General features: G+C 44.1%; 1 protein-coding gene across 2 annotated transcripts; it reads right to left on the bottom strand.

The window, feature by feature from the left end:
• Nucleotides 1-11,070: 11,070 nt before the first annotated feature.
• Nucleotides 11,071-61,404, bottom strand: glra4a (glycine receptor, alpha 4a). Of its 2 annotated transcripts, none has more exons than XM_080008612.1 (9): nucleotides 61,079-61,404; nucleotides 24,847-24,977; nucleotides 24,192-24,259; nucleotides 22,830-23,053; nucleotides 21,306-21,388; nucleotides 17,724-17,861; nucleotides 17,356-17,570; nucleotides 16,342-16,491; nucleotides 11,071-12,142 (listed from the first exon to the last, which is right to left on the bottom strand). In XM_080008612.1, the coding sequence occupies exons 1-9, from the start codon at nucleotides 61,165-61,167 to the stop codon at nucleotides 11,852-11,854; spliced, it is 1,389 nt and encodes a 462-aa protein (XP_079864738.1). In that variant the 5' UTR covers nucleotides 61,168-61,404; the 3' UTR covers nucleotides 11,071-11,851. The 2 variants fall into 2 exon arrangements, with proteins under 2 accessions (XP_079864738.1, XP_079864739.1); XM_080008613.1 differs by having other exon boundaries at nucleotides 17,428-17,570.
• Between the last annotated feature and the right edge of the window lie 8,329 nt (nucleotides 61,405-69,733).

The following is a 69,733-nucleotide window of genomic DNA, read 5'->3' as shown; positions in this document are numbered from 1 at the left end:
TTTTCATTATTTTATTTTGTCGTCGTTATCGCGGAAACTGGATTGGATAACATGTTCACGGTATTATTGCTGATGAGTTTCTCAAACATTTGTTCATAAACAGGGTATCCATGGATACGGGGGGGGGGTCTCTTTGTACGGTCTTTAGTGTCTAAATTCACGCGCGAAGGCCCTTTTTTTTTTTACACTTAAAAACATTTGCCTTGTCAATCAAGCTGAAGAACCGACTTCAAGCGTCATTCCTTCATACTTTTAAGACGATGGGAATAGAGTTTTCATGATCCGAGAGTCGTTATGACAATGGAAAACAGGTGTTTTGATGGGCGTGTTTGACCGCGGTCACATTCGCTCAAAGTTTTTAACTGATCTGACATTCAGTGTAGTGGGTGTGGTGACGATTTGCCGGAGCCAAAATATTAAATCATCATTTCATTGCGCATTAACCTTGGCAAAAAAAATACAAATACACAAAAATATACATACGGTCCAAAATGATGAATGTATTATAATTGTGTGAATTATTTATGATACGTGAAATAGTCATGACTTTTTGCTTTGTTCTGCCTTTTCCAGCATACCCTGTGTCCTTTCGTTTTCTGTTGTTTAACCGCGACGAATTGTTCCTTTAATATCAGCTGAGTTCCATTATCAGACAAAGCACCAATTGTGTCTAAAAGTCTCTCATGAAGGGCATGTCGGTTTATGGGACAGGAAGGCTCCATTTAATGCGTGGTGGCAAACACGGTGACATTGAAATAAGACCCAATAAAGATGAGAGATGAGTCGCTCAAGCAGCCGTAAGTGAAGCCGCTCGGCAGCTGATCTGTATTCCTACCAGACGGCGGGATCCCCCCCCCCCCTAGTGGTCAGTGGATGAACTGCGTGACTAGTTTCGCATCACAAATGATGTCGCGGGGGGGGGGGGGGTGACATCCAACGTTAACGCTACTCGTCATATAAACAGGATGTGACTTATTTACTTCCCTTCTGAGCCTCGTTCCAATCAAAGGGAAAAAAAAAAAAATCCATCGCTTTTTTGGCGTGCGGATCCCGACTCCCCATCGGAACGCACGGACTCGTGGTTGGTTCTTGTGGCTTGTCGTGTTCCGCGTGGAGCGGGATCGAACTTTGAGCTCCGCAAAATGAAATATAACTTTCAGCACTTTCAGGGGAAACAGCAGGGTTTGTCTGTTTGACAAACGGCACATGGAAGAGCACATTGTTCTATATATACGTTCCTCTAGATAGATGGATAGAAAGGTGATCGATTGGGGTTTGGACGGCAGCTTTATGCCTCTGCAGTGAAACTGACACATGAAGCTGGATGAGGCGGGTGTAGTGGAGGGTGACCGGATGTGACGGAGCAGTAACTGAAGGTGTGTGGTAAATAGTAGTAGTAGTGGTAGTAGTAGTAGTAGTAGTAGTAGTAGTAGTAGTAGTAGTAGTAGTAGTAGTTGTTGTTGTTGTTGTTGTTGTTGTTGCGTTTCCTCGCTAGGCCTCGCATGGAGAGTCCTCGGTAACGAGGAGGAAATAAAGAAAGATGCTGTGATGGTTACCATGGAAACTTCCAGTGACATCGGGGGGGGGGGGGCCCGTAATGTGAGAAGATGTGTTGCACACACACGCACACACACGCACACGCACACGCACACACGCACAGACACACACACACACACAGAGTCTCATATAAAATTATTAGCTTTTGGCTTCACATCCAGCCCTTGTTTCCAAGGCAACAAGGCAACTCGCCCAGCTTGTTAGATTTGTTGTGGTCTTCTAGATAATAATCTTTATTATTCCTCCGCAGTTGAAGAGAGATGAGAAAAAATATAATGATGTCGACATTTCTCACAGGAAGATCATTTGCTTGTTTCCTTCTGTGTAATCAACAGAGCTTCCGCACAAACTGCTTCTGACGTCTTAGGAAGGGCAGAATCGTTTTTTTAATCACCCGGCGACGTGGATTCTGGGATGGACTGATGCATATTTGTAGCCAGACAACCAAACCTTTTCTGAAAATTAAATAAACAAACAAACAAACAAACAAACAAACAAACAAACAAACAAACAAATAAATAAATAAATAAATAAATAATAGTAATAATAATCTGCGTCCCTGCATCTAAGGCCACGTCCACACACATACGGATTTTTCTGAAAACGGGTTTTTCCTCCGTTCAAAAAAGAAAAGAAAAGAATAATCCCTCCGTCCGTACGAGAACGCAAAAAACGTATCCAAATGCTCAAATAAGCATTCCAGGACGGGAGACGTGTGAAACGTGACGTCACACACCACAGAACACCGCAGAAGAACATTAGGGGCATGCGTACCGATCTTCTTCTCGAGCTCTGCGATCATAGTATCCATAAACAATGCTGCATGAGCCATTCCCAAAGCGGGAGACCAATGCCAAAGCTGAGGTCGTGACGTCAGCGCTCCGCCACACGAATACACAGCGTCAAAAGGCAGCGCCAAAAGGCAGAGAAAATACCACATTTCGCCCAAAAAATATCTGCATGCGCGTGGAAGAGACAGAGGCGCAAACCTTGTTTGACGTCCGCAGTTTGGTTTTCACGATGGTCTCATGAACCGTCGGCGATGGATGGAAACACAGAGGAAATGGAGGGAAAGAGAGAAAATGGCGGGAAAAGGAGAGAGCGGTAAAAAGCAGAATCAAGGAAAAGAAGCACCCAGAAGGGACGGGGGAGGCGTCTCACTCGGCCCATAAGTGAATAACTTGTGTATTTGTCTTTTCGGTGGGTGGGCCGACACGCACTTATTTTTGGTGCCTCTTTATCATGCCATAGGGACTTTTTTTGACAGCAGGTGCAGATCTAATTGGTTATCGCTGGACTTCTTTCAAAATCGAACACGCCCCGGCGTGCAGAAAGCAACAGAGATAGCAGGATTTAATAATGTTTTTGTATCATGTGAAAGCTCTGCACATGAAACCCCTGCTTGGCCGTTCCACCCGTCTGCCAACGCAAGCGACAGCGACGCGGGTCGACAGCCTCAGCTCCAGCGCAGACGTCGCAAACATTCGTTATAATGCTTACTTTGGCATTCTTCAGGATACGTGATATTTAACGCTGTGTTTCTTTTTTTAACCGAGCTTTTAATTAGCAGCACAGGAGAAATGTCACCGGCCTCCGTCGCCACTTGAGAGGCTTGAAGTCGCCGCAAACACGGCTTTAGTTTCACATGATATAGCCGAAATGCTTTCGACACAGAGATACCAAATCTCGCCGCAGAAATTCCTCCTTAGGTCATCTTGTCATATTATGTCATATTCTTAATGTATCAGATTGTATCCTATCATTATTTTATTGTTATTATGTCAAAGTGTATCATACTGTATCTATATTGTATCCATATCGCATCATATTGTTTCCTATTGTATCGTATCATATCTTATCCATATCATATCATTTCTTAATTGTGTAATATTGTATCCATATTTTCCTTATTGTTTCATACTGAATCCATATTGTATTTATATCATAACATGGTATCCTATTGTATTGTATCATATCTTATCCATATTATATCATATCCTTATTGTATCCATATTTTATCCTTATTGTATCATATTGTATCCTTATTTTATATTCCTAGGTTTATATTCCATAGGTTCCATAGGTTTATATTCCTGTTGCAAGGTGCAAATCCTCCTGTAATGTAAATGTAACGTTATCTGGGACTCTCCGCCCTCAGGGACGTCGACCACCTTCCATGAGAGATCAGAGGCTCCCGCACCCAAATGTGGCCGGTGGTTTGTAGCAGTTGAGCTTGAGACTGACATTTAAAAAAAAAACCCAAATGAAATATTCAAATACATCTGTTTTACGAACCAACAACACTCAGATTACCATAAAAAAATGAACTCATGGGCTGAATTGAAGGTTTTTTTTTTTTCCTTCTTTTAGCGCAGGAGGAAATGTAAAGCGTAATGTGTTGTGCATTCACATAAGTGAAATTTAAGGAATTGCACAAGCCAGGTTTGAATGAGCTTCACAAGGAAAACCGACCAGAGTCCGCGGTGCCTTGGATCTCTTTGTGAAACCGGAATGAAGATGTTCCCCTTGCACTCGACATTACGATGTGGGTGTGAACGTCCGCACCAAATGACAATCTCAAATATCTGCACTTTGTGAAGCGGTGACTCCATCTGACCAGAGATCATTCCACAAATGAGCAAAGTCCAAAGGTCAGATGAGGTCGGAGCAGAAGATACCACAGTAGCGGCGCTCGCTGTGGACGTGGAGACATTTGGGGGAGTCTGGAAGAATCTCTCTCTCCCTCCTCCTGCAGGAAGGAAAGGAGGCTGTTAACAGTCTGAACTTCACCCTGTGTGTCTGAACACCGAGAAGGGACACACACGGTCTCCCGGGGAAATAATTATTTCCCTCTTGGCTCACCTGTTCCGTCCAACCTACAGCAAGGAGTCGGTGTCAGAGCGTCGGGGGGGCGGCTTTAGCGGCCGGTGTGATAGACAGGGCAGAGGAGGGAGGAAGGGAGAGACAGGTGGAGAGGGGGGGGGGAAGAAAAAAACAAAAAACCCCACTCTGTTGATATGAACAGCAGCAGGAAAGAGGAGGCAGGTCTGAGGCGGGATGAGACGAGGAGAAGACGGCAAGACACGGAGATGAAACACACCCATACGCACGCACGCACGCACACACACACCCAGAGGTCCGTGTACAGTACACACACCTCAGACGCACACACCGATATGCACGCATGCACACACGCACGCACACACACACACACACACACACCCAGAGGTCCGTGTACGGTACACACACAGATATGCACACACACACACACACACACACACACACACACACACACACACACACCCAGAGGTCCGTGTACAGTACACACACAGTTATGCACACACACACACACACACACACACACACACACACACACACACACAGACACACACACACACACACACACACACAGAAGTCTGTGTACAGTACACACACACACATATGCACGCACACACACACACACACACACACACACACAGAGTTCCGTGTACAGTACACACACACAGAGATGCACGCGTGCACACACACACACACACACACACACACACACACAGCCAGAGGTCTGTGTACAGTACACATCTCACACACACACACACACACACACACACACACGTGGGGCTCCGCATACATTACACACACCACAGACACACACAAACCCATGCGTCTACAGTTACAGTACACACACTCAGCGCACGAGCAGCTGTCTAACCTTTTGCAAGCGCTCTCTCTCTCTCTCTCTCTCTCTCTCTCTCTCTCTCTCTCTCTCTCTCTCCTTCCTTCCTGCAGAATTCTTGCAACTTTCTCCGTCTGTACCGGAGAGGAGGGGAAGGGGGGGGGGGGGGGGTGGCGAGTTAAAGAACTTTCCCTTCTTTCTCTCTCTGCTGAACTCGTGTGAATACATTCCAATCATTTTAATTGCTTCTCGGGGAACGTGGGGGCGGCCGTGCGCAGTACGCGCTGACGGATCAGCGCGTCTTCATTTCTGAACCCCCGTCCTATCTCTCCGCCGTGAGCCCCATGCAGCCCGCTCCTAAGTGAGATGAAAAGATTCCTAATTCTGTTTTGTAACACTTTCCTCACCGCCTTGGAGGGGGGGGCTTGGTGGCGGCGCGCAGGTGATTGATTTGATTCAAAGTCCTCCCGGAATAACATCACGTCAGTTTCACGTTGGATCGGCACGTTTCGTTTTCCGACTTGCCGCCGGAAAATAAATGATCCATACTGCGCTCTGACCCCCCCCCCCACCGGCTGCATATATTCGTAACTTGTGGGTTGATCTCGTGAGAAAGATCGGCGCCGGACGCCAAATTCAAACTTCACCCCCGGTTAGGCCAGGCGATAATTCCTTGTCTCTCGTGTTGTCGCGACACGAGGAGCGGCGCGCAGGTCCCCTGCCACGGCCGCCGTGTCCGTGTCGCCGGCGAGCTTTGCTCTCTCCCTCTGTGGGACGACGAAATCACCGAAGTGCGGAAGCGGCAGCGAGGGAGGAGTGAAAAAAATAAAATTAAAGAATAAAAAAAAAAAAAAAAAGAGGTTTTCAACTGGAACGTAAAGGAGAGGAGGCTTCCTCAGCGGCGCTTGAAATTAACCCGTGCGACCCTAACGGGATGCGTCCGTTGGGGTCCACATGGGGCAGCAACGGCAGCCGGAGCGCGGGCACGTCGGCTCCCCTCGGTGTCGCCGGCGGGGGGCCCCCCGGTCCCCTTCGCCTGGGCCGCGCGGCTGATGGACGGGTTTTATGGGAGGTTCGAGGGCAGCATGAATCCAGAGAGGAGCTACCGGCGGAATAATTTAAACATCTGCTGTGGGCGGATGGCTCCCCCGCCCTCCTTCTCTGCGGCGCCTCACTTCCCGTCTCCTTGCGACTCATCCTGCAACGCTCCTTTGTTTTTTTTGTTTTTTTTTGATGGAAAAGGCTGAGGATTTTTCTACCTAGCAACGTGCAGCCTCACGGACTTGCCCAAACATTACACCCGGTGCAGCGAGCCTTCTTTTTGTTGCCATGGTAACTGTAGTCAAGCCGAAATCAATAACCTTAATCGATAATTTGTTGTCTGTAACACACCCAGCCCCCAAAAAAAGAAACAACCCCCCCCCCCCCCCCCCGGCATCCTTCTAAACAGACTGCAAGTACTTCCAGACCCGCAAATAAAAAGGCAAGGAAAAACGCGAGAGCTTTCTGGGGTAAATTCTGGGGTAAGTACTTCTGCTAAATGACTAAATGTAATGTAAATGTAAATGTAAATTATCCAAATTTTGTATTGACGGAAACATGATGAAAAAAAAGTCGTTACGGCCGCTTATGAATCCCAAAAAAACCCCAACGATGGCGGGTTCACAATTTGATTTGTTGTTTCGTCGCGGGGGGGGGGGGGGTGACCATTTCACCAAAGCCCTCGCTGGAAAGGGCGCAGGCCACCGGGGCAGGCACTTGATTTTGGGGTTATTTTGGATTTGTTTTCGGGTGGGCAGGTCATTACCCGGCGCCCGCCTGAGTGTTATTCCCGACCTGAAAACTCAGCGATGGAAGAGCTTTCCCAGAGCTATCGCTGCATCTGTGATTCCATCCCCGACGACGCACATCCCCCCCTGTCTTCCTCCAGCATATAACACTGGCTTGTTGTAAATAATGCCCCTGACGGCGGACATCGACTACCGGTGGTTTTTTTGAGACAGTGTTTTGTTTTTTTTGGTGCCGGGCTTAAAAGGATGGGTGCGGCGCTGACACTGTCGGGGGGAGGGGGGGGGGACTGTGTTGTTGCGGAGAGGCACGAGCGCGGCGATCCCAAATCACATTCTGCCTCTAATGGTTACTGTACGTGTTGTCGCATCCTAAGTATTTCCCAACGGGCTCCACGGGCGGAATTTAATCCGCAGCAGCAGGGCTGAGTGAGGAGCGGGAAGAGGGGAAATCTTCTCCACATTAGGACTCCTCATCTCGTGGCGCGGCGTCCGTCGGCAGCGGCGGCGCGGGGTCTATTCTTGTGCACGAAATGCCACCGGTGAGGGATACCGAGTAAAACGATGTTCCCTCGTGTGTATGGCCAAATTTCAGTGGTACACTGAGTCATGTCATCCTATCGCATTGTCTGATGTTATCATTTTTGGAGCAAAGCCTTTCCTCTAACCTAAACAAGCTGCAAACGTTATGTTTAGCTGCAAAAAAGCCTTGTGCTTTTCAGGCTTTCAGGAAATGAATTGGAGGCGGAAAACAAGAAGCCGGATCCGTACATTGAAGCACAAAGCAGTAAAGTCAAGCAAATGGATTTTAAAATGTCTACGAGGTCATAATTTGATGCATGGCGGTGCAAAAATTAAAAAAAACCTGCATTTCTTTCAAATCTCGCTCAACACACCAGACCGTTCCCATTGAGTTCAAGTGGTAATCTGTGGATTGAGACTATTTTGTCAAAGAGGAAATCGCATCGCTCATACGTTTTTTTAAGACGGGATTTTTCCCAGGAACAGCCATTCGTCGGGAGTCGCGTGGCGCATGTGCTCCTCTGCATGGGGCTCCCCTCGTTGGTGGCCGGGTTCGCCTTCCCCCCCGCCGGGGAAAGGACGCCAAGATCGGGCGTGCGCAAGAAGCGGCATGCGGCCGTGGTGAGTCTGGTGAAGCGGCGTAGCCGGTTGGCGGTCGGTGAGCGGCGGATATGGAGCCTGCAAACGCCGCGCGCGGCATCAAGAAGCAAAGACACAAGATAAATGTCCGGGCCTGGTGCCGAGACGTGGGTGTTTTACGGTGGCGCGCTCCCCCTGGAAAAATGCATAAACTGCTTAAGCGATGGGTCGCCAGAGATACGGTAGCCGCCGTGTGCACTCAGCGCTTTGTTCTGTCGACGCCCATATATTCCAAATGTGTCGCCTGTCGCGTTTTTCTCGATGATGCATCACCGTCAGAGGGAAGAAACAAAGCTTTTCTTTGTTTCTCCACACGCCATTACCCGCTGAGCTATAATTAATACCTTCGGAGTTATTTCGGGAATGAAGTCACACAGCATAAGTGCAACAGCAGGCCATAAAGAAGCACAAGGATGCGAATGGGAAAGCGCAGACGGGTAATACTTCAGATTACAGATTGGAATGCAAATAAAATTAGAGATTCAAATCTTTTTTTCTACAATCGGCTTCACACTTTCATCCCCCCCCCCCCCCCCCCTTCGAATTTCTCTCAAAATCCCGAGAAATGAGAAAAAAAAGACGACTTTTGCGACTTTATCGACTGGAGGGAGGAGGAAGAAAAAAATGATAAAAAATGCCAGAAGAATCCAGCCGCCGGCGCTGACAGATGTTGTGACGTCCAATTCGCCGGCGCGGCGACATTCATTCTGCGCCCGACGTGCGTGCCTCCGCTCCTCTCTCCGCCGCTCTCCTCTCCAGGGACGGCGATCGGCATCGACCGCAGTACGTCGGTTTCGGGCCGCGGCACCGGTGGCATTCAACCGAGACGAGGGAGGAGGGAAATGGCGGGTTGATGATTCCCGAGGGAGACGGGGATTCATTTTTTAGGCGTCAGTCGCGAAGAGCGCCGCGATCGCTCTCGAGCGCCGGCGACACTTTTCCCAACGCCGGAGACGAGAGAGGGCGAGGGACGAGGGGGGAGGGCGGCTGCATTACGGGGGCCCCACAAACACCGACAAACAATCTAAACGCAGGGGCCAGGGGAAGCTTTTCAAAAAAGGGGGGAGCCCGCCCGCAACTGACGAACACTCAAGATCAAGACACTTTGATCGCCGGCGGCGCCATTTTTCCTGAGAAACACCGTCGGTGTTTGTGTCGCGTCCCCCCCACCGCGCCGCAATCAAAAGTTGAGCCGGGCGGGACGGGCTCCGCGCAGAGCCGCTTCCCCGCGCGAGGCGTCCGGGAGATTGTGCATTATTGGAATCCGTCACCCCCCAGCCCCCCACCCCTCCTGTCACCGTGACGCCTTCCGAGGAAACAAGGGAGAAAAGCTTGAAAAAGGAAAACAGGGCGCGGGCCTATTTAGCGCGCGTCAGTCACAGACGGGGGATTTACAAAAGCTTCTGATCGACACACAAGGAGGTTTTTTGACTTTCCTGCTGCTCCTTCAATGGGCGGGGCGGGGCGGGGCGGGGAGACCACGTTCTATTCTATTGAGTCGTAAACTAAACGACGAGTGGTTATTGCTGTTTAGGAAGACGCTACTGTCGATTGGTCACGTCACGCGCTTCCCATTCATTGCGGGGGTCCGGAAACCGCGATCCTCCACCGTCGTCGAATGCCGCGGAGAAACGGGGCGCCGCGCTCCGCTGCCCAAGCCGGCAAAAGGACGGCAAAAGTCCCCGTCCGTTCCTTTTATTGATTTTTTATTTTATTTTTTTAATCTTGGGGAGCGCTCGCCCTCGTTTTTGCGCCTTAATGGAAAAGATCTTTTCAAAGTTTTCAAAAATCCAATTAGGACTCTCGCGCAAAGCCCCGGCAAGATGTGCGAAGGCGGCGAAAAGCGCCGCGCTCCGACTTTGTATTCAGCCTGAAAAGCCAACGGTTTCCTGGCGCCGCGGCGGTAGAAGCGTTCGCTGACACGCAACAGCCAATCTTTCTGACATTTTGCCTATCCCCCCCTCCCGCCCTCCCCTCCCCTCCCCCACATTGACTCCTTAAATCAAATCTACTTGGGCTGTCACGGCCGAGTATGAGCGGCTAAAGAGAATGTGTCACGCCGCTCCCCTCCTGCTTATGGTGAGGAACCATCGAGGAGCCATCGGAGGCCACGCGCTGTCCAACCGACAGAGACTGTCTGTGTATACGTTTTCATTTGGAATTATTATTATTATTATTATTGTAAAGCACTGGAAGTGATTGGAAATCTATGACAACGTAATGATGAAAATGACGGGATGAGGTGACTCGGTGAGTTTGAGCGAACACATTGCCGCCGCCACTGCCACACACACATACACACACACACACACACACACACACACACACACACACACACTCACTCACTCCCCAGGGAACTTTAGGGAATATAAAGCAGTTGATTAGGAACGCCTCGTCGCCGTCCAAGGACAGGAAGCTGGGCGTGCTTGTGTGAATTCATTGTCATTAACAGTGGAACACCAAGCCCCTTTCAAACTCATTAGTTGATAAAACAACCCCCAGATTTCCCATTAAAAAAGCCATTTGTCCTCCATCGCCGCCGATGCCCTCACTCCTCTCCTCCATCTCCACACCTTTCCTTCCTCGCTTCTCATGGGAGCCAGAAAACAAATGGTGAAGGACCCCGTTACGTGAGAGGGGTGAGCCAAAGGATGAGAGGCGATCTCCGATTGGCCGGGAGTAAACCGTGCGTGGTTCGATACGCAGCTTTGGTTAAATGTTCCCGTACTGGTGAAGCCTCCTCCGCAGGAAGAGGAACTAAATACAAAACTGCGACAGAAAAGCCATTGTGCCCCACGCGTTTGTATGTCAATTTGATACATTTCCTGTTTACTATGAAACAAACATGTAGTATAAGAGGGAAAAAACAAAACGATTAGCAATTTCCTGGCAGAATATCAATTTATTTAAATTTTGAGAAAAAGGAAATACACATTGTGCTCTGTGAAATCAATTAACAGTTTTGTTTTATGTACAGTTTATACATTGTTATATATATTTATATATACTCTCTTGTTTGTAAGTAAGTCATTAAAACAAATCACCGCCCATTGAACACTCCTAAATATCAAAGATCCAAGTCCCCCCCTCACACCACATCCCATTGGTTTGGCATCTAGTTGTAAAAAAAAGCCTTTTTTTATTTTTATTTTTTTTAGGTTTCAAAAACATTCAATAAAAGATGTGTGGTCTCAAAAGTCATGTCAGAAAGCCTGACTGGACCAACATCCGACTGCTGGATCTCACTTTTCAGCCGCCGTCCCAAACAGAGCGTGGAAACTCCGGCCGTGTGTTTTTGTCCCTGCTGCAAATTGGCAAATCAAGAACCAAGACTCGCACGGGAGCAAAAACACAAACAGCCACGACACTGTTCTGAATTCACGCTGCGTAATAAGGGATTATTTTTATCTATTTATTTATTTCCTCGCTCGCTCTGTCTGAGATCCTGGAGACACACCTGAGCACATGGTTTATAGCGTTGACGGCAAATGTTTTTTGTGTGTTCTACGAAGAAGATATGTCTCTGACACGCTGTTCCTCACGTGTAACGTAGATATAACAGGCAGTTTTAGGTCTGATAATTGGGGGAAAAAAAAAAAAAAAAAAAAAAAAAAATCTAAAAGCTCCGCAATCAACATTTCATCAGCACGGCGGGGCTAACAGAGGTGTGCGATTACAGGTTGGCGTGGATGTCCTCATGTCGCAGCACTTTGTAGGTGATCCAGTAGAAGATGTTGAAGATGAGGAAGCTGAGGGGGAAGACCGCCCGCGATATGGTGTCGATCCGCTTGGCCCGGTCCACAAAGCGCTTGCGGAGAAGGTCCCCGTCGTAGACGGTCACCGGAGGCGGGGGAGTGAAGACCGCACCCGCTTCCACAGCCGTGCCGTCCTTGGTCTGCAGGCAGTGACCCAGTCCGTAGCCCCGGAAGTAAAACCCGCGGCTCTCCCTCACCAGTTCCTCTTCCTGCGGGGCCAAGCGCAAGGAAAAACAGATTGTCAAGTGGCATTAGCGCACAGCTCCTCACATCTCCCCTCAGTGGCTGAATCTGAAACGCTGACGGGGCGTAACAGTGCGAAAGGGCCAGCGGTGTTTGGTGGAGTCGGGACGACGCTCCGCTCACGCACGCAGACACAAAAACCTAAAATCTTACTTCAGGAACTGAGCTATTTTTAAACTCGATTATTTTGAGTGATTATTTTGTGGTGTTTAATGCGGCACGTACATTTGCCCCGTTTCAATTCCTTTTGACACATACGAAGCGAAGGGGAAGCAGAAGAAGATGATACCATTTCAAAAGATGATCACAAACAATTTACCTCTATTTCCTTTTTGTAGTTTAAGGACATGCTTCTTCTTTTTTTTTCTTTTAAACTTCTGGCAATAATAGATCTTTCGAAGTGCCTATTACAAAAGCCTTGCGCCGGGCATTATGCTTTGATGGATGGCAGGGCACTTCCTGCACAGTGAACGAGAGTCCCGATCCCCCCCTCTCGGAAGAGAATATTAATAGACATGCAGCTTAACTCTGAAAGCCCTCCGACACGTCGAGACATTCACTTTGGCGGTGGGGAAAATGGAGAAGTGGGACCTAAATTGGGTGATTAGTAGTCAGCGTGAGGTGGTCCGGGTGCACTGAGCCCTATGTCCCCCTCTCTCTAACCCTGGCAGTCTAGACGTACTCTGCCGAACTTGGCATCTCGACACCGGACAGCCTTGGCAGCAGAACTCTACTTATTACATTGAAATACTACTGCAGTGCAATTACTTGAGTACAGTATGATGATGCAGTTCTTTATGCGCGAACCCTCTGACCTATGTTCAGAAGTCAGCCAAATGGCACAATTTTGTGAATTCCCCTCTTCAGTTTCTGGTTCTCACCTGGAGTGCTGGAGCCACAACTGTTTCCCCATTGACAAATGAGCCAGCACGGTGGTGGAAAAAAGGACAAGTAGCTCCTCCAGCACTGGCCTACTGACCAAGTCTCATGGTACGTTCCTCTAAAGATAAAAGCTTCTCGTCGTCTCCTGGACCGTGTGAGGTATCGGTGCGCTCTGTGTACTTTTGTGATTTCCGTGATGCAATAAATGACAATCTGCATTCTGTCAAAGGGTGACTCTGAAAAATAAGGCTTTGGTTCGAAAATAACAAGCATTGAATGCATAAACAAGTGATTGGAATCAGAATCTTTTAAACTGAGCCAGTATTGAGATACAGTAGCTTCATGATCAAGTTCCTCGGGGACGCCGTTATGGCTTACTTTTAAGAGTTTACTGCTTTTTTATTTTTTATTTTTTTATTTTTTTAACATTTCATGTCTCCATCTCCATCTGCTATTAATATCTGTTTGGCATAACTATAAGTAAACAGAAAACGATGTTTTTCAAACCAGAAAATCTGGTTGTTGGAGAAGAAAGCCAAAAAAAATAAAAATAAAACTGAAGGATGTCCTGCAGTTAATGAATACAAACAATATTGTTGGAGGACTTCCACAGAGAAAATAGAGGTGAAGACGAAAACCATTTTTGACAAGACCTTGAAGGGGAAACACATTGTTTCATCACGTGATGACAGCTGAAGGAGGAACATCAGGGGCAACCAAAGACACCGAGAAGGACTCTTGGATTAGAGCCGTCCTCAAAACTGGAAGAAAACAGTTGGGTGGGGGCGGGTGGGGTGGTGGTGGTGGTGGTGGTGTCGGAAGATAATGAAGGCTGGGACGGGAAGCACAAACTGGAAGGAGAGACGTTTGGTTGTGGGAGAGGGGCCAGTACAAATTTGGCTTTGCAGTCAAGCTTGAAGGACACGGTCAATTTGGGAAGTAAAAAGAAGGCGGACATTGGGTTGGGGAGTCGGGGGGTTGAGGGTTGGAGCTCGGGGTTGACTCAGGCTTCAGCTTTACCCTGGCACAGGCGCTGCAGTGCTGATTTAGGGTCCTGTAGTCGGAGTTGTTACCGGGGATATCGTTCACTTTCCTCAGTGACTCCACACTTCCGGGGTGGCTGGCAAATACCTCCGGTAGAAAGGAAGTTAGCACAGTGAAACAACAGTAACTGCTCATTGATGTACTTGCGAGTGTGTGCGTGTTTATAAAGCGTCAGATGCAGATGCTCCTGTAAGACAGGCTCATGTGTTGCTGGTGTTGAAATGGCTCAGTGAATTGCTGCTCATTGAGTTAGTTGAGTTACATTTATATGTGGTTCCGTCTGCCTTGCCACTCGACAGCGAGTTTCCTCTGCTTCACCGAATACAAAAATCTATGTAAGCTGTGCCAGAAATAATGTAAGTAAAAGATTCGGATTACAAGTCCACAGACCACATTGGCGGAGAATTGGATGAAAATGGGGAAAATAAATCGTCACACCTCTTGGGCGTTAAGTTAAATAGGCGCTCGAGGAATGAGTTGTGAGAGTGTGATAATACATCATCCATGGTTGTGGCCTTGGGAGCGGGCTTTGGAAACTGAAGGAAAATATCCTTAAGGAACCAGTTTGGGGCGGGGGGAAAACACAAGTCAAGAATTTCGATGTTGGTTGTTTAATTTCAAAATGTTTTACGGGGATCTCAAGGCCATATGCCATGGACTGGATAATTACTACCACTCCTTCCACACGTGACGGCGGAGCGGATCATTGAAATCACATGGAGTGATCGGAAGGAATGGAAACAGGTGTTCTCCCAGCCCTGCGAGGCCCAAGGTTTAAAAGCCAAACAGAAGGCTGCGAAGGCGTATTGATTAACCCTGGTCAGAGTGGGATTGTGCACGCTCCATCACATTCCCAACATCCCTGTAGTGTGGGCCACGTGTCAATATTTCCCAGATGGGTAGTTCACAACCCAAACTCCTCAGTGGGAGTAATTGTGCAACTGATGTGGAGGCATAGAGTGCCCTCCCTCCCCCCACGGACCATCGTTTTCTCTCTTATCGATTCAAGGCCCGGCAGACGGTCCAGTAAATCTGCCGGGACAGTGGGGTTCCTGTGCCATAGGTCTTGGCGGCCGGCCAGCCTGTCTGACACGCTTTTAGGACATTCGAGTCTCCCTTTTTTGCTGTTGCACTTCAGATTGACTTATCCGTTTGGCGAGAGATCTCAAATCCATCGATAAATATTTGTGGGGGTAAGCTTAAAAGGGGACACCTGTGGACATCCAGCTGGAAGCGTAATGGCGTTTCAGTCACTTGACCATGGAGCGGGTTCACTCCACCGGGGGAAACTCGTCTTTTCAATCAGAAATAACAACGGCCGCAAGTGGAACCGCAATACCAAAGTTCATATGAACCGCTTTGTCAGATGGGTGTAGTTTAACTGTAATCCTTCAATCCTTAAGAGTTGGAAATTTGGGGCGGAGGTCTAAATTGTTGCGACGTGGGCCGGCGGAGAGGTTTTGGCTCCGTGTAGGAACAGGGCGACTGAGGAAAAGGATCGCACGAACCCTGCACAGATCAGCTCTCACCATGGAAACGAGCCGAACTGAAATGAGCCCGTCTCCCTCATGTAATACGACAGCCAGCTGTAGCGTGCTGCTGTTGTCAGTTCCTGAACGTAATGTGGCCCACAACAGCGAGAGGCAGAACTCAACGTTGTGAGGGGGGTGACGAGGACTTGGATTTGAGTTTGTGTGTGTGTGCGTGTGTGTGTGTGTCACACACGGAAACAAACATTCTTCGGCTGTTCAAAGTTTCGAGGTATGTGTGTTGATGGTATAAACCTGTGATTATGTTACTACCAATGTATGTTGGTCTTGGTGTAGACCAACAGACACATAATTACATAGTCGCCTGAACACAATGATTTGAGCAGATGGTGATCTTTTTGGAAAATCGTTGGATTCTACAATCATATGTTTACACCCAAATTTAAGGCCCATTTTAAGCCAATGTTGCAATGAATAGAATGCAAATTTGGCACATTTCATCGGTAAGGAAAATTAACTGTCCACCCAAATTCTTAGGTTATTCCAAAGTTAGATGCCAATTGAAAGCTCCTCTTCTGCGCTGGATGCGTTTAATTCCACGATCATAAGCTTATAATATGCCAGTGACTTAAAATGAACACTAAAGACAATGAAAACTTCAATCGCAATTATTTGTATGACAATTAATCGTCAAGTTGAAATTTCACGATTGTGACAATCCTGTGTGTGCACGTGTGTTTTAAACTTACTATTCTCTGCCTCCGCTGCTTCTTCCGCAGCCGGATGAACTCCTTGTGTTGCCTTGAGACAAAGTTAACTGCTGCGTACTCCAGCAGGGCGGCAAACACAAACAACAGACACACGGCCATCCAGATGTCAATGGCCTTCACGTAGGACACCTGGGAACACAAGGTCAGAGTCATCAATAACCGATCAATGGGGCCAACGGAATAACGAGAGGGGTTGTTCACACTCCGCCCATTCCTCAGCCCTGGCATCTAATGACCCACATCCTTGGGATGGCCTAGAATTCTAATGAGTCAGTGGGATGTGGGCAGTTGACACATAGCCATGAGTCAGGTCAGAGCTAAGACCCTGGAAGAGCTCTGTCCGGGTCCTTCACAAGAGAAGACACGTCAAAACACATCAAGCAGGCCTGCTGAGTGAGCATCACGTGGAAACTAAACTCAGCACAGCAGCAGTTTGCTGGCCACTTCTCACAGAAAAGTAGGGAAAACGGAGGAGAAAAAAAATAACATGGCCTCCTAGGTTTGACAGAACACTGCCTACTTTTGTTCGCTTTGGAAAAACTACAACAATGGATAAAAAAGTCTCAAGGAGGGACTGGAAAGTTTTTAGGATGACTAAACATGCAATGACAGTATGAAGAACACCACCAGAAGTAAAATAGTCGTTGTAGAAAGGTAAAACCAGCATAAACAAGAACATTCTATGAACTAAGCAGTAAAATTTAATAAAGTCACAAGTTGCCCGAAGCTGTACCTTGCATGCGTCTGAATGGCGCTCTGTATCTACGGAGCAATCTGTTTACCCAGAGGATAATAATTTGACATTGCTATGTGTCAGACATTTGCTTTTGGAATGCTTCATTAAGTGTCCACCTGTTTGTGTAGGAGAGAAACGCAATAACGTTCCTTTTAGCACCTTCTCGCAAGTTACCAACACTGTTGTTTGGATATCTCACCGGCGCATGCCTAGTCAACCTTATAAGAATTCTTAAATGAAGGGTTTTCCACACCCACCTTGGGCAGGGATGCCCTGGAGCCAGAACTCTGGGTGGTCATGGTCAGCACTGTGGTGATGCCCAGGCCTACCCTTGCCGGCGCGGCATCCATGTTGATCCAGAAGGAGACCCAGGAGAGGATGACGATGAGGAGGGAAGGGATGTACATCTGGATCAGGTAGTAGCCCATCTGACGCTCCAAGTGGAACTTCACCTCAATGCATGTGAATTTGCCTTCAAACCACAACAATATGCCATTTTTAACAGTCTTCTCTGAAAGGTTTGTAGAAGGCCAGTATTGATGAGGTAAGGACGGGGAAAGTGAGTCTAGTGCTCGTAGTTTTCCCGAATATTTCAGTTGAATTACACCCGCAGTCCATTATGCACCTGTGTTGTAGTACTTTGTGCAGTAGCCAAGATCTTTCTCCTCTTTCAATACAAACTGGGGGAGGGTGAGGTCATCAGCCACCTGTACTGGGCTCTCGGACAACCACTCAAAGATCAAGTCATTCATGGTGTAACCGACTGTAAAGAGACAATAACAGGAATTAACGGATGGTATGGAGAATGAGGAAATGGGGACATCTACAGTATGTGGACAAAAGAAAAGCATGACATCTCAAGACCATGGCATCAAAGGAGAAAAATCATTTGTCGCTCTGAAGACTTAAATTTGGAACTACTTGATTGCCTTTTTTGATTGCCTGCCTTGATTTTGCGCAGGGATTGATTTAACTCTTTAGCATGGGCAACAACATAAAGACCTCCTTTAATACAACTTCGCCTTGGATTTGATTGGACAACTGAAAGCCTTCAGAAAACCATAAAAAGTTAGGTCTTGGGATTTGGGAAACAGAACAAAATGGAAAAGTGATGTGATATCCATGTGTCCGGCGAGCGTCTCGCCAACCCGGTTGTCACAATAAAGGTCACGCCACAGCTTCAGAAGGAGTCTTGCAGTTGTTTGAAGGTCACAGGATAAGGGCGCACATGAGGAGCATGTCTTCCCTTGACAGTGGGGGAAGTTTGTGCACACATTAAGGTGGCAGATTATTGGGAGGCAAGCTTGCCCTTGTACTTCAACCTAAATGTGTTTGCACCGATGAAGATGTGCAAACGGTGTCAGTTTGACAAGGTTATTATGTACAAATTAAATACACATCAGACAGACATGACCACCAAGGAAGAGGACACAGTTATCCTGTTCGCACAAATGAAACACACGCATAAAAACCCAATCTCCTTGTTGATCCAGCCCCAGATTTGTCTCCTCACAGCGCACGATTAGAGGGGCATTAAAAATGAATGGAGCATGCAAAAACAATGCTGGATCCTTGACACACGTAAAATATAGTGATGCCTATCGGGGCCTTGCGAGGTCCGAGTTACAAAGACATCAATTATTCAAGATATTATCCCTTATCCGCTACTACTCGCCTGAATAACCACTAAAACACACTGATCTCACTCTTGAGGAGAGTTCACTGTCATTCGCAAATCCGGCTTTAACAAGCAAGGAGAACACCAATAGTTTTCCTACGATAATAAAACGCTGTCTCTCCTTTCACCAGCAGAAAGGACTTGAAAAACAATCATCATGAAAGTCAAGGTGCATAGTTTGAATGTCCAATATCTTAGAGAGAAAACGAGTTTGAGCAACGTGCCAACTCCTTTCCTGACAAAGGAGTTCTCCAAATGGGTCACTGTTTAATTGAGGCCATAGTTATGCTTCAGATTTGTTCTCTTCATCTTGGTCTTTTGGTCATTTATACTAAGTTAAAAGTGAAAATGAACGGCTATGAATGTAAGTACACTGATCAGCCACAACATTTAAACCACTGACAGGTGAAGTGAATAACATTGCTCATCTTGTTCCAATGGCACCTGTCAAGGGCTGGGATATATCAGGCAGCAAGTGAACAGTCAGTTCTTGAAGTTGATGTGTTAGAAGCAGGAAAAAATGGGCAAGCGTAAGGATCTGAGCAACTTTGATAAGGACCAAATTGTGATGGCAGGTCTTGTGGGGTGTTCCTGGTACGCAGTGGTTAGTACCTACCAAAAGTGGTCCAAGGAAGGACAACTGGTGAACTGGCGACAGGGTCATGGGCGCCCATGGCTCACTGATGCATGTGGGGAGCTGAGTTGAACCCGTTTGGTCCGATCCCACAGAACAGCTACTGTAGAACAAATTGCTGAAAAAGTTAATGCTGCTATGATAAAAAGGTGTCAGAACACACAGTGCACCATAGCTTGCTGCGTAGCCACGCTGACCCATGTCCACCGCTGAAAGTGCCTACAAGGGGCCTATGAGCGTCAGAACTGGGCTATGGAGCAATGGAAGAAGGTGGCCTGGTCTGATGAATCACATTTTCTTCTACATCATGTGGATGGGCGGAGTTAGGGTCCGATCCGATGGAGCATCCGTGGCATGTGCTGGAACAACAAGCCTAATCCATGGAGGCCCCACCTCGCAACTTACAGGACTTAAAGAATCTGCTGCTAACGTCCTGGTGCCAGATACCACAGGACACCTTCAGAGGTCTTGTAGAGTCCATGCCTCCATGCGTCACAGCTGTTTTGGAGGCACGAGGGGAGCTGCACAATATTAGTGGTTATTAGTGGTGGTTTTAATGTTATGTCTGATCGGTGTATGTTTGCATAGTATATCGTACGTGTCCCAATATGGCAGAAACTTGTCGTGTATATTGTTTATATTTATGTGAGCTTGTCGCACAAAAGGGCAGAAGAAGGCATCGGCTCTTGCCCCCCCCCCCCCCTTGCGTTGGGTGGACAGTGTTGGCACAGCTACAGTATTGGCAGTAAAACCTATAATGTCCCCTTAACATGCCGCCACAGCCAAGGTGATTACACCCTTAGGCAAGGTGCAAACACTTGTCAAAACAAGGCCAGGTAGCCCCAGTAGGCCTTTAATCAGAAATGATTACATCTCCGCTAATGACCACGTCAGATGCTAAGTCTCAAAGCACACCTCTGTGTGCCACAACATTTTCTCTCCAATAAACACACTCAAAAAAAGCACATCACTTTCACTGAGCTTTTTAGAGAGTAGTGTATCTTTGTTGTAATTATATTGTAGCTCTTTGCCAAAGGCTGACTTTTGTTTCAAGACCATACAAAATGCTCTTGATATTAATCAGAAAGGAGGCAAATAGAGATGCCGACATGCAGGTTGACTTATTTATTTGTGGGGAAATGCCAGTGGGGAGCTAAATTTACTCCAGAGTTGGAACGGTCCATTTGATTCCCTTTTTGCTGGACCAAAGTTCCATTGTCTCCACCAGGTGAAATTAAGTCACCTCCAGGCACTGGAGCAGGGTCACATAATAAAAGCGACACAAAATGAAACTTCTATTATTTATGTCGTGGAAATTGGTTTTGTGGGGGTAGATGGTATCTGCGCCTTAGGCAAAAAGAGACCGAAAAAACTTTTTTTTCTTTGCATATTATCAGTGTGATAAAAGTAATGGAGAAAGCAGGCAAGCCTCTACACCCATTTGATCTATGTAATGAACTAATTCTCCACATTTTGGTAAATCGAAACTGAATTGAATCATCTGTACGTGGTATTGCTGGCTGAGAGGAGTTTTTTTTTCATTTTTTATTTCTAGTTCCTACGATAAAATTATGAATTGTATGACATTAATTCAGCTTTTGTCATCATTGTGGTTACTTTGTAGCAACGGGTGGGAAGAACAGAGTTGTAACAACAAAAAATAACAAGAAATAAGGTTAAACCCGGAGCCTGTATAAATCCAGACAACCTTAATCAACCTTCATCACGTTGCAGAACATGCAGACATTATAGAGTGTTTACATCTTGGAATGACGTGTGTGTTGGAACATCTGAGAAACCATGCACCAGGCAGAAGACAGGGAGGAAAGGGAAGAAGGGAGGAAGATGAGAAAAGGACAGACACAAGGGAAGGAGAAGAGGAAGAAAAGACTCACAGCTCTCAAGCTGCATGGTACAGGTCTGAATGTCCATGGGGAAATTCTTCAAGTCCATAGGGCAGGAGAGGATAAGGGTCAGCCTGAGACAGAGAGACAGCATAAAGCCAAAGGTGACAGGCAAAAGGCTCAAGCAGAAAAGAGTGGAAAAAAAACAAAGCTAACACACAAGACACACCGCAGTAGCCCATGGACCCCCATTTGATAAGATTTGGTCTCTGGGATGCCAATTTCAGAGTTTTTATGGTTTGATATGATTCTGTCTATACTATAGTTGGGGAGAACCATGAAACCACTGTATGTCAAAACAGTCCCTGTTGGAGCCTCTTGAAGGAACTCTGGAAGCCCATGGATCCTACTTTGAAAACCACTGGTCTATACAACACAAGCTGCGAACCCACAAAGAGCCTCGCTTCCATGGCGGCTGGTGTGGGTCCAGGAACCCTAACAACAGAACTCTATTCAACGTTGGTCTCACTGTCGAAAGATGTGATCACCGGCTCTCTCTTTTCTATTTATGTCAGCATCATGTCCCTCCGAAATTCCAGTCGGAACTATGCAGTGAATTTGAAGGCACGTGCTGGAAAATAAGAGAGCGCTCCGGAACTACTTTGGCACATAATCAAGGCACACTCCTACATTGGAAACGAATGTAACCTCCAGCCTAACACAACACAATGATCCATTCGTCGTGTCCCGGGCGTGAGTGAAAGTGTAGCTCAGGCAGAATGGGAACAGGAGTGGGGAACAGATTTTTGCTCTCCACTTTGCGCTTCAGTGAACTCTGGAGAAACGCTTGAGCCTTTCTGTTTATCAGGATGCTGGATGGGAAGGTACACAGTGAGCTACCGAGCCACTTGGCACAGCACCACATTAACGGCCAACTAATTGGTGAACACGTCCCTCCTTGTATTTATTGTGTTGCTGACGCATTAAGCCTTCAAGAAGCCTCAGGGAAGAGTGAAGGCTATTAGGGAGTTTGGGTTGAGGAAAGCTGTGTAATTACCTGCTGTAATGCACGGCCCAGAGTAAAAACAAGAGCCGCCAGCTCTGTACTCCCTGGCACCCGTTTCCCACCATACCATGAAGGTACAGTATTTTTCCTCTTTTCAGAGAGCAATAAGCAAGGCTTCAATACCGCGATGAATGAACTCCCTAATGTTGCCTAACTCCTGTCATCTGGCGACAGTCTCCGAGGCGCTCACGCCGTCGTTTGATCTGGGATTTCACAGTGAGTAACCAAAATGGAAATCAGAGACTTTGCAGCTAAGCGGAGTCAATTGATGAACCGGATTATGGTGGTATAGATTGAAACGGAGGTACTCACAACTTGCGTATCTCATCATTAGGACTTTCTTCTCACTTTGATCGTGCCTGATGTAACGATAATACCCCAAATTCACTCTTGCAAGAAATGCATTGACTCGCAAGTGAAAATCGCGCCCCTTTATTAATTCCATTACACCTTGCTGCGTGTGAATCTGAATGTATAAGGTGGACAGATGGACAGATAAGAGAGATGACCTGATGCTGTAGAGAACGCTGCCGTCCTGGAAGATTCGCAGCAGCTTGTTATCGGTGGTGACCTCGTGGAAGTTGGCTCCTTTCTCGTTAGCGAAGAACAGATCCGGCTTCCAGATAGAGTCCAACATGGAAGGGTCCAGATCCAGTGAGTCATCTGGGTATTCACTGTACGCCAGGCGCGGGTCGTTCCATTTTTGCCGTAGGAAGACATTGAGCCTGTAGTCCTGCAGAGCGAACCGTTCTAGTTAGTACTCCATTAGCGGTGGGGTAGCAGGTAGAGTTCTCTTTTGGGAAAAGTATGCTGTTAGACTACAGAATACATAATATACAAAGGTGTATATACTGTATGTATATATATATAATAATGAAATTGTTTTACAATCCCGGAAGAAAGTGTGTGTGTGTGTGTGTGTGTGTGTGTGTGTGTGTATATATATTTATAGCAAAAAGCTAAGAATGACATAGTGCAGCAGTATCATGCATATAATGGGAACAGACTTAAAAAAAACTGAAAAGGAATTGATTTGGCAGTTAAAATGTGTATTTTTTATTCAAAATAATAAAATATCTAATATGATAGTTTCACCAATATGGCTTAACCCAAATATTCAATATCAATTATAACTCAACTGATGAATGGCATGAACGGCAGACACGGCATTGTTAAACACGCAGTCTTTGTTTTAACATATAAAAATTAGGAATGCAACGAAGGTCAAACTGTGTCTTTACTTGAAGATGCAGCAATACAGCTGCTCAATAACTGAGGCAATACTTGGAAAACATCTCAACTAAAAGGGGATCTTAGATGTTCGCAAGCGTACCAAATTTTAGTGATACTCCATAAAGTACGGTAGCTTATCGAAGTGAAAATACGAGCGGCATTCATTCCACCCGTTTCGGGATGACCCGTGTACATGTGTGATATTTCCCACAACGATGTTTAACTCTTCACCGGAACTGTGCTGACCGAGCTTCCCCCCCCGGCCTCGGTAGTGGAGGACTCCAGGGCAGCAATTTTCATCCCTTGCCAAGATTTTTCGTCCCTTTTCCAATTTTTCATTTTAATTGCAGAGTGGACAGTTCATTATTAGTATGTCAGTGACCCATTGGTCTCTGAAGGTTACGCTGATATGTTCCGTGAAACAGAGAAGCCGGGGGGGGGGGGGGGACTCAAATACAGAGCAGTTCAACTAAGGAGATGTGGTTAAAAAAAAAAAAAAAAATCCACACCATGACACTTGAGGAAAATACAACTGCACCGATATGACTCGTCATATCATGACGCTTTATGATACTGAAAACATGACAACGAGAATGGGAGCGGAATTGGTTCTAGTTGTAGATCCCTGTTGCTCTTACCATGGTGGTTTCTGTTATGGAGCCAAAGCTGTTGATGAAAATATTGCAGGTGACATTCACAGGTGGGCCTGAGGGGAAAAATACCAAAACAGAACAAGTAGTAAACACAACCAGATTTGGGGACATTGTGAATATACGCTATTATGTTTCCACCTTATTACACTCCCCTCTTATGTTTAAAGAATTCTGCCCACAAAATGCAAGTTAGAAGATCCAATAGTAATGTTAACAAAACTGTGCTAGAAACACAGCACTTGTTAAAAACAAATCGCAAAAAACATCTGGATAATAAAACATTTTGTTTCGACAATATTAGATGGCAATGGAAGTAGTGGCAACCAGACAGGAAGCAGACGAACTTTGTAGAAGTGGAGTAGGAATACAATATGGATGAGACTCGCTAGGTCACAAATATACCTAGTTGAAGAATACATAACTATGTTTGGACAGTTGGGGCGGGGTGGGGGAGCATGCAAGCACTGCATAGTAAAACACTGCACACCAAAATCCCAGTCAGAATCTGTGTTGGCAAATCAGACTCAACCCTGAATCTGATTTGTAATCTAACTAAATCAGACAAATAGCACAAGACAATCAAATTGGATGATAAAAATTGCAAGGTGCTGTGCTTGTTGTACCGTGGCATTTTGAGTACCTTTGAAGTTGGGTCTGATGCGGGCGTCATAGCCGGACGTTTTTCCCATGAGCTTGTCCAGAAAGTCAGAAGGCGACAGCTGCGGTCCGGCCCTGCTCGGGGGCTTTATCTCCTCCTTACAGGAGCTCGGTCTGACAGCGCCGTGGGGAGGCCACCGCACAGAGGAATGGAATCATAAAGAAGAGGAGAGGAGGAAGAGGAGGTGAGATTAGAGAAAACAGAGCAGAGCGGCAGAGTGGCTGGGAGGGAGGGAGGTTAGGGTTACCGATAACGAGAGGCAATGGTGAATGGTTAATCATCAGCAAACATACAGGGTGCAACTGGATTAGGGAATGAGCCTTGGACGGTCTCACGGCGGCTGGCGGCAAAAAGATCATCAAATTAACAGCGTGTGCTGCAGCTGATGTCCTCCTCCGCTGCCGGGGTACAATTTCTGGCCGGCAGTGGAGTAAACAAAATCGAGAGGTGAGTCGCTGAGGCTGACGGCCTTTGAGCACAGAAAGTTCTGCGTGCTTGCATTTTATTTTATTTTTTTTTAAGTCTCTCAGATTGTCCAAACTGGAGAAGTACGCCATGCATGTCGGCGCAGCGCAAGGGTGCGGCGCGGTGTGCTGCACGCTTCCCAGGCCCTTGCAGAGACAGTAAGAGGGGCAGGTGCTTAAAAAAAAAAAAAAAAGGCTCACGGACCCCCAGCTCCGGTTCTAGGCATTTTGCCGCTCTGGGCAATCTGCTGACGGGGGGGGGGGAGTGTTCCCGTTACCACAGCGTTTTTACGGCGGTAGATGATCAGCCCGTGATCTGCCCTCCACAGTGCGCAAATTGCGGGCGAGCACACGTTCCTCATGAATATGCATATCTTGCCCAGACAACCCGCTACACCGATGCCCATCCACGCTGAAAAAAAAACAAAAAAACGCCTGGTAAAAAGGGCCTCATGGGGCCCATGGGGCATCAGGGGGGGAAGGTGCTCTCTAGTGTTCAACTGTGGGAGCCTTTTTGAAATAAAAACTACACAGAAATGTTTTTTTGTCAATTTAAATGTTTCATATGAGTCTACACTGTACCAGAGACCTAGAGCGGCTGTCGGATCGCAGGAAAGAAATAGAAGTGTCTGCGCCTCAAAGCTGGTTTGAACAGGGGGAGGGTGTTAATAAAACCTCGAAAAGAAATGGCTATCGCATACTTGTCGTGTGGGTAGAATGTGAATGGAGATGCACCCATTGGTACGACCAGCACTTTGTACAACGTTTGTATGAAACTTTCCTTAATTATGTATTCTTGTCATGCGTATTTGGTATTCTGCCGATTTTCTACTTTCGTTCCGGCCTTGCTTCATTGGAGGTTCAAGAATTGCACGCGTTCCGTTATGTCGGATGGTAGTCTGTAGTTGTAGTAGACGGCAGGTTTGTCCACCATTCAAGAGGCGGGTAAACCATCCGAAAACTTGGTTTGCATCCCCTCCTATTCTGCTTATTAGACCCTGGAAGACGAGGTAGGGAGGTAAACTTGTCCTTTTCTGGTCCACTGGTCTGACAGGGTGATAGCTCAATTGAAATGCTGAGTGTCACACCAAGGAGAGGGAGATGTAGATAACAGATCCAGAGAAACTCGGGCAGCCATTGATAGGCAGGACCACCAGGGCATGGAAAGGGAGAGGGGGAGAGAATATGGGAGAAAGGAATCAGAAAAAAACAAAAAAAACCAAAAAATAAATAAATAAAAACAGAAAAGAGGAGAGGAAGACAGAAAGCAAGCCCTCCCTGTAGCCCAGGGACCCTGCCTGGTGATGGATTTCCTCCCTGACAGGCCCCTGCTGTACCACAGCTGATCGCACCCCATGCTTTTGATGCGATTGTTAACGGCTCACGATCCGCCCTGATCTGGGCCCTGTGAAGTACAGATGGTGGGTCCAATTCCCTCCCCGGGGCAGAGCATTACCGAGGCTCCGCGTTCTCATGGGTGTGGAGTCACAGATTCGAAAGTTCTGAGGGCCTCTAAGCTGTACTTAAAGCCACACAGACCACTGCAGGGGATTTTGACAACCCACAGTTAGACTTTTATTGAGTCCCAAGAATGAGGTTGTGTTGAGTATTTGGTAATTGTTTGGAGAACAGCGTGCTCTTGGACAATTCTTAAAAGATCGAAAAGCGTAATGGATCGAAATGGTTGTCACCTTACATGTAAGATGTACGTTGATGGAGATGAGTAGAATGTCTAGTAAATTGTACTAAAAATCCATGAGTAGTAGCCGCATTGAGGCAATGGTTTGTTAATAGGGTTGGGCGATATGTCAAAATCTTCGTACTGCCGGGCCTAAGCTTCAGCGTTTTATTTTATTATGCATTTTTAATGTTGTTGGTGTTTCTTTATCAAAATATCAACATTGACCGCCACATTTTCATTTCATATATATATATATATATATATATATATATATATATATATATATATATATATATATATATATATATATATACATATATTTTTTTTTTTTTTACAATTTAAAATGGGTAAAAATCGTATTTCGATGTAGCGGCCAGCACATTGATTCCCTCTTACTCTCACAACAGACTCGTCTGTGGATGGCCCCTCCTCTCTGTGCACACTCTGGATCAAAACATCATCATATTTTAGACATCCCGCTCGGTTGGGCACCCGTTACCACTATAGCCCCTGTTCCTATACGACCCGTATCTACCGGATCGCATTGAAGATTTCGGTGCCTCGTTTCGTTGCCATGCCGAGATGCTGATTGATATGCCCGCCCTCTGGTGCTCCGAAACCACCACACGGGGCTTCACTAGCATTATGGTTTGGAGTGCGCCGCTTGAAATCCTCTCTATTGCTCTGTATGAGGCAACACCGCTTTCCTCTCCCCTGCAACTCGAGCCAAACAGCGGCAGCGCTGGTCAATGTCCCACGATGGTCGCTCAGCCAATCAGATAAAAGAGGGGGTCGTAAAAAACATAAAAAACGTCCAGTTCACACAAAGTGTCAGTTATTTGTTAAAAGGTGAAAAAGTCTTTGAAAAAATGGTGTTAGTTCATAAAAAAAAATATATATATATATATATTTATATATATTTTTTTTCTAACCGAATTTTGGGACACTCTCAGCCTCACTCTTACCCCCCACCCCCCGGCCCATACCTGCCACACGGCCTAACAACTTTTCTGGGGAAAACCCTGCTCTGCAATCCTATATGGCATTATTCTGGTTTGAAACCAGACGCAACAGGCGAAGCCGAAGGACATAACAGAAGTCATTTGCCGTCTTGGCAAACGCGGCTCGGGACGGAGCACCGGGTCTCACCGGCCGCAGCAAGGAGGCTCAGTTAAAACAATCGCTTAATGAGGTGTTTTAAAAGGATAGAAAAATAAAAGGATCAGATCGTGTAATTATCCCGGAGGAAGCCCGCCCCGGTCGAGGTCTCTGCTCCACCGAGGAGGAGGCGGCTGTGGCTCCCCCGGGACTGGCCCCCCGCCAGCCCCCCGGTAACGGTAACAGGTGTGTGCGTGTCTGAGTGCTCTCTGCACCGCCGCGCTGTTCCTCCAATATCTCAACCGAACCAAAGGAAGAAAGAAAGCGAGAAAGCCAGTTTCAGAATGACCTAGAAATGGGGTTTACGGTGATTTATTTAATCCATCTGCGGATCTCAGACGATGAGAAAAGCACCGGGCATGGTTAAAGCGGCGAGGCGCAATTCCATTCCATTTGCGCACGTTTGAATTGAGCTTTACAGGTCATTCAATACGAAAAACAAAAGGACAAAAACATGCCCAAAAAATAAGCGCCAATGGACTCCAATCGTCGGTTGTCGATGTCTTCGTCCAATCACCCAAGCCTATTCTTTAATATATTTATATCGTACATTAATGTCAACACTTCAAATATTTGTCCAGCCAAAGGCCGGCAAAATGTACAATTATATACAGAGGTTCATTCACACACAGGAAGGATATACTCATGTACTCATAATAAAGGGTAATAATAAACTCGGCCTAAAGTTTTCAAAGCAAACTCACAGGGGTAGACACTCTTGCACCACGCTTGCGTCCACTCACTCACTCACTCACTCACTCACTCACTCACTCACTCCCACACACACACACAGACACACACACACACACACACACACACACACACACACACACACACACAGAAAATGTACCTTTGATGTGATGTGTTTTTTTTTTCCTGCTGAGCTTAGCCCATAACAGAGTCTTTCTCATATGATGGAGCTAAACTCCCCTCGGTCGTCTTCTGACATCAACCTGCTGCATCGAATCTGCTCCACAGCTTTGCTCCCACTGGCACTGTAACCTGGACCCTCCATCCCTCACTCTCTGTCTCCCTTTCTTTGTTCTCCTTTTCATTCCCTCCTTCCCTGTCCCTCTCTCATAACAGGGCATCAGCCAGTTATGCTGAAGACCTTTTTAAATGCCGGTTTTGGCTGAGTTTAAGGATCAATTTGTGTGAGAAAGGTTGACGAATAAGGGTCCTCCAACCGTTGGATATTAATAAGCAAAATGAAATTCCTTGATTTTTGGGGGCAAAGCTTATGTTTTATGTTCATAGTGGTCCAAATAATGTACATTTCTTGTTAATGCTGAGCCTGAAGTTATGGCTGTACCCGACTCGGAATTTGGTCAGTGGAATCGGATTTGGCTGTTCAATGCGAATAGAAAATAAAGCAGTATTAATTTGGCTCTTAATTTGTTTTAGTTTTTCCCTTTAAAAAAACAAAAACGATAAGAGTACTGTTAAAGTACCGGATCGATAAGCAGTATTGTTAAGAGTAGTAGTACCGTGAAATACCCATCCCTATAGTAGCGCCCATGCCCCATTCCTCCAAATAAAACAACTAAAAACACACCGTTTTCAGGTGTTTTATTTGAAGGAACGGGGCGCGGCCATCGGGGCGCACCAGTTTTATCCTGTCATTGGAATGCACACTGACTAACAAAAAAAACAAAAAAACACTGCTGGACTTGAAGAATCTCAGTCGACCGACGGGTTTCCGACTGATGATCTGACTCGTCCAGTTTCAGGCGGCAGCACTACCTGGGTTTGCATCTTTTTTGCAGTTTTTCACGATCCGCCCTGATCTGGGCCCTGTGACGAACAGATGGTGGGTCCAATTCCCCCCCCGGGGCAGAGCATTACCGAGGCTCCGCGTTCCTAAAGAATTTAGGCAATTTAGGGTGAGCGACATTCTCAATGTCCCTATTCTGAATGATTGCATGTATCCGGTTTTGTATCCTTTGTTTACGAGAAGCAAATAATGTAAAACTCTTTAGACATAATTTCATACAGACAATTTCAGGCCCTATCTTTTGCTGAATTGATTCAACAGTTATTCAGAGACACACAGGCAAGTGTTGAAAACAGTGGATTGTCTATTCATGGCGGATTATTTTTGAGTTTCGTTTTGGACAAATATTCGCCAGAACACGTCTCCTTTCATACAATTACATTAAGTCTCGAAAAGGCTTTCATTGAAAGAAAGTACCCACATTTTTCTATGAACTCGCAAGAAAGTGCAGTTGTTGAACTGACTTTACATCACAGTCATTGTCTGCGAAGAGTTTAATAAGAACAAACGACATTAGCAGCGTCATGGAGTCAGGGCTTTTTTGATGACTTGGTGTGGTCGTGCTTGATGAAGAGCGGGGGTGACAATAGATGTGCCAATAAATCTTCAGGTGTCGGGTAAATCCTAATCTCGTCAGGAAAACTTTCAGACGGCTGCACTGCTTTAAAAGAAAAAAAAAACAACAAGCCCAAAACACATTCTAGCAAGAGACATCTTTGCCTGGAAGCCAACCTCACCCAGACTCATTCCCCCTGCCACTTTAATGCTCTGATGGATGTCACATACGCTGAACCTAGCACACATTTTAAGAGCCAATTCCAGTGAAATATCATCTGCACCAGTGAATTGCTGTATGTCCTTTTTGTCCATTGACGATTAAAATAAACGAACAAACAAACAAACAAACGAATAAATAAATCTGAAATGCAGCACGTGTACTTGCTGACTGGCATCATCATTACTGATAATAATTTGAAATCCAAACCTTTAATTTCAGTATAGATCTCGATCATTAGGTGGGGGCCATTAGAAGGTGAGGTTTGATGTATACTTAGGGCGACCGCATGCTGAAAGCCCCAAATCGGGACCCTAAAGAGTACCACACATTCGGCACTCTGTTGGCCGGGGGGGTGTAAGAGGGTGATTGTTGAGCGTCCCCGTTATAGACGGTGCTTTTTTTGTTTCGTTCAATAAGGGCACAGGGACGCGCTGTGGCGTCACCTACAGGAAGCGCCGGCCCTACGTCTCACACACACACACACAGACACAAACACACACACACACACACACACACACACACACACACACACACACACACACACACACACACACACACACACACACACACACGATGACGCCCACTTCTCCGGTGGGATCTTTGTCTACGTGCTTCTCTGTATACAGTATATTTACAGTATCTAGGTTATATATGTGTGGCAGTTTGGCCTACCTCACGCCACCCAAGTGGCGTTTTCAGGGACCTCCGGCACAGAGACACAGACGACGGGGTTTCAGACACACAGTTTATTGTAGAGACAGCGCGAGGTGGAACGAGCCCAAGAGCAGACGTGTGTCAGGACAAGGACTCCTCTCCGACTCCCATCCCCACACACCTCTCCAAGTGTGTGTGGGGATGGGGGTTTTACCTGTTGCTCGTCAGACCAACCAACAAGCAACAGGGATGCAGCCACTCTGATCCTGGGTCCCCAATTACCTAGACCCAGGACGGGTGTGGCTGCTCAGACCACACCATCCCCACACCACATAACCCAGACACAAAACTCAGAGAATGCCTGGCCGAAGCTTTTTTGCTGATACATGGTTTTCATCTTAGCACCTAAAACAGTGTGATGTTAAATGCACCCAACTCGGACGATCACTTTTCAAAGACGGGCGTTTTTGATTGTCAGAATCTTGTAATGGCTTTTGGTTTGAAACAGCTCAAACCCCTGTAGTACAGAACGCCCTTTCAGATGGTGTTTAATTTGCAGACATCTTTTAATAGATAGAATGAGGTCGGTATATAATTGTCATCGAAGTTCTTATGAAGAGGTTAATGAGATTCAAGGTTATTGTGACTTCAATCTCATACGTTTGATGAAGAGAGAATACTACACTTTAAATATGCCACCAATAACTCCAAATGTTTTGAAAACCCACTTGACTTCCTGGCTTTAAGCAGATAGTTTGAGTTCCATTTCAGTGATTTTAATATTCGACACATTCATTCAAAGCAACCCGCAATATGTCACACTCCTACATCTATCAGCGGAAGTTGAACGGATTGTACTTCAGTCATTGTCAGCAAAGGCTTTTAATAAGAGGTGCCATCCACGGAGTCGCAGTTAGATAACGTTATTTTTAATATCAAAAAAGAATGAGAAGAGTTGGGACTGTCTGTCGGTCTGTTAAGAAACCCAATAAACCCAAACAGAGGAGGTTTACGGCAGTGGGAGATAAGAAGGGCATGGACCAGAGTTAGGCTTGGGCAGATTAACGATTGACATTGATGACGGACGATTGTTATGATGTTTTTTATCTGCCAGGAAAAATCCGAGCATCCGCGTGAGTGCAGAGTCTTTTTGTTTTTGCCTGTCTTTTTATTTTCGATCTATCAATTTTTGTTTGTCTCCTACATGTATGAAACAAACATTTTTAACACAACTGAGTTAAAAGACCTGTGCGTCCCTACTGTCTGGACATTTACAGCACGATTACGAGATCCTAGTTGTCCCAGTAGAGCGATGGGCGGTTGGAATTATGCACGATCGCCCAAGCCCAAGACAATTACCAATAAGGAAATTCATACTGTACCATTAAAGCAGCCATGAGTAGCTTAAATTTCAAGATTGTACTGTATGTCCATTGTGTTACATACAAAACAACTTTTGAGTCAGATTCTACAGAATTGTTTCAAATATGAAGCGACAATAAAGCCTCTGGACCGAAAGAGGTAGCTTTTCATTATTTTATGGATCAACTTTGAACAGGATTTCAAACATCGGTGAGGGGAGTCCGTTTGTATGGCAGTTGCTCATCCAGTGCCGATTGTAAGCGGAGCTGGGGGCGCCAAATCAGAGAAGGAAACACAAGCTGTCCGGAGTTCTGGTGTCAGTGTATCAACCATCTGATGCCACCACATTACAACTCATCCAACACGTCTCAGAAACTACTCAGCAAAATTTCATTAGATCGCAACCAAAACGGCTCCGGCCCACTTGCAAACCGCAATGTCAACCAGGTACTGTAGTTTTTGAAAAACAAGATCACTGTAAGGATCAATGTTCACAGTAGCCACGTGTACGCATGATAAACTTCAATAATCAGTTGAAGCAAGCGTTCCTCTAAAACGGTCGAGAAAACTTGCGCAGCCGCTACACTGGAAACAGATGGTCATTCTGCAACATTTAAAATGTACATGACACAGGCTATAAAACGATAACAACAACAATCCATCATTCCCTATGGCGTCTGAACAATTTTCGCAACTACCGTAAGAAACCATCCTCAAGTTCCACTCAATAACAATGGAAAAAAGAATCTTGGATTTGAGTTTACGCAAATCCAATACAAGAGGAACCAAAACAATGGCATTGTCTATGGGTTATGAGAGAGGACAATGGTTGTTGCCCAGGATTCACGATCCCGCAAGGAATTATGTAAAATGCAATACAAAAACATTCTACCTAAGTGGTTTGATAAGAAGAGTTTCCATGAATATGTGTTGAGGTGGCCAGTAGACTTGAAAAACATAAAATCAGCATAATTTGTGAAGCATTTACAGTATCACATTGCATCACAAAAAAGGGTCTTTAAAAGGTGTTTAAATATTTATCCATGCAGAGAAAATCACGGGAGCTGCCTTTCACCTTCCTTCCTACTTAATGTCACATTACGCTTATGTTGCTTGTATTGTAGATATTGTAAACATGGATGGGCCAAACTGATAAGTATTTGTCTTGGCGCTGATTTGAATAAATGTATGTATTATGCACTTAATGTCCTACAGTGAGTACTTTTCCCCACCCTTTGCAAATAAAATGTACAAGATATACACCATCTAAAGCATAATTCAGGCTTTTCATTCTGTTCATAGACATTCACATCAATTGTAGGCGTTCCGCTTGATAACTTATTTCTCATTGTCTCATTAAGAATGAAGGAAAATAGATCAGTCATATAAAGATTGCGTTACCTACATCATTGACCTGTGAATATTTGTTTCCAAAGTAAATCTATTTCTAATAACCCTATGTTTGATCGTATTACAAGCTTGCTCCACAATCAAAGCATCTCATATTGTGTGTTATATGATATAAGTTTCCCACCCCACAGAATGAAATTACTGGAGTAGGTGCAATCAGTGTATACCAAATAATGGAGGTTATTCTAACCTGGAATGTTAAAAGTAATTTCTAGCCCTTAATCTCCTAGCAACAGCGAACACCCTGTGCTGCTTTGCATCCAATTAGATTGCGTGTGTATTCTGCCCATGAATTGCAAACACATGCTGTTAATTGCTTTTCATGTGGAAGATGGCGATCAGAGAAATGAATCATTTGGGATTGTATCCATTTCTCAGAGCTTACATGGAAGCACAGGGACATCAGTGCCATCAGACATCCATGCATGAACATCCCACATTTCAGTGCTATTCACATAATGGGCGACAAGTTGGTTTGGCACTCCAGTTTCCCACCAATGAAACAGTCCCTTGAACAATTGACCCTCAGGGAGAACCTCTCCCATTGAGGTTGATTCCTTTTTGACAATGTCAACAAAACAGTACAAATTGAACTATGCCAATGGCAGACCTTCTGTCAAAAGTACTTACATTTACACTGAGCTTTATGCTAATATACTGGCATGCCATCTTTTGTTTTGACTGACGGACCTCGTCCTACCTCCACTGTGTATGATGGCCCTTGGCTATCGCTGACCCAGTTCAATAAATAACCTTGTTGGGGAACGAATCGGAGCACATTGCAACTTACCTGTGCACATTTGTATTTCGGGGTGGGACCACATGTACTCCTGTACAGTGATACCTCTGGCTATCGAAACATATAGGGAAGATGGAGCTTTGATCCAGACCCGGCTAACCTGACAACATGAGCATTGTTATGTAAGCCAAAGCCATGTGTGGTGAAATAATGTTCTAAAGAACCCCAGCACAGGTCAGATCAATCCTTTCTGTTTCCCCCTAATGGGACAAAAAACATACTAACAGAAAACAACCTCAACCAGAAAGGCCAAAGTCTACTGCTGGGGAAACAAACAGGAATAGTTTCCTTTGCCAGGCATGATTCATTATATATTAACTTGTCATGGTGGCGTTGGCACGGTCATAACTCAAATTGAAACACTGTACAGGACAACACACATGGCCCATTAACAACCATGTACAGTAAATCACAGAGGGAGCAATTCGGACTGGGGCGAAATGACAAATAACTTCTACAAATCCATCACCATTTTCTGTTCACATATCCAGTAAAAAAGGACGGCTTAGACATGCGGCTACAATTAATCCTCATGCTTTCCTCCTTTCGTCTTCACTCGGACAGGAGAAAACATCGCTACTAGAGTACAGTGACTAGACGTCCCGGTTTGTTTGGGACTGTCCTGCTTTTGAGCTGTGTGTCCTGAGACCCAACAGATATTTGTAAAACACTAGAATGTCCTGGTTTTCAACATATACTACCAAATTGTCCTGGTTTTTAGAACAATTAAAATAATAATAATAATAATAATAATAATAATAATAATATTATTCTTGTTTTCAGCGCTTCCATATGTTATGTACTGTATAGAGGCAAGTAGAAAAGAGCATTTACGAAGATCCCACCGGAGAAGTTGGCATTGTCCTCAACACGCCCACTTGCTCGATGGGAATTTAGAGCTTTCGGGTTGTGTGTGTGTGTGTGTGTGTGTGTGTGTGTGTGTGTGTGTGTGTGTGTGTGTGTGTGTGTGTGTTGTGTTTGTGTGTGTGTATGGCCGGCGCTTCCTACAGGCGACTCTGCTGCACGTCCCCGTGCCTCTCCATTAACTTATGAATGAATGAATGACTGAAAAAAAAGCACCGTGCATAACAGGGACGCTCAGCAGTCACTCTCTGACCGCCCCCCCCCCCGTCAAGACACATGTCTACCTGCTCTTGGGCTCATTCAAGTGCACTCACTACAATAAACTGTGTGTCTGAAACCCCGTTGTCTGTGTCTCTGTGCCGGAGGTCCACTGGGGTGGCGTCTGGTAGGCAAAACTGCCACACATACAGTATATGATATACTGTAAATATACTGTATGCAGAGAAACGCGTGCACAAAGATCCCACCGGAGAAGTGGGCGTCATCATCATTGTGTGCTTTTAGGGGTGTGTGTGTGTGTGTGTGTGTGTGTGTGTGTGTGTGTGTGTGTGTGTGTGTGTGTATAGGGCTGGGCCTGTGCCCTTATTGTACAAAACAAAAAGAAAAGCATCGTGTACAACGGGGACGCAGAGTGCCGAATGTTGGGCAAAACCCAATTCAAATTCAAATTGTGGTCACCCTACACTAGAGACCTCACTGAGAATGTATATAATGGGTTTACAATAAAAAGCTCCCCCAACTTGAAAAATTAAAGAAAAGACTGGATGAGCATAACACAGTGGGTAATTAAGAAACAAATAAAAATAATAACTGTGATAATAATTACTTTAGTCATGGATCAATGCTAATAGCAGAATTAGCTCCAAGGAAGTGCTTTTCGCTGCCTCATTGTGAACCCTGGGGTTTAATGATTTAGAGTAATAGACTAATCCAGGCTTCCCTGCAAAGTCAATCACTGGTGAAAACCCTGTGCTGTCGGTTATGCGTCCTCATTTGTAATACAATCTTTATTCTTGTGGCAGTGGGGCTTGACATCTCAAGAGGACCCGGAAGAATGATCTTTCCAAGCTCTCGCCACATCGCTGACAGCGACACAATGGGCTGCACTCTGATGGCAGATTTACGTTCCTGATGACTCCATTTCTTTCGGAATGAACTCCCAACACCACCAGCGCCCCGGGCCCTTCCTGTTCTGCTTTAGCTGATACTCAGCACTCTGTCACGCTTTCCTTCTGATGTCTTAAGTTTCATTTTTCATGTGATATTTTCCTATCTTGGTTTGATTTGATTCACTCTTTCAACATATCTCGGAGTACTACATGATCAGAATTACACACTCCCAACCAGTTTTGTCAGACTCCTGATTGGAACATCTACCCTCAAATTAAAACTTTACCTTGAATTGTCTCCGCCCCACACGTTATCTTGCAGATCTTTTTATTTTTACCCAATTTTATTATGCCAAACCAGCCGTCAATTGCCAAAGAAAAAGTGAGTGATAGTCAAGCACCAGCTTTGCCCACATAATCAATTGTTGTCATTGATTGTCATGAATGTTATTCATCATTTCAACACTGTATTGTACTCTAGTTATTTAACTACCAATTACTGCAACAACGGTGCGTGACTCCAGTGTCTTTCTTCAAATTATGAAAGGACCACAACGGTTTCAAATTCAGTTTTAACCTGTTTACTTGTCAGTAAGGCTGGACGATAAAACAATCTAGATAATTTTTACGATAAAATCTTCCACGATAGTGATGATACATTTATTTATTGTCAATACAGTTCAATATAGAGTCCATTTTCCTCTACCTACAAAGACACGGGACGAACAGCAATGGTACAGAGCAGAGAAACAACCATGTGACACAAACAGCCAATTGTACAGCAGTGAAACAACCATGTGACACGAACAGCCAATGGTACAGCAGTGAAACAACCATGTGACACGAACAGCCAATGGTACAGAGCAGAGAAACAACCATGTGACACAAACGGCCAATCGTACAGACAGAGCAGAGAAACAACCATGTGACACGAACAGCCAATGGTACAGAGCAGAGAAACAACCATGTGACACGAACAGCCAACTGTACAGCAGTGAAACAACCATGTGACACGAACAGCCAATGGTACAGAGCAAAGAAACAACCATGTGACACAAACGGCCAATCGTAAAGACAGAGCAGAGAAACAACCATGTGACACGAACAGCCAATGGTACAGAGCAGAGAAACAACCATGTGACACAAACGGCCAATCGTACAGACAGAGCAGAGAAACAACCATGTGACACGAACAGCCAATGGTACAGAGCAGAGAAACAACCATGTGACACGAACAGCCAAGCGTACAGCAGAGAAACAACCATGTGACACGAACAGCCAAGCGTACAGCAGAGAAACAACCATGTGACACGAACAGCCAACTGTACAGCAGTGAAACAACCATGTGACACGAACAGCCAATGGTACAGAGCAGAGAAACAACCATGTGACACAAACGGCCAATCGTACAGACAGAGCAGAGAAACAACCATGTGACACGAACAGCCAATGGTACAGAGCAGAGAAACAACCATGTGACAGGAACAGCCAATGGTACAGGGCAGAGAAACAACCATGTGACACGAACAGCCAAGCGTACAGCAGAGAAACAACCATGTGACACGATCAGCCAATGGTACAGAGCAGAGAACCAACCGTGTGACCCAAACAGCCAATTGTACAGCAGTGAAACAACCATGTGACACGAACAGCCAAGCGTACAGCAGAGAAACAACCATGTGACACGAACAGCCAATGGTACAGAGCAGAGAAACAACCACATGACTAGAACAGTCAATAGGACAGTTCTCAGACGACAATGATGTTTTTATATTTTAAGGCTGCAGTAACAAATTTCGAATAGAATTCAAATATTCAAAAAATATACTTTTCGAATGCTGAAATTGCCATTTGATTGTGTATTTTATTTTTAATAAATTGATTGTAAATTCTAAATATAGATTGGCTTATGTTTGCAAATCAAGCCACATATGATGAGTAATAAAGTTCAATATAAGTGCAACCATTTTGTTGCACAGTGAACGCACATTAGAGCGTTCTCTCCCTCGCCTCCAGCGTTTAACTGTGTGTACAAGGGAAAGTGAGTCTTTCAGCAGAATCTCCAGTAATTCCACAGATGTGGTGATGAAAGTGGGAAATAAACCCAACCATCACCGACGCAATGTCCTTTAGTGCAGAGGTTCCCAAACACCGGCTTGCGGACCGCACCAGCAGCTGGAAACGGAGTAAATTAAATACATCTGGAGTTTTTATTTGCTTTGTTTTGAGAAAAGATCGCTCTGATCGGAGCTGCCGAACTGTGCGTGAGGCCCCTCCCCCACTAAATTTAATCATTACAATTTTGAATACATTTGAGTATTAAGAAAAATTTGAATGGGATAATAAAAGAATATCTGCAGCCTTGATCAATTTCTATATTATCTATTTATCTTTTTAGTTTACATATTCTTTATTTTATTTTTTCAGTGTTTAAGGTAAAGCCATGGGAATACACTTAAAACTGTAAATTGAGAATTATTATTATTATAATTGGATATATATCGTAATAATAATCAACATCAATATAAAAAAATCATATCGTGATAACATTTTTGGCCATATCGTCCAGCCCTACTTGCCAGCACATTTCACCTTACCCCGACCATATTTTGTATTTGATCATTTGTTTGAAAAGGTCACAGAGCAATCGCTTTAACAAATACGAAATGTGTTCACCGTTCACCCATTATGATTTTGTGCGTAATCCGTAATCGTAAATCAGAACTAACATCAAACTGGGTTTTTGGGCTGGTCCGTGGAGAGTGACTACAGCTCTGCCTGTGCTATAACTGTACATTGATGTTAATGTGTAGTTATCTGTAGTATGGGCTCTACCAAAACGCTTAGAGAAGGCAACAGTATTTGGAAACGTGGCAGGTTAAATGAAATGTCAGCAATCCACTGCTGACATTGACCTTTCTGCCAAAGGAGATGAATCCGGCGAAAAGCGCAGATGTCTCCCCTCCTCTCTGCATTCAGGCCGCCTTCTCCACTTCTGAGATCTGATATCAGCACGGATTGCCTCCTGTCGGCCTGTGTGAAAAAGCTCCGGCAGGATTTCTGTTTAAAAGATGGACTGAACTGGCTGTGGAAGATTGCTTTGATGGTGGACTGCAGTAATATCTGCATGGACCAGGGTGTCAAAATTCTCAAATTATGCTACTGGCAACCATCAGCCCAACAACCAATTGTCAATATATTTGCCGTGTGGGTGGGTAGGGGCAGATCGCACCAATGCGCCTTTCCGTGCGCTGCTGTCTCCCTCCCTCTGCAATCCAACATGGGATTATTTGGGTTTAAACCGGACGCAAATCGGACAAGCCGAAGGAAGTAATTTGCCGTCTTTGCAAACGCGGCTCAGGACGGAGAACCGGTTCTCAACGGCCGCAGCGAGGAGGTTCAGTGAAGACAATCGCTTAATAAGTTGTTTTAAAAGGATAGCAAAATATAAGGATCAGATCGTGTAATTATCCCGTCCCGGTCTGCGTCTCTGCTCCCCGGCGGCCGCGGCTCCTCTGGGACGGGCCCCCCGGCCCCCAGCAACAGGTGTGTGTCTGAGTGCGCTCTGCACCCCCGCATTGTTCCTCCAATATCTGAACCGAACTGAACTGAACCAGGGAAAGCGAAAAAGCTCATTTCCAGAATGACCTGGAAACAGGGTTTACGGTGATTTATTTAATCTTTTTGTGGATTTCGCCAGACGGGGAGAAAAGCACCCGGTGTGGTTAAAGCGGCGACGCGCGATACCATTCCTATTCACGTTTTGGATTGTACTTGACAGGTCATTAAATTTGCAAAATGAAAGGACAAAAAACACCAAAAAAAAAACAAACTGCAGATGGACTCGCCAATGGCCGGTTGCCAATATATTTGTCCAATCGCCCAAGCCTACCATGGACAGCACCGGACCACAACCTCTGGCACAGGTTCACATAGTACCTGTGTTACTGTATGCATTGTGCAACGTTAAATGTATGAACATCTTTTTTTTACTGAATGAAACTAAGGCTGGGCGATATTGACAATCAAATATCACAATACAGTATCTATTGATATTGACGTATTCATCAAAAATAATACCTCAATATTAGTAATTAAGGACATTATGGGGATGACTATCAGTGCTTTTATAATGTATTTACACATAAGAAATGGGCAGGTTTAGACTGTTTATAACAGTCTATCAAGTACAGAAAACTGCATTAATTTACTGTAATGCAGCCTTAAAGACAACATTTAACTACGTCACAATATTACAAACCCCAATTACAATGAAGTTGGGACGTTGTGTAAAACGTAAATAAAAATAGAATACAATGATTTGCATATCCTTTTCAACCTATATTCAATTGAATACACTACAAAGACAAGATATTTAATGTTCAAACAGATAAACTTTATTGTTTTTTTGCAAATATTCACTCATTTTGAATTTGATGCCTGCAACACGTTCCAAAAAAGCTGGGACAGGGGCATGTTTACCACTGAGTTACATCACCTTTCCTTTTAACAACACTCAATAAGCGTTTGGGAACTGAGGACACTAATTGTTGAAGCTTTGTGGGTGGAATTCTTTCCCATTGTTGCTTGATGTACCACTTCAGTTGCTCAACAGTCCGGGGTCTCCGTTGTCATAGCTTCATAATGGGCCACACATTTTCAATGGGAGACAGGTCTGGACTGCAGGCAGGCCAGTCTAGTACCCGCACGCTTTACTACTAGGCCACTCTGTTGTAACGCATGCAGAAGGTGGCTTGGCATTGTCTTGCTGAAATAACAGGAAAAAGACGTTGCTTGGATGGCAGCACATGTTGCTCCAAAACCTCTATGTACCTTTCAGCATTAATGGCGCCTTCACAGATGTGCAAGTTACCCATTGAGCACTAACACACCCCCCATACCATCACAGATGCTGGCTTTTGAACCCTGCGCTGATAACAATCTGGAAGGTCCTTTTCCTCTTTGGCCCGGAGGACACCACGTCCATGATTTCTAAAAACAATTTGAAATGTGGACTCGTCAGACCACAGCACACTTTTCCACTTTGTCCATCACCGATGAGCTCGGGCCCAGAGAAGCCGGCGGCGTTTCTGGGTGTTGTTGATATATGGCTTTTGTTTCGCATGCTAGAGTTTTAACTTGCACTTGTAGATGTAGTGACAAACTGTGTTAACTGACAATGGTTTTCCGAAGTGTTCCTGATCCCACGTGGTTATATCCTTTACAGAATGATGACTGTTTTTAATGCAGTGCCACCTGAGGGATTGAATGTCACGGCATGCAATGTTGGTTTTCGGCCTTGCCGCTTACGTGCAGAGACTTTCCCAGATTCCCCCCAAGGTGTTTTTTGAGCATTCCTCAACTTTCCCAGTCTTTTGTTGCCCCTGTCCAAGCTTTTTTGGAACATGTTGCAGGCATCAAATTCAAAATGAGTAAATATTTGCAAAAAAAACAATAAAGTTTATCAATTTGAACATTAAATATCTTGTCTTTGTAGTGTATTCAATTGAATACAGGTTGAAAATGATTTGCAAATCATTGTATTCTGTTTGTATTTACATTTTACACAACGTCCCAACTTCCCAGACGATGTATAGGCTCATATCATAAAATGGACTTTGGTATTGATATTAGCTTATATCATATCGATATACAGACCGAGATGAAACTCAATAACTAAGCATAAACAAGCAAAAAACGATCCAAAACAGATGACATTCTTACTCGTGTCCTGCTTTTAGGATGCGTTTCGTAGCGCTGCGTAAGTGCTTGCTTGCATGTCAGCTATGGCCCTGTCTTCTCAAAACTTGTTGGACGAAATATGACAGTGGACGGAGGGAAAAATAACCTCCCTGATCAAAGGAGGCTTTTTTCCTCTCTCATCTCCTTGATCTGGTAAAGGTAATGAACTGCAGTGATTAGAACAGTAAGATTGGATTTTCGTTGAGGCCAAGATGGTGATTTGTGGCATAATGGTGTGTGTGTGTGTGTGTGTGTGTGTGTGTGTGTGTGTGTGTGTGTGTGTGTGTGTGTGTGTGTGTGTGTGTGTATGTGTGTGTGTGTGTGTGTGTGTGTGCGTGTGTAAGTGACTGGTTTTGGTGTGCATTACGAGGGAATTATCGGCTGGGCACATATCAACATTCGAGGCCCCCTGACCCCCCCCTTTATAATCTACTAGGAAATCTCTTCAGCTGGGATTCCACAGAAGCAGACTTGTGTATAGTAAACGTATAATTAGTCTGCTTGAGTGTAATGATTAATGCGTTCCATTTGCTGCCTGCGCCCGTATGAATATGCATGGCTGTGGGTGAAATGATTAGGTTTCAGCTACCATCGCTCTGTATAAATTACCTGGTGTGACAGCATGCATTTGTAGCATCCCTGTTTTTAAGGTTTCACTAACTGTCCAGAGCCTTTTGCCAACTTCACTTAGCCTTTGTAAAGCATTTTACTACCTTGCATTGATTCCCTTCTTCCCTCCCTGGCTAACTCCTCTGTGACCTCCTTGTGAGTTATTGGATGTCAGACACTTTTGGGTTCTTACTTAAGTGGGAAACTCATGGTGGTGGTGTATTTCAGATTTTTCCCCGGGGACCACAGAACAGTGAGACCGATATAAGAGGGACAATAGAATGGCAACAGCTTGCAGGCGAGTCAGCCTGTACACGGTCCCAATTATGTTCCACCTGTGTCTTGAATTGCATTAAATATGCAGCTCAGGGGGTGTGTTGCAAATCTCCGTCAGTTCAAATTCAAGTTCAAGAGATTATTTGTCATATACATATACGTATGGTCATACATATATATGCAGTGAAATGTCATGACACCCGGTGATAAGTGCTTCAGCCTGTGACTGGGGTAGCATAAAGTCGCTGAAAAACACGCACAAATGCCGCATATAATCACGCACAAGGTCACTGCACTCTGTGCGACCCCCATTTGGGAAAGAACAGCGAGGCAAAAAGGGAGCTGTAGGCATGGCCTTGGGTCTGTTTCGCTCAATTTGGTTTGCTGGCGGAAAAGCACAGTCATGACAAGCCAACATGGAGCCGGTTCGACCAAACGTTGTGTGACTTCCAGCCGTTACTACGGTGGACCTAAGAGGTCAATGCACTGCAACTTAAGAAAACACATGCAAATAGACAAAACACAAGCAAATTAAGAAAAACACCACCACGTTAACAGAAAACACAACCGCATTAAAAGAGAACACAACCGCATTAACGGAAAACACAACCGCAAAACCCCATTACGGGGTGTGGCTCACTTCCGTAATCGTGTGGCTCACTTCCGTTATGTGGTTTTGCGGTTGTGTTTTCTGTTAATGCCGTTGTGTTTTCTGTTAATTCCGTTGGTTTTTCTGTTAATGCCGTTGTAATTTCTGTTAATGCGGTTGCTTTTTTTCTGTTAATGTGGTTGTGTTTTCTGTTAATGCAGTTGTGTTTTCTGTTTATGCGGTTGTGTTCTCCGGGAATGCAGTTGTGTTTTCTGTTAATGCCGTTGTGTTTATTTGCATGTATTTTTGTAAGTTGCAGTGCACTGAGCTTTCAGGACCACAGTACGTCAAGGACCAAGACAAAAGAGGTTTGTGAACTGTTGGTTCTTAGCTTCAGTCATGCCTTGAACAAGGAAATTCATTTTTTCTTAGATCCGGTAATATATGTTGGATTGTTTTGGTACCCCGAGACATCTTGGGGATATTTTACAGTGTGAATATGCATTTATTGCAATTTAAAAAGGATTAAATGGATTTTCAAAAAAAGAAAATATGAAAATGATTGCATTCTAATTGCCTGTGTTCTGCCCAGGGTTATTCTGAAATACATGTCTAATAGAGTCTATTTAAAATACAGTGCTTTTGTATCTATTCAAAAAAGCAAAAATGCAAAAATTGCTATTTAAAAAGATAGATGCTCATGCCCACCTCGTAGTCATTTTTTTAAAAGTACAGAATCAAGAAAAAAAATCTGTTCTGGGGAAGTTTGCAATTCCTCACAGTGGGTGATGTTTTCAATCACTCACTGGAAAAATGCTGTGCTGCCTTTCTCAAATATTGCCTTGCGTCAGTGATGGCAGCAATTAATTATTCAAAAGCGATTCATAGCAGGAAAAGTTTACAAAAATCACTTATCAAGGAAAGAAACCAATCATCTCAGTTGCTTTGTTTATATTGCTTATGGTATTCAATTTCGAATCCCATCTACAGGGATTAAATCAAATCAGAGACAGTTTCTTTAGGTAATAAACATGGATTTTTTAAATTAGATAAAGGTGCAATGGCACACATTAAGTGAATAAATGCAAGAAAGGCTTCTTGCCCCAGTGTAGCACAAACTCAAACATGAAAACATGAACAATTTACACTGGGGTGTACTCTGGTGTACCAAAACAAAAATTCAAAGCAACATCAATGTGATTTTCCTTATGTAAAAGAAAAAAGATCGGTCCATCTAAATGTGATAATAACGGCATTTTACAATTATACATCACATTCACACCTGTTCCGCATATTTTACATGACAATCTCTGCCACTCTGATGTAGTTTATCCTACTGATTTCCACGGCGAGAGCTTCTACTGCTGTAGTAATCCAGGATGAGGCCTCGAACTTTGGTTGGAACACGATGCCTCAGCCAGTAATTACGGCAGCATACGGGGCATGAAGCCACAGCACCACCAGATCACCCTGTTCTCCTTGGCTTCCTAATTTCAAAATAGTCTTTTAGAAGGAAATCGTATCCATTAAAAAAACAAAAGAACGAAAAAAACAACAACCTGCCAGATGGCACATTTCAATACCATTTCTTCAACTATAGCACCGATGATTATGTTGTTCATTCAAACACTTGCCTGATTATTTCATCCCTCTTCCAAATTGATAGCAGACCTCAGCATGCAACGCCACCCGGACAGCATTCTCTGCGCTCCCCGTCTAATTGGGTAAACGCACAACAAATTATTAAGCAAAAGCTGGAGTAGCTTTAACCGCAATGAAAAATATATGGTGTTGTTTTTTTTTGCGCCGTTGCTGATCATGCCTGGTTGGATGGAGCTATGGAGGTGCAAGGTTGAGAGAAAAAGTCTGAAGTAATAAAATATCTTGTGTTGATGCTGAAGTCAGGGTTTTTTTGTTTTACTTTGCTGAATGGAAATTAACATTGGCTTCCCAACAGATTCTCAGCCACTGGAGCCAGACACTTGGACACTGGACGACAGGAATAGCCTATCTTTTTATGTGGAGTGAAGCCTTTTTGACCAATCATTATGTCGTCTTGTTCACGCTCGTCACATCTTGGCACTTTCAAATCCCCTATTTGGAAATGCAGGCAGAGGGATGTCTTTCCATTGGACCACAATCACATGTCTGCTTTGGCAGCGTAGTACGCATAAACGAGAGAGCGTTTCTTGCTCATTGTGGCAGTGCCGCCTGCAACACGCCACCAAAGTGGCGTTTTCAGGGCCCTCTGGCACAGAGACACAGATTATGCGGTTGGAAACAGACGAGTTTATTGTAGCGAGTGGGTTAGGTGGAACGAGTCCAGAGTGGATGTACAACATGTCGTGACAAGGGCTCCTCCCCTGTGTGTGTGTGGCTGGGGATTTTACCTGTTGCCCGTTAATCAACGGGTAACAGGTATGGCTTCTCAAACCACACCATCCCCACACCACACTCATTTAAAGATAATCCTGTTGTAGTAGTTCTTTCTTTCTGATGCATCTTTTAAATATGAACCAGGAGAGGTAGTTGGGCCATGGCTTAACTGCCTACAATGACCAGCCCCTTTAACTGCCTCCAGTGACCAGCCCCCTTAACTGCCTCCAGTGACCAATCCCCTATCACTGTTAATATGCTCACAGGCAGATCCAGTGGAATGACATCAGACGAAACACACACGAGGACCGGCCAATGAAAACCCATGAGGCCTCAGCGTAAATTCCCTACTAGGCCATGTTTAGGTTCCAGGTTGAGTTCCATGCCCTGCACTCACATGAAACAACACACACAAGTAGTTTTGGATATGTAGCACACAAGTGACTCAAGCACTCAGTTGTTATGGAAAAAACCTTGTGGTATGGCAACAAGGAAGAACAGAAGACTGTATAAAGGGCCATAACCGTGTAACATAAAGTGATGTGTCCCTAGCTGTATTAGAAATAGGCTGGAGCCTTGGACCTAGTGTGTGGGCCGAGATAAGCATGAGCAGAGTATGGCCAGGCATGTCTAATTGTGTCTAGCTTAATGAAGCAGCTTTAAATAGACAGCATAGTTATCAGATAAGGTCCAAGCACAAACTCATTCCAACACTACTGTGAAACTTATGACTAGGATTATTACAAAACAAGAAATCTGTGAAACGGTGAAATTCCTTCATACCCCATTTCAAAAACAAAGAACCCCATATAGCCAGACGTATAGCAAGGTCCAAGCAGTGAATCTCCAGTAGCTTTAAATAGTGGTACAATGCATATATACTTTAAGTAGTAAAGCAGCCTTAATTCAAGTCAGCATTCAGTGATCACAGTTGAATTTTCCGTCATTCAGCATGTAAAATGTCAAAATATACCACATTTTCATGTCCCCTGTGGAAGTTTTTCCAATCATGATCATCATTCCCTTGAGAAAACATTCTCCCAAAAGACGTGACTGTTAGGGCATTATTGTCAAACACACAAGTTTAGTCACAAGCTCTTGAATAATGGAGACTAATGCCCCATCGATCAATACAGTGCTATCTCTATGGAAACGGATTATTGACACCCGTATTGATTGTCTTGGCTTTACAGAGAAGGATGCTGAATGTCAATTTAGTAAGTTATGGAGTTCAGTGTGAAAGCCAACCCTTTCTTTTTTCAAACTAAGATGGCCAACCTCTGATTAGTGATAGTGAATGCAACCTCCCTCTGCCATTGGTGCACAGGAGTCAAGGGGGCCCTGACACTAGACACTAATTCATTCACAAGTGGGGGCAATTACACAGGCGCCTGCATCGCATCCCAGCATGCCTCACTCTCATTTCATGCTGCTGGAGAGAGACGGTGCGGCGAGGCACTGCCATTGTGTTATCTGACGAGCACAGTTGTAATCCCCCTCAACAATCCCTCCCACCACGCCGTTCTCAAGAAATTCTGCTCTGCTGGCCAAGCGTGACATAGGCTGGAAAACGAGGGGGAAAAAGGGGAGACAAAGAGGAGAGGTGGGGATTTGTTTGTTTGTTTTGGCTCCTTCACCTGCACCTGAGCCAGTCATTGGCTTGCTAATAGGGGGGGCTTTGGCAGTATGCTGTGTGTCATTTTGATTTCTGTGAGATTCATCATCGTTCTGCACTGAGCGGAGTCTTGTTGCTTTAGATATATTGCTTACATTGTCTTCTGTGACTTACAGCGGACCTATTATGCTTACTTGCTGTCATATATAATGTTACAATGTCGGATGTTCATATTAGACGTGGCCGAGGTGTCAAATAATGAGGTAAACTAGGCTTCCCACTGATCTGAACGCTCCAAAGGTTTTTTTTACTCTCTGCACGAGCTGATGTCAGCTCGTCAAGGATTTCTTTATATGTCATCCGCTACATCCGATCCGCTGGGCGGTGACGGGCGGTGGAAGCTGGTCAGTCCAGCTCAGCTCTTCCTATAGGCAAGATAGGCGGCCGCCTATGGCACCATCCTGAAGTGGGGAGCAGAGAGGGAGCGATTGGTGCGCACCTGTCTCCCTCTCTGACTGTACAGACGATGCACGCCAGCGGTGGCGGGCCCGCAGTCGGCGTGCCACAACAGTGTGTTTTTATTTTACGTCTCCTTATGGAACAAAAGAAGTGGGTATGGAGTTAAACTGTGCGTAATGGGGGCACTTTCTCCATGATTCTCTCCCGATCACCCCCTCTCCATGCGTTACGCGCAGAAAATAATCTTAAAGAGTCTACGAGGCCTTTCCCATTCCTCCGTGCCCCGCCCTCACACTGTTTTTAGTTGTTTTATTTGGTGGAAGGGGGCACGTGTTTACGTCCCTGTCCCAACAATTCATACATATAAAAATACATTTATGATTCCCCTTATTTATAATTCCTCATTGAAATGTTATCCCTGTGCAGTTTCTATCTGTTTAATCCTGTTGGATACTTGGTTCAAACATTTCCTTTTCAAGAAAACACAAATTAAATCTCCTAGTAAACAATCATATACTTTTTAAAGCCACCAAACAGTGTTAAACACCAAAACCCAGAGTGGTCTTTTTCCTTTAATTAATTCTGACGTTTCATATGAGCCAAACACAGACCATTGAATCCCTATTAGCCAGGTCTGTTCGCACCGCTATCTTATGTTAAAATTCTTCTGCACATAATTAATTCTGGGATTGATCTACCACATAACCAATGGTGGCAACAAAGCACATTGCAGTTTCATGTTATTTCATGGTGGTTATCTTGTTATCTGCCAACCAGGTTCTACTTTGAGAATAACACATTAGAACATTCAAGATTCAAGAGGTGTATTTGTCACGTCTTCCCATAATTTGCAAACAGAACAACTTTGTGCATACACAAAGAAATGGTACAAAAATTAAGGTGAAGCGGGCATATGCTCATGCATATGGATAGCTTGATACAAATATTCCAATGGGTATCCAGTATCCAGTATTCCAATCCAGTATTTCCAACCAACAGTCACACCCTCAGTCACACGATGCCTTCTGTTCTTGGTGAGAAGAGTCTTGAGCCCGCGAAAAAAAATAGCTGAAATTGGTCATTGAGGGGGCATTTAAAAAATTGACAAAATGAGGCAGAAAATGGTCAATAGAGACTAATTTAACACAATGTATTCCCTAACTTTCGGTGTGAGCTGTGCTTATTCTTGTGCGGTTGCCTCGAAATGTTTGCGTGGTGTCATAAAGATGAAAGATTGGCTGCTTTGTCTACTTATTGGAGTCACTACCCTTGCTAATTCAGCAGCTTTGAGTCTTCAATAACTAAACTTTTTAAAGTTGACCCACCAAATGACTTGTTGCAATTTGCACACTGCCAGGTTTCCCAATGACATTGAAGCGATTTGATGATAAAGAAAATACAGATAAAGAAAATACACAGAATTTATTTTGTAGACTACGATTCAATTAAAAGTAAAAACAGTTTTTTTAAAGCAATAATAACCGCTTCAAAATAATTTTGATAGTACTTGCAATAGGATAGGACTTGTAACATGCAGAACGCACCTCTTTCATTCCCACAACCTCCCAAAACACCTGTTCGTGCACTATGTAACTTCTGTGGTCGGGTATTAAACCACGGGAAAAGTGTGTTAGGCTTCACGGCAACACGTCACTTGCTTGATGTTTGGCTCCTGTAAAATGTATAAAAAATTATAAACTTGCCAAAGTCAAAATATCAAAGTGTCCAGTAATAATGCTCATACAAAACGTAGCCACTCCACCTCCCCAACGGCACGGATCAGTCGAGCAAGTGGTGTGCCCGGCGCCCGCACCTCAGCCGGCGGGGGAGCCGTGGACTGAGTGCTCGCAGAAGCGGTGAGGTCCGGGGCAGGGGGCGCTGTAACCTAGGTGTACATTATATTTGCATTTGCAACATAGACTGTTATTGAAATGTGACCGAATTGGTTCAAATTTGTCCAGTAAGATACATTATTTTCGGACAACGGACTGAGTTTCATGACACTGGTGTAAAATTGCAATTGCACTCAGAAACTGTGGGGATGTCAAATCCCTAATACCAAAAGTTACATAGTGCTGCTTTAACCTGAAACTTATTTTTTCATCATTGCTCCCAATGGTTGACAAATGAGATTTAGGTTTAAAAGGTTAAAGGGTTTGGTGTTTTCCTTTAATGTGCAGACAAATTTGGCTTTGACCTAGTTCCTACAATTAAAACTCAGTGTTTAAAAGATACATTTAAATGTCATTTCAAAATGGCAGTTCTAAATGTTGTTCTGATAAAAGATTTTGATTAACTCAGAAAGCAGACCCAGGTGTACTATATCTAAATTTCATTTGAAGTTCTTTGCACTGTCAGGCTCAGATTTGAGAGGCTGTGCTTTTTCAATTCTCCCCAAATGGAGTTTATTCACTATGGGCAGTACTGGTCAGACTTAATAACATGATGGAAGGTTGTAGTTTGGGCTTCATTCCGTGTTTCTAATTGCAGGGAACATAATGACCTGCAGCAGCATAACCTTGGAGCCAGAGTGCTTCACATGTCGATGGCCATTGACTGGTGGCAGTTTTAATCTGCATGGACCACGGCAGGTTAGGAGGGATGCCATTTTGATATTTTCAAGACGTAATGACGATTACTTGTCAATCCACACCGTCAAAACTGTACTTCCAAATTCGGACGCCATGTAGCGAGTTAGTTAAATCTCCTACATAATATGTTGTAATGTGCTTTTGAATTAAATAACAAGATAATCTCCCTTAACATGTATTGGAAAACGTCCTCCCTTTTCCTGTCCCCAATTCATACCTTTTCACAGTGTAATTAGACAACACTACACACCAGCAGAGAGCAAGCATCAGCCTGTCTCGCAGCGTGCCTCACTCACTCTGCTAATCTTGAATTAAGTCTATTTGCATATAAAGCTCAAAGAGATATGACAACATTTGTGGGCAGAGGGAGATAATGCACTAAATTATTTCTTGTAGCTCTGGGATTCCTTAGGCAAAGACTTAGTGTGCATGAGGCGAATGATGTGGCAGAAAAGAAAAGAAAATTCATTGCCGTCTCTGTGATTCCATGCTTTGCTGCCAGGACGGCTGGCAGTTCTTTCCTTAACCGGTGGACAGTGCTGCATTTTGATGGTCTTCAAGGCGAATGGCGCCTGGTTACTGGAGAGTATCTGCAGAGATTAAAAGTTTACGCTGAGCTCATCCGCATCAGTCACACTCGATGATGCTTTTCTCATTTAGTTACTTGGGGTTTGGATTTCAGCTGGCAGCAGAGACATGTCACCCCGCCACACTTGCAGGGAAGCGTTAAGTTCAGAAGCAGTTTTCCCTACCAGGTAATGTCAAGATCCACTTACGTATTGGAGTGTTTTGATCCTCTGAGGTGGCATATTATGAGGGATAAACACGCCTCAAGTAAATAACCCTGATTCGTTTACTTGAATCATCAGAAAACGTTAATGTTTTCTCCAGGTTTTTAGATGCTTTTGAGAGATGTGTGGAAAAGGTCTAGTTTTTCACATTTCATTTCGTCGCACCACAGAAAGGCCAGATGCGGTGTGAGGTGAAATGGACTGGGAATAATCCGTCACATCTCCCGAGCTTGAGGTGCCACCAGCGCTGAGAGGCCACTGGCTCGCTGCTACACAGTCCATCAGTGAGCTGTCACCTCCAACGTGGATGCAAATGTAAATCTAATGCTCACTCCATGGATGGATACATGCCCGCCTTGCTTGATGCAAGGCGGGCACTTTTTTAATCCCTGATCAAGGCTGAGAAAATGACCCGGGCAGAACGCGTATTTATAACATTCCGGCCGTAGTGTTCCTCCCCAACTGAAGTTCTTCAACTGGTTAGACCAAAATTTAAACGGTTAACATTCTTTTTTTAAATTCATGCAACATGCTTAAAACACATAATTCAGACAGGTGTCAAATCAGAATCGAATTGGAAGATATTTGCACAATTCAAGCATGTATTTTATTATGTCAACCAAAACACTTATTGGAATGGCTTAACGGAATTGGAATTGGAATTTCCAGGTGTTTTGTCCCAATTTCCAGGACATTTCCATGACTGCAAAGTGGTTTTGTTCATTTCAAACTTTTCTAGGACTCATTATCCCTGGCACCAGAATCAATAAAATCCTCACGAAACTGAGCCCTAGTTGGGGTAGGGCTGCACAATTAATTGTATATCAAACGGAATGTTGATATTGGCCTCCACAATTAATTGATCGTGGCTGGGGATAAATTCTTTTTTTTTTGTCCGCTATCTTTGCTGTCTCAGCGTCTGATTCACAAAAAGTATTGACAAGGCTTAGTTTTGCAGCTGAGTGCTATTTACCCTTTTTTTTCGCTCGATCGCAATTATGCATGTGGCAAAGTAAATAATCTGTGCATCCGTGCACCAGCGGGAGACCGCTGCATTCTCCGTGGAGTGCGCACACACAGGAAACGAGCATTCGCAGCGGAGCAGACATGCGTATTAGAGTCATTTGTGCATTCGCCACTGCTCTACATTTCCCTACATTACAGGCAAGTATTGAAGGGGGATAGGCTGTTTTTTTTTTTCTTTCAAAAACCTGTAGGTGTAATGTAACTGATCTTCTTGTTTGCAATAAAAGCTTTTGATTTGGTGCCATGTGGTGGCATTTTTTTTTTTTTGTAAAATGTAATTGATATATAGCCTTAAGAAGACTGAATTTATGTGAAGAAAGATTCAAAGATTTGTTCATTTTAGTTTATTTATCTATAGGTTTATTAAATAATATTATTATTGTGAAGGCAGTTTTCTGTTGATTTACAAAGTGCAATAAAATAATTGTGTTCCCCAAAATGGATAAATAATAATGATCACAATTTTGAGCAAAATAATCGTGATTATCATCTTAGCTATAATCGTGCAGCCCTAAGTTGGGTTAGCATTTCAAACATTTTGCTTGCGCCCACATTTTCGATTAGGACATTTTCAGAATGGAGGTACACGCCCTGCAGTCCCCTCTCCTGCTCTGTTTACTCGCTTCCAGACACTACTTTGTTGCTGAGGACGCATCTGTGCCAGCTGGGAATACGATCAGAATGTAATTAAAGGCTATCATACCAAGATGTTGTCCTTTCCCAAGGAATGGGCTTTTGAAGTCCAAGATGGCCAATTAGGTTTTATTCGAATACTGAACGTTTCCGATGAGGAACGTTTTTTCTGCCGTTAAGAACAGGTGTTCATGATTCAGATGGCAACATACATGCTTTTGACATCAGCAATTAACACAGCAAAAGCATTTTAAATGCATATTGGCCAGAATAGTTTTTTTTAAGGGTAGTGCTTTAAATCTATCCGTCCTGAAACTTATTTGACTCTCTTTTTGTTGTTGTTGTTTTTTTGACTTGGAACATATAATAGACTCTAATAATGTATAATAGACTGAGAGAGTGTTACCGTTATGCACAGTGCTTTTTTTTGTTTCGTTCAATAAGGAAATTTCGTAAAATAAAATACATCTAAAATAAAAACACAAAGTTTTCATTTGCATTATTTAGAGGAATGGGACACGCAATCGCTCCCACTTCAATGTCTCCATTACGTATGGAAGCAGACAGGAGCGCCAGGATCGCTCCCTCAGAGGACACACAGAGGACCTAAAACAAAAACTTGCATTTTTGATCAACGATATCCTATTACTTTTGAGGGCTTTAATGCATGATCGGAATGACAGATTATTAGATCCGGGACTATTTATTTCATGAGTTGTTATTGTTATTGTTCGGGGAAAAAGTCTCGGACACGGACACAGACACGGGCCAATGCATTTCACGCCGAAATATGTCCAACCCGGCTAAAACTATCTTGTAGACATACTGCACCAGACCCTATGAACACAGTTGAGGTGTCATTTAAACCGGTATGTAGCAAGGATCTCGTGGTTTAAATTTCATCCAAATCAATCTACATACGGAGCAGATATTAATGAAAAACCGAACAACTTTGACCCCAAATTTTCGGCTGTCTTGGTTATCTGACATGTCACTATTCATGCATAAAATGAACAAGATGAGATTTACAGTGAGACGCTTTATGACGTCATCATATTATTTAATATAAATGTACAGATTCGATTGAGAATGTCCAGTTGGACCGTGTCTGGTGTGCGGCGTAGACAGTAACTGACAGTAGTCATTTTGTTGTGGTTTGACGTTACCAACTATCGATTTACGTGGGTATTTATACAGCTTCTTACCTGGTAGATGTCAGTAAATCTGTTAGATTCATATTTTAAATACTGGTCCACATTAGTTTGGGAGACCTTAAAAACTGATCACCGTGTCTAGTCGAAACCACTGAAATGTGCGACTGAATGATGCGTTCAAGATCCAGTGACCCGTCGGGAAAAATAGAAGCCTTGCAATGGTAATTAATCACAGAAAAACGTTTTTCGTATTTCATGGAAACGTAACCTAGTGAAAATGTAATCCAAGTAAAAAACTATTTTTTCAACTTTTTTCTAAACTTTGCAAATAAATTACGTTAATTCTACTGTTATCGTAAATCGACATGAATACGTCATAATTGATGTATACGAGACACATCTACAGTCACTGAGACTCCGGATGTACTTCGATGCAAAAAGGTAAGATAACAATGACAAGAAATAGTTGAAAAGAAAAAATAAACAACTCTTTTTTGATAAACATTATGTATAAACATTTTCCTTTTTGAATATGAACAAATTATTCCATAATAATTCTAATTCCAAAATTAAATTAACATAAATGTTGTCTGCATTACAATAGATACAATCTAATAAATATAATATAGCATCTATCAAATATCTAAGTAATCTATTAAACTGGATTTTCAAATTGTACATTATTAACAGAAATATATAATAAAGTAGTTAATCTCAAATAATATGTATTTATATATTTTTAAAATGAAATACATTTATTGTTATTGTTATTAAAAATAATTCCAAAAGTTGTTTTTGTTATTGTTACAGATGCCTAAAAATAGCCGAAAAAAAAACAAAACGAACACATACCTAAAACTAATAAGCTGGAATAAGCTGTATTGCTGCCTGCAGCTATATTTATTCTTATTTTTGTAAAAAATAATAATTATAATTAGATTTGGGATATTTTAGATTTTTATAATGAACTAAACCTATATGTCCTTAATTACTTTTCATATACATATCACATGTTACATGTTATCGGTATCTACCGGTATCGGTATTGGTAGTGGAAACTTTTACGACCCGCCTCTCTTATCTGATTGGCTAAGCGACCATAATGTGACACTTACCAGCACCGCTGCTGTTTGGCTCTCCACCAGAATTTAGAAGGCGAGTCGCACGGGAGAGGAAAGCGGCGGCGCGTCATACAGAGCAATACAGAGGATTTTAATCCTGTGCTCCAAACGATAATGTTAGTGAAGGCCGTGGCGGTTTTTCGGAGCACCAGAGCATTACAATCGCCAGCTAAGGCATGGCACCCAAATGAGGCACCCAAATCTGCATTGCAATTAGGTACCGATGGTTTAGGAACCGGTGACGTTGTGGTTCCCGGGTTTCGGTACCCAACTCTATGAACATCCCACGCATGATCATGTTTTGATTCAGAGTGTGCACGGAGAGGAGGGGCTATTCAGAGACGGGTCCGTCGTTAATGAGTTTGTGAGAGAGAGCGGGGTCAAGGAGGGGCTGAGCGAATCAGCTCTACAATGTTAACTGAATTTGCCCATTTTAAATAGTAAAAAATATAGAAAATAAACATGTGGCAGGTCAATGTTGATATTGTCCTGGTGTATCCCTGCATCATGGGGATAGTTCATTTAAGTGTTTGCATGGTCCAACATAATGGGATATCGTCCCAGGAGAGGGTTTCCATGGATTTATCACATTCATATTGGCCTAACCAGTGAATGTCATGCCGGCCTCAGTTGAAAAAATGCGAGAACATTTTGACAGCTCATGTCGATAGCTGTCAGAATTTTACCAGCCGCCAAATGGTTCCTAAAATACGAAAATGAGTTCTCAAAATGAGAATGCTGCAACCAAGACATGCAGTTTGTTATGTTTGTGCTTTGTGCGCAAGCTTCATCTTCAAGCTGTTTGACACCTGCAAATAAGTAACTGGGACGATACTTTAGGGTATGAAAATATTAATTGAAGAGTGGTGACCAAATCTATGCACAATTTACGATGATTAAATAATTGATTAATACTGATTGGAACATTGATTAACAAGGGTGTAGAAAAAAGGGCGTAGAAATATACTCAAAATTGTTTAGCTCTCTAAAAACTATTTGCTGATCCCCGTTTTCATTCATGTGTTCGTCATCACACTAGTTCATGTAAACCTCTCCTCACAATTGAGCCACTGACCCGTTTTACGAAGATAGGGGGCGATTTGGAGTTGATGATGAAGTCGAGTCACCATCCGCTTGACTCACTCGTCGCCCCTGTTTTGTGTGTACAGAACATAATTAATTTCCCCCTCGCGCGTCCCCAGCTCCTCACTAGCTGAAGCATGTGATGGAGCAGTTAGGGGTGGAGGATACTTGCCCCCCCACCCCCCACCCCCCCAACTACAACTCATTTCTCCTCCTTATTCATGTACAAACAACCCTCTCCCTGACACACGTACACACAGTTCCATGCACAGACGCGCACACACACACACACGCAGAGGCCCTGCTCTGAGTCACACCGGGAAGCCCTTCTGTCCAGAGGCAAGAAAACATCGGGCCGTCCGTGAGATTCTCTGCCTTTCACCTCGACTCAATTAGCCGCACTTCAATTTCTGTTTCGCCATCGCGCGGATGCAGATTACACCAGCTGATGCGCACACATTTGCGCAATAATGTGAGCCCACACCGCGGCGCCGCTCGCCGCCACTGGGGCGAGGATGTGTCATGGTTTTAAGATCATCGCATCACCGCAAGCCCACCCCTCGCCCCCACATGGGCATCTCAGCCGAGCACAGCGAGACAAATTAGCTCGTCAAGCTCCTTCGGTTGTTGGTTCTGTCGCTGAGACAAAAGTCAACTGGAACGGGAGAAATGAGGAATGAGAAACAACGCTCACGTGCGGTGGGGGGGAGAACACGGCGGCTTCGAAAGCCCGTTCAGGAGAAGGAACGTGTGTCCGGAATACTTGCAAACTAGCCGCATAACAGGCCAGCTTCAGGCAACTTCACATTCATTGTGGGTTTCCTTTGGAGTTGACGCTCAAGTCAAACGAGGCATTCAGCGCGTCTCACTGGTAAAGTGCGTTGTTCTTTCATTTCTTTGGTTTTCCGAAAGTGTCAAAGTGTTTACTTTGACAAGTAAGAATAAGACCTTTTTTACCAGCCGAGCTTATAGAGCTTCCTTTACGTTGCAATCCTTGCTCAGTTCTACTGAAAACCCCTCCTCCACCTGGAAACACCCAGCCCACACCCCTTTTCCTCCTGTCCCTTCCTCTCTTCCCGCCCCCGCTCTTCTATTCTAGTTTGTTCATCTCCCATGCCGTTGAGCTAAACAATTCAACCCCAGGGGAAGTGGGAATCAGGTTGGAAGCGCAATCCGGCCGAGGCCGATGCTCTCTAGCGGACAGTTTTTATGAAGTTTATTATTGACGATTATTAACCTATTCCGTTCCCGAGGTTGACAAACAATTACACGGCACACATCCGATGATTTCATTCCCCTCAAGTGTGTTGAGCGAGTACATTCGATGTTACCTCTCCTAATGTTAATCAGTCGACGACATGTATATTTCATGTCGCCTGGGTGTGGAGGGAGGGATCACAGACGCCGCGGTTTTATTGCGCAATCTCCTGTTTCATCTTCCATCCAACGTACACCGGACTCCACGGATGCAACCACCACCTACTGCCCTTCACCCGCTCACCGTTCCTGCAAATCTCCACGGATCCGGTGCTGGCACACTGGAGCCAGAGGTTCAACACACTGACCAAGTACGCTTTATTTGCAATTAATTTCACTTTTCTAATCCTGCCCATTGTTTACGCGCACTTGAATCAGCCGATCACGTTAACACCTCACCTGGAGTATCTTTATCGAATTCAACTCCAAATAGCTGCAAAACGAGGCGATCGCGATGTAAACACCTTAACCCGGATATGATGGGCATTTTCATATGCCCATCATTGATGTTTTTTTTGGGGTAATCGCATCATTCAAAATGCACGCAAACACCTTATAAGCATTATTATCTTAATAAGACTATTGCGCTTAATCTGGGAATTTAGGAGACTGACGCTTGGACCTTCCCTTTTGCAACCTGTATTATCCACTGCAGCCTTCATTCAACTGCCTTGGGAATATTAGGGGCCAATAATGCAAGCAACACGGTGGCAATGGAAAATTAACATAATGTGTTAATTTTCCACTGCCACCGCGTTGCTTGCACGAACGGTATCACAAAGTGAACTTGCATATGCAATCACCCCACCCCCACCTTTCTGTCATATGCTTGTCATTCTTCCCTCTCTGCGCCTCCACCAGTCTTGGTCCGTCTTCACCGTATTTTTTTTTTTTTTTTAATCTCTTCTCTCCACGCCCCCCTCCCCCCTCTGTCTGCCTCTCCTCTTGGTCATTCCTGACTACTCCTTCCCACCACTCCCCCCCCCCCCCCCCCATCTTTTCCACCTTGTTTCCTTTCTTCCTTCCTCGATCAGAAACCTCTTCCCTCCTCGTACCGTGTGACCAGCGGAAAGTGTCTGATCTTTTTTTTTTTCTCTTTTTTCGCAATTGGTGCCGTCAGCCGACAGCTCCCCGAGCTGAGAGCTACTCTCTGACCCCCGGGTTCCCCCAGAGTCGCGGCTCCGCACCGCCCGAAGATTATGCAGATCTTAATTCTCCCTCCCGCCCACACCTGGGGTTGACAGGGCATGAAATGGGGAAAGTGTTGGGAAAAAAAAAATGTTTCCTAAAAGAGGAGAATATAGATGAAGAATGAACTCGGTAGAGAGGAGGAGAGAGCGGGATATGGCGCTAATGAACGGATTAGGAGGTCGGTTTATACCTCGTTTGGACCAAAGGACTGTCTGTAGGAATTTGAGTCCCAGGCAAATTTTCAGGATCTTGAAGAGGATCATGAGGAGATCCCTCGTCTTAAGAGTTGTTAAGAGGGCGCTCTAATTACCGTTAGGCCTTTGATTCGAGACCGTCCGAAACTCTTGTGATCTCCTGAGAGAATCTCAAGCTGGTTTGATATTGTCTTCAGTCTCGGCTCCTATAGCGGGTGCCAGAATCCCAAGATGTGCGCTCCCTCTCGACGACCATCCTAGTGTGTGTACTGCTGGGATGGGCATAAAATGTGTGATGTCTGTCTTCTCAAAGTCTTTTAGTGTCTCCCTGCCATTAGTTAGCCAGGGAAACGCAAACAATCGGAAAAGTGAGAGAGGCTCGGAAGGAGACATGGACTCGACCGGTGAGGGGGTGAAAGCAAACAAAGACAGAGGAGTAGAGCGTCCCCAGGAACAATGAAGAAACAGTTCCTGGGGCTTGACCCCGTTTTCCGACAACAATAAATTCATGGCGCAGGCATATGCTAATATTTCCCGTTGTTTGCCGAAGCCTTTGTTATGCACCTCATCCGTCGGATCAAGGTCGAGAGTATTTGATTGTCTTTTGTTCTGCAATTATTGTTATTGTTATCATAGTTATTGTCTTAATACAGTCTAGTTGCCTCTTATGGCTTTCGAGCAAGCAACAGCCGCCCTGCAGACAGTCCCGTCAAAGGATAAAACGTGACTCCACAGGTAGTTCAGAGGAAGGACAGGGGGTTTTGGTTGAGCTGGATCGAATACGAGAAGGCGAAAGTTGATCATTACAGCAATGTGAGAAGAGGAGAAGAATCTCTATTTGTCATGAGACACACCACACTACAACAGCTCTGTCAGTAACACCAACAGCTGAGACAATGAGTCATTGGATGGGGGCGGGGTGCGCGCAACTGTGTAAAATCTAGATCTCTTAGGTGTTGATAGTTGATAGGGAGAGATTAACATGGAAAACGTTAATATATATTCAGGTTTCAACAATTAAAGCGGTTTTTTTTTTGGTGATCCAATTAATCCAAGGTTTTTTTTTTCCCTCGGTGTTGTATACGGGTTGTAAACTGAGAATACACAGTAGTAGCCTGGATGAAATTGTAGTGAATGTTGGAAGCAGGGATAAAACGTCGGAATGAGGAGATCAGGAACGGTTACTGTATAATCTAATAAAAAAACAAACATTTGGTACATCTGCCAATCGAGGCGCAATGGCCGGCAAATTATAACATGTCCTCCTGTTCACACCGTTTTTCAATAATCGATTAGATTAAATTAGTCTATATTCACCAGATTAAACTATTTATTTTTCCATTATTTTAAGTTTGGGGTGTGAAGCGGCAGAAGATCGAGGTCCTCCACTTGGCGCTTCATCCAAAAGTTGACCCGCGCACGCACCACCCCGGTCGGAAGAAAGTGCGTCTTACCTGAAGAAGAAGCCTCCCTGGAAGAAGCAGAAGAAGAGGAACAAGCAGGAAGCCAGTGCATACGGTATCCTAGCGACCCGCGGGGGCATCCTCTGTCTCAGTCTCTCCCGGTCCCGTGGAGCAACTTGCGCGAAATTCGGTCCGCGACGACTCAGCGGATCCACGGAGCAGAGTGCTCGCAGCCAGCAGGCATGGTCTCCAGTGCGGTCCCCTCCCACCGGCTCATGCAGCAGGGTGCGGGGTCCGGGGTCCTGGTGGGCATCTGTATGTGGAGGAGGAGAGTTCCCTGGGTGTTTGATCTGATGTATCTGCTTTTTTGTTGTTGTTGTTGTTGTTGTTGTTGTTGTTGTTTTGGTTTTTTTTGTCCCCCCGTCCCCCCGTCCCCCCCCCCCCCCCCACACAACTGCCCGCCCCGGGAATTAAAGAGAAAAGACGAACATTTAATGGAGCGGGAGGTGCAAATATAGGTTATTGTGTCGTGGAGGAAAGGAGAAGACACCGATCAAGCGTGGATGGTCGTTACCATGCTGGGAATTCATGCAAATAAATAAATAAATAAATAAATAGATAGATAAATAAATATCGATGACGTCAAAACGCCCTGAACAGGAAATTCTGGCAATTAAATACAGAAATAAAAAAGAATATTTGACGTCAAACGCCAAAAATAAGAAATTCAGACAAATAAATAATTAATAAAAAATGTTGATGACGTCAAACGCCAAAAAAATAAGATATTTGAGCAAAAAAATAATTATAAATAAATATTGATGACGTCAAATGCCCCAAAAATAAAAAAATATTCAGGAAAAATAAACATAAATATTGATGACGTGAAAAACAGCAAAGTGATTAATTAATGCAAATAAATAAATATTTAAATAAATATTGCGTCAAAACGCCAAAAAAATGGGACATTCAGGCGAGGAAATGGATACATATTGGTGACGTAAGGCCAAATTGAGAAATTCAGACCCATGAAGGAATAAATAAATATTGATGACGCCAAATCAACATAGTTTCGGCGTCACATAGTTAAGCATCAGAGCAGCATTACAATGACTCGTTTGGATTCTGTTGGAGGTCACTAACAACTGGCTGGAATCACGTTATTGTTGAAATGTCTAATTTAGCAATTAACGCAAATTAAAAAAGTGGCAGTTACTATAGCACCGAACCTGAACCTGAACCTGAACCTGAACTTGAACTTGAACTTGAATTAGAATTTGAACTTGAATTTGAACTTTAACTTGAACTTGAACCTGAACTCATTTTTCCCCCCACGACTCTAATTACTCTTACTTCCTGTTTACGTCATTTTACGTCATGGCGGACACGCGCCAGCGGCTGTTGCGCTGAGTGACGTGGTGGAGGGCAAACTTCGTTTTTCTACGCGCTTTGCTTCGGTCGAGGTAAATAACCTATAGCAGGTATGTTGTGATGTATGTCAGGTATTTATTTGGCCGAATTTGTTGTTTCTGGCGCTTTGACGTCATCCCTGCTTACTTAATTATTACTATGCGCTGCGGCGGTCGACCATGAACCAACTGACTTTTTTTGTTTTTTTTTCCCGGTTTGTTGGCTAATTCATAATCCTCTTAATCCCTTTCCCAACGCGTTTTCTGGCAAACGTGTCGGTGGGCGGCCTTCAAGCCTTCCCGGCAACGCGCACGCACGCTTGTGATTTAGCTCTTTTTTTTAAATGTGGTTGTGTGGTGATCTGCCATGCCGTCATGTGACCCTCTTCATTTTACAACGTCACACTATCTGGAAATGGGTTGAACCAGCACGAGCTGCAAAGGGGAATATCTACTACAGGCAATAAGTCTACAGTGCACCACAGTCTATGACGGTATTTACACTTTCTTGACATGTTGCAGATGAATAAACAGTATAGATTTAAATCAAGATTTGCTTTAGTCCCAAAATAAAGGACACGTAGCGGGTATTATGTATATTATTTATTATTATTAAGTCCTGTGTTTTCTCTCCCATCGCAGCTGAAAGAATAATTCAGGCATACTTTACCACTGGCGCTGTGGGGTTTTTTGTTGTGCCCTGTCCCTGGGTATCAATGCTCTCGGGATCCATTAATGGGTCAGTAAATGAGAAATCAAAGGGCAGAAACGCAACATCACACATTAGGCTGCTGTGAGGTCACGCGCGCGGACCATCAAATTGCCTCCGTCCCAGTCGTTCATCTTCCCAGGCCGATTCCGCCAAGAATGGCAAGTGTTTCCCGAAGCGGTTTGGGGCCTTGCTTATCTGCGGGGTGTTGCGGGGATCGTGAATGTGCATCCTACTATAGATTATACCAAACTTAAACAACGGTCTTTTCCCGTATCATCAAACCTGGGTATCAAAGAGGCATGGGATTTATTTAGTACGTTTATGAGTTGATGGCATATTTGAAATTGGCTTTGTGATTTTTCTGATAAAAGCAGCAATCCATAAGGTCATCTGTGTTGGGTAAATTACGCTACAAGTCCCAGAAAGCCATTTGAAACCATTTTATTTATTTTTTTCCAATATCTGGGTTTACCATCGTCTTGGCTCCAAAAACGAATCAAAAATGTTCCTTGAAAGTATGCCTTCTTCTGATTTCTTTCTTTTTGTTATTTTCTTGTTCATTCATATCGACATATCATATAGACGCTCATCCATTTACTTACTGGTATATCAAATTCACCACCTCTGACTTTCCCTTCTTGACCGTGCCCATTTGTATTCTTGCCTGGAAAAGCAGAACCCCCAAAAAATTATAAATAAATAAGCGATCGAAAGTATCAAATATGGCATTAATATATTTAACAATTTATTAATAATTATTTAATAATTAAGGACTTTCATATAAGAGCCTGAACGCATATTGTAAATAAATCGTAAGTGTGGTGGACAAAGGGGCGTGGTCAAGCACCGGATGCAGACGACAGCACGGGACAAGGGAACCGTGCTGTCATCTGCAGCCAGTGCTTGTTACCAGAGTTTTTGAAAGACCTGGTTGCTTGCGCTCGAACCCACTCTCCTTTGGAACAGATATATTGAAAGGCCGAGGGTGACGGGGTGACAGGTGCATGCTGCCGTGGAGGAGGGATGTTTGGGATTTTTTATTTACAACACCGGGTTGTGTTGTTCTTGTGTTGTTATACTCATTACTCCTGGTTGTGACCTTATTCTTCCACAACGCAGCTTTTGCCTGCCCAATCATCATCATCTGTTGCCCTGTAGTCTCGTTCAACCGGGGGGCCCACTGCAAAACTGGGATGAAGAAACTGTGGGATAAGAGGGAAGGCAAGAAGGGAACGTGGGTTGTTAATGCTGGGAGCAGCACTCCTCAAACGTAGAGGTCTCGGCGTTGCTTCCCATGCTCAGGGGCTGTTGGCCGTGGCGTCCGCTCGCTCATGGAGCCTGTTGGCCTGCTGACATCTGGGGCTGGGCAGACATTTGTCACCTACCAGAGACAAACGTGACATGCGGAACAGGGAACACCAAATATAGACAAATGTTAACGCTGTCTGATTTCCATGCCTGATTAGCTGTCTGAGGGCTGGCTGCCATTCACATAAGGAATGGTTCATGTTTTGTCGCAGCCACTGCTGCAAGGAGCCTTCTTGTATTAAAAATAAATTAAACAATTAAAAATAAAACGGCTGCAAATAAATAATTTGAAATTGGTTTGCAAAATCCTGACCAAGACAAAAAAAAAAAAAGAAAACACCATTATAGATTAGATGCCACCTTGCAGTTTTGGACGTATTCTTCGCGCCAGAATTTAAAGCACCGAATTCCAAATATAATCGAATAATTTATGCTGAAGTTGCCAAACTGTTGCTGTGAAAATAACAGTTGCGAATCTACCGAGGTGCTGTGAGACTGCGAAGGTAGTGTTCAAAATGCCATCTCTGTTATCTTATCCGTGTGCTCCGTCACCTCTCGCACCGCGCCGACCTCTGGCACGGTGGGTAAATGGCGTGGTTGTCATCAAAAGGTCATGTTCCAGCTGTGGCAGTCATTCAGAACTGGCCTCTGCCTTTTTTCCTTTCGTCCAACAACTGTGTGTGACCGCACACATACGAAAGGTGCCCTTTAAAGTGCTAAGCTAACCCCCTCTAGTTGAGGTCGTTCTGGCGACACTGGCGGGCAGTAGGTCTAAATGGAGTATTTTCTGGACTTTTTGTTCAGTGTACACTCAGCTTTTCCTTCATCCAGTTGATTTCCTTTTCATGTCGTTTTGACTACTTCCAAAGCATCTTCTCCGCGGTTTGTTTTTGTCCTTTTTGCTTTAAGATGATTTGTTCAGAAGCAGGGAGAGGTCTTTCAGTTATTTACATTTACATTTAGTCATTTTAGCAGACGCTTTTATCCAAAGCGACTTACAATTGTTCAAACACCGACGGACGCAGCCATCAGGAGCAATTAGGGGTTAAGTGTCTTGCTCAAGGACACTACAGCATGCTAGCAGGAGGAGCCTGGGATCCAACCAGCAACCTTTAGATCACTAGACCACCAGCTCTACCGCCTGAGCTACCATCCCATATTTGCACAGAGAGGACAGCTAATGGGAACAACTGTGATGGCTTCAAAAGTTCTTTGGCGTCGGACTATCCTCGGATGTTTGACGGTTGCATTAACCGTCCACTTAGATTATAAAAGACGAGAAATGTAATTATTAAAAAAAAAAAGAATCAGGAGGAAATTGGTTGGGGTTTTTTGCTAAGCGCATTATATACACAATAAATCCCCATACTATGTTCTGAAGAATTACCCTGAAATGCCTCCTTAAATCTCTCTATCAGCTATCTGTATCTTGGGGAGATGTGTTCACCCTCCTCACATTTGCTGTGAAAGTGGATTCTTAGTCGGATAATTATTTTACCTTGGGAGCTTTTTAGCCCTGCCTAGTTCTCCAGAAATGGCTGGCTCACCCTCGCACACAATCCCAATTTAGAGCCCTCCTCTTGGGATCGACCTGTGGCTAAAGCAAACCATCTGAGGCCTAACCTCTTGCTTATCCTCGCTAGCAGACCACATAACGTTCTGCATGGCCTCTGGTTTAGCGGAATATAAAGAGCTTTGTGCAGTGGCCCGTGCTGTTTACTGCCTAAAGAGGTGATTACCTCACAATGTTAACAAAAACTTACATGGAGACCGCAAATACAGAGGTGCCTTCCCCTCTTAATTGTCGCTTGGCTGTTTCCGTTCGGTTGGTGGGGCTGTTGAAAAAAATCTCTCCCCTATTTTTGTGATGTTGTTTTTATTTTGAAATAGTGGCCATATCACAGTAAAGCCTCATCTCCCAGTTAATTTGTAAATCTCGCAGTTTGTCTGTTTATAGATGTGTACGTTATTGTGTCATTTTTATAATCGCATCCCTTTTTTAATAGCGCAGTTCTGTCAACAATGCTGTTGAAACAAGTCAAGTGTTAACTTATCTTAATATACCTTATCTGATTCCTGAAGGAAAAAAAAAATCCAGTTGTAGTTTGAGGGAAAAAAAAAAAAAGGGTTTGGAAAGAATTTCACTGAACTGAGGCTTAGATGACAAACATGGTTGTCACAGAGAAAATCGAGTTAGGAACTTAATCAATGCAACACTTGAATTAAAAGAGATGGGGCTACCGTTACAGAGGTGTTCATAGACTCATTTGTTTTAATAATGACAGATTGAGTGGCTATGCTGTCTCCAGTTGTGATGAGGACACTGCATTTTAGAGTTAAATACACATCGCACATACAAGTAGAAACCAGCCAAGTCCAACACATTCATTACGTTGTTGTCTTTCCGGTCAGATCGGTCTCAATTCGCTGATAAACCGCACCATTCCAGCCATTTCGATTTATTTTTATAGCTTGTTTTATTTTGTCTGCTTTCAACTTTCCTTTTAGCTCACATTTTGATGATAATAATATGAAAACTCGAAGGAAATGTCACATTTCTAGATAAGTTCAGAATTGTCACTTAACACCAGTGCAAGGCCTATGGAATCAAGTTCCGAAAAGGTATTGTTAAAGGTATTTAGATGAAGCCATTCAAGGAGATGTCTGGCCGTCAAAAGCAGGAACGTGCTTGGTCATATCTAACCACCTCATACATAAATATAGCGCTCAAGCCATTTCAATCTAATCCACATGGCATTTTGTTTGCCCAATTTTACTTTCAGCTCCAAAAACTTGACTTCAGGCTAATTCTTTGTGAAAGCAAATTACTTAATAACAAATAAATTTTCTATTTGTTGCATTTGATTACACGTTTGAGGTCAGCAGGAATATATTCTGACAAAGTAGAAAGTAGTGTGCAGAGATTCATATTTGCTAGCTCCCTCCTCATATATAAAGCCCCTCTCCCACATGGAATCCATAGCTGGATAAAAAATATTCGGCAAGGGCAGAACGTAGTCATTCCCACTGACCTCTTTTACGCTGAAGTTCCATATAGAGTCTGTTCCCACATTCGATGACTGTTATGGATTCTGTACGTGATGGTTTAGGGTTAGTACCTCATGTCCAGTGTATACAATCTGTCAGCAACGGACGTACAATCTGAATGGGTTTAGTTTTAGCTGGGTTAGAAACCAGCGCTTCGGTTTCCACCTCCCCTCACGGATGGATTCTTCCCTCCGCTGATGGAGCGGGGACAGAGCCCCCGTCCCCGGATGCCATAACTCGTCTCTAACCCAATGTTATTAAATGAGTGTGATAATTTTCAACCTGTCCTACACTCTCTGCCTCCGGAGAAGGAACGTTCTCCACCCGTTCCACCTCTCCATGTCTGCTCGTTCCGGCTCCGTGCTCCGATGCGGCCGTCGGACAAGCAAAGCGGGTCTGAGTGGCATTTTTAAGAAGTGCCAGAGTACTGGACTTGTTTGTTTTCTAAATGTGTTTTTTTTTTTTTTTCTTTTTGCCAGAAATGATACTTGGTCGAGAGTGGTGAAATCACGGAACAACTTTTACCGAACATTGACACCGGCTCCTTTTACCCCATAACGCCAATACGGAACATTTCCCGTCGATTTATGACTTTCATTCCATGAAGGAAAGGGGCTACAGTTGAAGGCATTATTCTCAGAGGTAGAACTGGCTGTGATTTCACAAGCATGAAACATGTATTTATTCTATTTCTCAACCAACCATAGTGAACAGTCCATCCTAAAGAAACCCAACAGACTCAAACAGTTGCTACAGAGTGCAGTGAGGCGCCACATTATGGGATGTTGAAGCTGTTGAAATAAAACAAAACGCAAAATGTTGAATTGTTAATCATTTTGTTTTGTGTGATTTCGCTACACATGAATACAAAATTCTAAACCTACTTTAAAATGACCTGAAGTCGCATTTCAATTTACCCTGCTGGTTCTGACTTCTACAGCTGCAGGGAGCCGGACGGCTCTTTGACATGATTGACACATAATTACAAAGAAATCTCAGTGAACTCACCAGGATCACATTTTCTCCACAAGAGTTACAGCAACTCGTCAGATTAAAGGTGGATTGTGGCATACAGATATATAATGGTGGCTTATACCCATATATTGCTTTGTCGTTCAGTTATCTGACCCACTATTGTCCAGGAGGCCCTGCAGAGGGGGAATAGCAGTTCAGAATGCTCCCAAACAGCTGGAATAAGTCAGCTCCTACCCACATGCCAGGCAAGGCAAAATTAAAAATTCTGGATTTCATTTAAAGGCCAAAGCAGAGTGATTGGCAACAGAATATTTTAAATGTATGCAGTATTGACAGAATAGGTTCAGACGACTGCCTCACACTGAGCTTCAATGCTTATTAAGATGGGGTAATCACTGTTGCTGAAGAACATCCACTAATCAAAGCTTGTATTTGTTACTAATGGGCTCAGACTGTTATGTGAAGTATCTGAAAACAACATTCTGATACCAATCATCTAGGTTGACCCCCCCCCCCCCCTCCCCCCCAATGGTTCGATAAGGTTTAGGTAAAGGAAATCCCAGAGTTGATCATTCACCAGTCACACCAGCATTTTTTTAATGACGATACTGAAATCTATGGGTTCAATTCCAGTGAAATAGTCACTGCAAAGCAACAATTTCACTTTCGCTTTCTTGGTGTAGAGTTAAACTGGAGTATAAACTGGCTGCTTTGGAAGTGCCTTGGTTGTATTATTCTCTGAAGGGCGAGTCCTTTGGCGTATCCAAAATGGAGGAGGCTATCATCTAGCTGTGGCAAGTCATTTTATACAATTGTGATCTGCCAGAATTATTGTTCAAAAGAGTCACAGCGTGGTTTGCAGTGAGGCAGAAGTAGATGGTTTAATTATTTTTCCTTAATTTGTGTGTAATGGTTTATAATTGGCGAGCTACCCAGCATGCTAACTAACAATATATCTTTGGCATCTGTACTTTACAAAGACACACGAAGGAATCTTGAATTCCCAATTTCTGGTGTGACCGGAATTTAACTCCTGTTTATGCTTTCCTTAAAACCTGGCAAAGCCAAATTTTTTGCCAAGTTTTAGACAAAAAGAAATAACTTTATTTTTTTTTTTTCCCCTGAAATACCCAGCGATCTCTGTTTTTATTATGGTCAATATAAATGTAATTTATTTATTCATTTCATTTTTTTTTTAACCAGTGCTGTCAGCATGCTGGGCATACAACACAGAGTATTTGTTTGCCATTGCAT

The sequence above is a fragment of the Zeus faber genome, assembly GCF_960531495.2.
Source record: "Zeus faber genome assembly, chromosome: 10".
Classification (NCBI taxonomy): domain Eukaryota; kingdom Metazoa; phylum Chordata; class Actinopteri; order Zeiformes; family Zeidae; genus Zeus; species Zeus faber.
This window is presented reverse-complemented; position numbering and strand designations above follow the sequence as displayed.

Coding starts and splice junctions, on each gene's coding strand:
- glra4a (XM_080008612.1), bottom strand. CDS start 61,167: ATGCCCCCGCGGGTCGCTAGGATACCGTATGCACTGGCTTCCTGCTTG. Junction 21,389..22,829: donor AGCGTTCTCTACAGCATCAG/GTCATCTCTCTT, acceptor TCTCTGTCTCAG/GCTGACCCTTATCCTCTCCT. Junction 17,571..17,723: donor CACAAAGTACTACAACACAG/GTGCATAATGGA, acceptor TGTGGTTTGAAG/GCAAATTCACATGCATTGAG.